General features: G+C 40.1%; 2 protein-coding genes and 1 pseudogene across 5 annotated transcripts in view; all 3 read left to right on the forward strand.

The window, feature by feature from the left end:
* LOC129508608 (eEF1A lysine and N-terminal methyltransferase-like) overlaps nt 1-22,004 on the forward strand; it is a 25,504-nt gene extending 3,500 nt beyond the window's left edge. Inside the window, exons 4-5 of one of the 3 annotated variants that reach the window (XM_055323530.1) lie at nt 1,908-2,039; nt 21,243-22,004. In XM_055323530.1, the coding sequence (XP_055179505.1) occupies nt 1,908-2,039; nt 21,243-21,259 (149 nt within the window). In that variant the 3' untranslated portion in view covers nt 21,260-22,004. Of the gene's footprint in view, nt 1-1,907; nt 2,040-4,192; nt 9,037-12,166; nt 12,243-21,242 lie in introns of those variants that run through there. The other 2 variants (XM_055323531.1, XM_055323529.1) reach the window with 2 other exon arrangements.
* Nucleotides 22,005-23,919: 1,915 nt separating this feature from the next.
* VAMP4 (vesicle associated membrane protein 4) lies at nt 23,920-52,645 on the forward strand. 2 transcript variants are annotated; one of them, XM_055323533.1, is made up of 8 exons: nt 23,920-24,058; nt 26,722-26,841; nt 32,814-32,860; nt 35,919-35,969; nt 41,996-42,096; nt 43,313-43,392; nt 46,311-46,362; nt 48,585-52,645. In XM_055323533.1, the coding sequence occupies exons 2-8, from the start codon at nt 26,776-26,778 to the stop codon at nt 48,611-48,613; spliced, it is 426 nt and encodes a 141-aa protein (XP_055179508.1). In that variant the 5' UTR covers nt 23,920-24,058; nt 26,722-26,775; the 3' UTR covers nt 48,614-52,645. The 2 variants fall into 2 exon arrangements, with proteins under 2 accessions (XP_055179508.1, XP_055179507.1); XM_055323532.1 differs by lacking the exon at nt 23,920-24,058 and adding an exon at nt 24,429-24,733.
* Nucleotides 52,646-54,712: 2,067 nt separating this feature from the next.
* LOC129509075 (chromobox protein homolog 3-like) lies at nt 54,713-55,388 on the forward strand (annotated as a pseudogene).
* Nucleotides 55,389-72,089: the final 16,701 nt, after the last annotated feature.

A 72,089-nucleotide genomic window follows, 5' to 3' on the forward strand; every position in this document is an offset into this window, starting at 1 on the left:
GCAGTGTCTGCAGATGTGTTTTTGGTGCTTGTAACTGCAGGGTGAGGGTACTTCTGACAGTGAGTAGAGACCAAAGATCCTGCTAAACACCCTACAGTGCACAGGACAGCCACCCATGACAAAGAATTATCTGGCCCCAAATGTCAGTAGTACTGAGGTTCAGGAACCCTGAGGCAGATGCTACTCCGTGGGGATGCTGATGGCCGTGCTGGTGCTGGAATTGAGACTCCATTTTGCTCTAATAATTCGTATCCCTGATTTATGACAAAAGACATACTAATGTTCTGCAACAGCTCTGTGATCCTTTTGCCACTTGATATGGAGGCTGAGGATGGTGCTTCCCGGAGCCTGAGCCCCTCAGGGAGAAGTCAGTCAGGTTGGTTCAGTCTTAAGTGGACCTGGCGACCTCAGGCCACCCACTCCTCCTGGTCTGCCTATTCCATCGCTGATACTCTGGTTCTCACTGGATTAGGGCATTCTCCCAGGAAAGGTGTGGCAAAGAAGGATGGCTGGGGTGAGTATCTTGGTGCTGGGGTGGACAGTTGGTGCAGAGATTTTAATTGCAAACTGAATTTAAGGATATCAGAGCTTCAGAGATTACCTCTGAGGCTGGGGCCAGTGTGGGGGCCCAGTCCCAACACAGCTAGTACATGTGAAACATTGAAAACTGCCCTAGGCTCATGGCAGGCTGTCAGTGCGTGACATGTTGCTGTATTGACAGCCAGTTGATGAGTTTTGAATAATCTGGCAGTCACCTCTAACAACCACCTTCCAGATCATTGGAGGGCTCCTACAAATGTGGGCAGTGGTTGTTCTTGGACTTTGATAAGCTGACATGTTGTGCTCTCTTAAGACAGCCAAACAAGATCTGTGCTATGCCCTGTTATGGGCATGCAGTAGTCCTAAGTCAGTATTTATGAATTCTTGAATAATTGGTATCATAGTCTCAAAGTTTGCTAAAAGTCAGTAACATTGTAGGCTTAAGCCTTGTAAAAACTTTTCATTATACCAAAGAGCACATCCAATGCAGCATCAGTTCTTTCTCATTTAGCAAAATCTTTCTTGAGCCAGCTATTGTTTGAGGACTAGAAAAGATACACTAACTAATTTGAGAACATTTTCTCCCACAGCCATTTGCAGAGTCAGCCCTTAAAGGCTTGGGCAGCTGATTTGCTGCCTAGCAGTAGTTCTCAACTTTGCCTGATTTGGGAATTACTTGGGAGTTTAAGGAAATACTAGAGGCTTCCTATCTCCTCTCTGACCTGTTCCTCCCATGCCAGGGTTTTTGACTCAGGTGGTCAGGAATGGAGCCCAGATTCTCAAAGTATTTTGAATATTCCCAGGTGACTAATGTTCTGCCTGGATTGAAAATTACTGGTATAAATGGACTGTTAACCAAGTAGTAATCATGCTAGCATGGACCCCATGAATGTGTGTGCCTTTGGAAGGTGCTTTTATTTATTTTTTCAATTAATTTTTTTTTAAGATTTCATTTATTCATGAGAGATACACACACAGAGAGAAAAAGAGAGGCAGAGACAGGCAGAGGGAGAAGCAGCCTACATGCAGGGAGCCCGACATGGGACTCGATCCCAGTTCTCCAGGATCAGGCCCTGGGCCGAAGGCGGTGCTAAACCGCTGAGCCACCTGGGCTGCCCCTGGAAGGTGCTTTTAAACGTGGAGGAAAAGATCAGATAAAGGTCCTGTCTTTCATGTGAGGCGCTCACAGCAGAACCCTGATTGACCACGACTTTCCTAGACAGCGCACTTAGTGCCCTTACAGGCAAACGACAGTCTCCATGTCATCCTTCTGACTTAGCCACCTGTGGCCACCACAGGTCACAGGGAATATGGGGAGTAGGAATGTAAATGGTGGTATCAAAGACTTGTTTGCTTCTCTTTCCCAGCACAGTCCTGCTACAGTGTCATCATGTTTGATGTAGACAGTAAGGACCTAACACTGGGCGTGAGTTGTCCACCACCAGCTTTTGTGGACCAGCCTTTCCTGCAGAAGGTCAAAAGCATCTTGACTCCGGAAGGTAGGATGTACAAAAGGTTAGGGAGGGAGGAGAGGTGAGTCCTTTCAAGATTGTTTTCTTTTAAATGAAAAATGCACATGTCATAAGTGTGTAGCTCGATGAACTTTCCTGAGTTGAAAACACCCATTGAACAGCATCAAACACAGAACATTTACAGCACCCCAGAAAGCCTACCTCTTAGCTCCTTCCAGTAACTCATCCTCCTCTTAAGGATAACTTCTATCCAAATTGTCAGTACAGCTTAGTTTTGCCCATTTTTGTTTTTTATATAAATATAATCTTACAGAATGTATTCTTTTTTTTTTTAATTTTTTTAAATTTTTTTATTTTTATTTATGTATGATAGTCACACACACACAGAGAGAGAGAGGCAGAGACACAGGCAGAGGGAGAAGCAGGCTCCATGCACTGGGAGCCCGATGTGGGATTCGATCCCGGGTCTCCAGGATCGCGCCCTGGGCCAAAGGCAGGCGCTAAACCGCTGCGCCACCCAGGGATCCCCAGAATGTATTCTTTGAGTGTTTTTTTCTTTCATTTGCATGATCTTTGTTTCATCCATAGTGTGTACATTGTTTCTTTATCGTGTGGTGTAGTATTGGTTGTGTGACCTACCACATTCATTTTTGCATTCTGTAATGGGTATTTGAAGTGTTTCCTTTTGGGGCTTTTATAAATAGTCCCTGCCAGTGGTGGTGAAGTTCAGACTCCTCCATGTCTGCCCCCAAAAGGAATCTCTACATTTGGAAAGATTGCTGCTTGCCATGAGCATGAGACACACATTCCTCCCAGCCCCTCAGAGCCTGCAACAATGACCTGGCCTTGATCGCGGTCCCTTCCTCCCACTCCCCTGACCTTCTGCAGTGTCTCAGCTGCAGTATCCACCCAGGTAGCCCACCCTGGGACCCTCCGGGCTTGGGGAGTTCTGGTTGGTCTCCAACTAGTTTCCCTGCTTCCAGTCCTGTAGGAGTCCACCAGCCCCCAACAAACCTTTTTCAGGGCACTATTTTCCATCCCACTGTGGACCTGCTGCTAGTGGGCCCCCGGCTTAACCAGTAATGAGGTCTCCTGGTGTGTCTTATCAATCACGGCCCCAAGTGGCGGTCTGGCCGTCCAGATGCCCTCCAGCTTTCCCTTAAGAGCGATTGTGCACACTGGAGGAGTTGGCATTTGGGATTTATCCACATGCTTTGTAGCCAGAACAGTGTGTTTCCTGGCGGCTTCTCCCAACACTTGCCCTCCTCCTGACCTCTGACTGCCCTGACTTGAGCAGCTGGTGTATATGCACAATGGGTCCTCTAGGCCTATGGATTTCTTGCTTATGTATTGTCACCTGCTGATCCTTGTGGGTGCAGGGATCCCAGGTTCCAAAAGGCCTTTGAGGCAGCAGCTACGTACAGGAGGCAGCCAGTCCCAAGTCAGACTGGCTGCCTGATGGGGTTACAGGCTTCTCCACCACTCAGTAGTGCCTCTTGTGTCTTACTGGAAGGTAGCACCACTGCTTAGTTGGGCCTTGGGTCTAGGCTCTAGCCCCAGCCCAGCCGGGCAGGCCACTTTTCACCAGCTCTGCCTTCTGGGGAAGTCTGAGCATTGATAGAGGATAAGGCTTGGAATGAGGCAGATGCCAAGGGCCCCAGATATCCCCCTTTCCTGAGCCAAACCTGTCTTGTCATTTTTATCCTCTTAGCTTTCACCTTCTATACATGGGCAGTCTGCAGCCTGTTAGCAAGTCTTGGTCTTCAGGGAACATCCCAGGCCCTAAAGTTCTGGATGATTCCTGGTGATTGAATGGACTCAGGGTGTGAAGAGCTTACACCCTGAAAAATATTTCTGAGCCTCCTTTTGTTATTGGGAACTTTTAAGTCCCCATTTAGACCAACTACTTGATTGGTTTCCTGGACTCTTCCAACAGTCAAGGCTTTTAGGTGTCTCTATTGGAGGTTATTCTTTGTGACTTAGTCATACCTGCCCTTGCTTGGAAGTCCAGATTTTTCTAGCTCTGCCTTCAGTGGGAATTTTCATATTTTGAATGTTTGTGCTTGAAATTAGGCAGATTTTCCACACATCTGAAAGCAGGCACCAGTCACTGGCCTCTGCAGGCACTTTCCCTGTACTGGGTGCCTGGTGAGGGCCCAGTGTGTGCTTTGTCATCCCAGGGACTGCAGCTGTAACTTTGCTGGCCTTTGAGCATCTTCGTGAAGAGAACCATGTGCTCAGCCTCCCAAGATGGTAGGATCCCACACCCTAGAAACCATTATGAGGTATCCACTTTTTTTTTTTTTTTTTTTTTTAAGGTATCCACTTTAAACTTGAAACATTTGGTTCATGTTTGGACTGACTGCATGATTAGGTTTCCTGCCTCTTTGGTAATCTGTGCTCTTTGATGTGTCCTTTTGGAGGATACCCAGGTCACCTCACCAGACACAGCCCTGACATAGAGTTTAGAGTTTTCCTGCTTTATCTTCAAGGGGAATGTTTACATTTTTTTGAAATTATGGCCTGGGATAGAGCAAATGTCAGTATCTCCAAATAGCCTTCTTCATTCTTCAACCTTGCTCACCAGACACTGCCTTGTTTTAGGTCTTTCCCTATTCTGAGTTTGTGCTATACTCTGACAGCTGGCCTTGGGCTGCCTGGCTACTCCAGGCCTTTGGAGCTTTGGCCAGATCTCAACCACCTGAATGTCATCAGGGTGAAGCAATCTCTCACCCAAAATATTTTAGCAGTGGATCTTTAAACTGGTAATAGTCCCATTTATATTTACTGTCTGATGGTATCCCAGGATCCTCCAGCAAGCAGGGCTCCTGGATATCTGTTATTGGAGGTTACCCAAGCCATCTTTTCTTGACAAGGAAGTCAGATTTTATATATTTTTTTCATGAGAGTCACAGAGAGAGAGGCAGAGACACAGGCAGAGGGAGAAGCAGGCTCCACATAGGGAGCCTGATGTGGAACTCGATCCCGTGACTATATTCCTCCAGTTTTACTTTTAGGAGTATGATACTCATTTGTGTAGGTTAAACTGTGTGATAGGCAGATGCCATGTGCCCCTGTTAGCCCAACCTGTGTCCTGTCCTTTCACGGCACTTAGTCTGTCCCAAGTTTCTGGCTTCCCTGACTTAAGCAACTTGTGCATGCTAAATACATATACCCTGTTTGCTGCCCTATGGCAGCTGGAACTCTCCAGGCCTATAGAGCTAGGGCCCATCTGCAACCACCTGCACTGAAGTGAACCCATCCACTGAAAATTATGTGGAGGCAGTTGCTGAAAAGGGTGGCTGTCAGTCCCTGCATAGACTGTCTGCTAGAGTCCCTGGCTTCTATGGCAGTCAGCATTCTCAGGTGCCTTCTATTGGAGGATATCCCCCCAATAACCCATCAGATTCAGCCCTGACAAGACAGTCCAGATTACTCTAGCTCTGCCTTTCAATGGTGGTATGCACATTTGTGTAGGTTAGGTTGGAATTAGGCAGATACCTCATAACCCCAAGAGTCCTTTCCTACAACTTGGTCTTTTGGACCCTTACCCTGTTCTAGGTTCCTGGCTACCTCAACCTTTGGTTCTGACACATGCATAGCATGTATATTAGGCAGCAGTGACCCTTAAGAGATGTGGGTCTGGGGCCCATCCAGAACCATCTGCATTACTGCAAGGAAGGGAGCCCACACACTGAAAATCTCTCTGAGGTAGCTGCTGAAATGAGTGTAAAGCAGACTCCCTGTGGAGTTGCTTTTTGAGGGAACCCCAGGCTTCTCTAAGGACTTAGACTCCCGGGTGTCTCTTAATGGAGGATACCCTGTTCTTCCTGTTCATGCCTCTCTGTCATGAGACAGTTGAAAAACTCCAGCTCTGCCATCAGGGGGGACATCCCACAATGTGTAGATGAGGCTTTGTGATTAGGCTGATATTTGTACCTCAAGGAGCCTGGTCCTGTGACCTGGCCTCTTCAGCACTTGATCCATTCCAGGTTTCTGGCTACCCTGACCTGCTTGGCCCATGGACATGCTGCCCACACTGTCAGCCTGTCTTGTGGATCTCTGGTCAAGTCCAACTACTACATAGCCTTCTGCATGGAGGAAACTCACCCACACCAAACCCTTCTTCGGGGGCAGCCACAAATGGGAAACAGGCCCCCATTTAGACTGGCTGCCTCCTGGGATCCCAGGTGTCTCTTACTGGAGGATATCCTGGCCAGACTGCTTAGGCACTCCATGGCAGGCCATTTGAATAACCTTTAGGTTATTCCTCATTGGGCTTGTAGGACTTTCAGTTAGGCATCAACCTTGTCCTCTAAAAGTTTGCTCCTGTGCTCTGTGTTTCCAGACCCTCATCCTATTGCAGATCCCTGGCTTCCCTGAATAGCACTGCATATGGTTGTGCCCTATGCACACATTCAGCACACTTTGGACAGTAGGGCCCTAGAGTCAAAGAGAGCTAGGACCAGACCCAACCAGCTGCATAGCCTTCAGGAAGGAAGGAGTCCATCCCCCAGTAATCACACTGAGGCAACAGATTGCTGATAAGTCCCTATTTGCACTTGATACCTGATCAGGCTCTGGCTTCTCTAGCAAGCAGGACTCCCAAATGTCTCATACTAGGACATTCCCAAGTGTCACACCTGCCAGACACCAGCCCATACTGACAAAAGGAATGCAGTATGCTCTAATTCTGTCTTTAGGGGCAATATGTGTATTTGTATAGCTTGAGACTTAAAATTAAGCTCATTCTTTGTTCTTTACACATCTACACTTGTGTCAGCCTCTTGCCCCATGCTACATTCCAGAAAGCTGACAACATATGTAGTCCTCAGCATATATATACACAGTACATACCCCTGTAGCAGGCTGTGGGTGGCTAAGGCTGACCTGGGGGACTTGGGGCCCCTGGCCACCTGCATGCTTCTAGTTTGGAGGGAGCCCACCCCCAGAAATCACTGAGGCAGCAGCTGCAAATTGGCAATAGTCAGTCCCCATTTGGACTTCCTTCTTGATCCAGTCCTGGGCTTCTTTTGCAACCAGGGCTTTCAGGTATCTCTTATTGGAGGATACGTGAGCTACCTGCCCAGCCCACTCTGGCAAGATAGTCCAGTATCCACCTCTGCCTTCATGAGGAATATGTATATTTGTGTAGGCTTGCAGTTATGCCCAAACCTTACTCCACAAAAGCTTGATCTCACCTTTCCAGGCTCTTACTCTGGTCAAGATCCCTGGCATCCTTAAATGCTCTGCACCCACAGTACATACCCCTTCAGCAGGCCTTGGGCAGCTAGAATTCTCCACACTGGGGAAGCTAGGTCCAGGTCCCAACCAACTGCCTGGCTACCTAAATGAAGAGAGCCTACATTCTGAAAAATCACTCTGAGTTAGCAGCTGCAAACAGGCAGCATTCATTCCTCATTAGACTTGCTGCCTGATTGGGCTGGGCTTTTCTAGCTTTCAGGGCTGCCAGGTGTCTCTTAATGGCCCTTTCCTAGCAAGTCAGTTGGGTGACCTTGAGCTCTACTATCAGAGGAAATTCCTCATTGGGTAACTCAGGGCTTGTGATTACGTATATGCTTTGATCTTCAAGACCTTGCTCTAACCATAGCCAGACTTCCCCTGGGGTCTCTTATTGGCGAATGCACCAGACAACAGTCTGACACAACCTGACAAGGCAGTCTAATATACTCCAGTTTGGGGGAATGTGGACATTTGGCAGGAAGGGCTAGCTATTAGGCAAAAGCCTGTCCCCAGAGTCTGTTCTGTGAACCAGCCTGTCCAGGTCCATGCCCAGTGGCCGCTTCAGAGTAATTTTAGGGGGCTGGGCTCCCCCCACCCTGAGACTGATTCACAGGAGCAGGCTCTTGGGGATACAAGGTTATCTGCCTAATTCTAAAACCTAACCTATACAAATGTCCATATTCCATTGGAGGAGTCATGATGGTTTTGCCAGATCAAGACTAGATAAATGGCCAGGGTATCCTCCAGTAAGAGACCCCTTGGGAGCCTTGATTGCTGGAGAAGCCTGGGACTTCACCAGGCAGCCAGTCCAAGTGGGGACTTATTGTCAGCACTTTAAAGCTGCCACCTCATAAAGATTTTTGAGCTGTGGGCCTCCTCCACCTTGAGTTGCCATCCAGTCTGAGCTCCCCTGGCAGACAAAGACCTGCTAACAGAAGGAGGACTGTGCATGCACAGATGGCACAGGTCAGGGGAACCAGGGATCTGGGAAAGGACAATGTCAGACAAGGCTGGGTGGCAAGATGGGGCTCTCAGGGGTACCTGGAATCTTCCTAATTCTGTGCCTTAACCTAAGCAAATGTGCTTAATTCCCCTGAAGGCAGAGGTAGAGGAATCAGGACTGCCTGGATCTGATTTAGGCACACTGGCCATTGTATGCTCCAAGAAGAGACGCCTGGGAACCTTGATTGTTTATAGAAACCCGGGACCCGATCTCACAGCCAGTCCACATGGAAACTGACTGTAGCTCATTTCAGCTTCTGCCTCACAGCGATTTTGGGAGTAGGGTGGGTTTCATCCACATTTGAAGGAATGCAGGTGTTGAGGATTGCCCCTTGCTCCACAGGCCTTGAGGGCCCGAGATGCCCATAGGTGGCTGACTGATTTCCTACTGTGGAGGTACAGAGTTCAGGGTAGCCAGGTACCTGGAACAGGACAAGTGTACAGAGAGGTCAGGTAACAGTATAGGCTCCTTAGGGTTCAAGGTGCATGCTGAATTGTGGGCCCTACCTTCCCTATGAGGAATATCCTCTAAAGGCAGGCTGGAAGAATCTGGGCTGCTTTGCCACGGTGGGGAGAGGGCGGCTGGCCAGAGTATACTCTAATTAGAGACACCTAGTAGCCTTAATTATTGGTGAAGCCTAGAATCCAATTCAGCAAGTCCAAATGGGGACTGACGTCACCAATTTAAATCAGTCTCCATTTTGACTTGCTGCTTGATTGAGTCTTGGGTTTCTCTTTTTTTTTTTTATATTATAGTCACAGAGAGAGAGAGAGAGAGAGAGAGAGAGGCAGAGACACAGGCAGAGGGAGAAGCAGGCTCCATGCACCGGGAGCCCAACATGGGATTCGATCCCAGGTCTCCAGGATCACGCCCTGGGCCAAAGGCAGGCGCCAAACCACTGCGCCACCCAGGGATCCCTGGGTTTCTCCTCTTGAAAGGTACCTCTGCAAGTCTCCCCAGCCCCTTCGTAGGAAGGCAGTTGAGTACTCTGGACCTTTGCCTTCAGGAGGGAATATTACCATTGAGCAGGTTACCGCTAGAGGTTAGACATATGTATTGACCTCTCCCTCCCCACCTTCACCTGCCTCTGCCCCCACTGCCCTGCTCCCATGACCTGGCTCTTCAGAGCCTTGCCCTCTTCCAGATTCCTATCACCTCTGAACTGCACTTCATGTGCATGTTGCAAGCACCCCTGTAGCAGGCCTTAGGAAGCTGGATCCCTTATAAGGGTTTTCAAAGATGTTGATAATTCAGAACTCTTGCACACTGTTGGTGGGAACATAAAATGTGGCAGCCACTATGGAAAACAATAGGGGTTCCTCAAAAAATTAATGATAGAATTACCCTATAATCAAGGTCCCATTTCTGGGTATATATCCTAAAGAATTGAAAGCAGTATCTCAAAGAGGTATTTGCACACCCATGTTCATAGCAGTACTATTCGCAATAGCTAAGAGATGGGGCAGCCCAAAAAAACACTGATGGATGAATGCATAACGAAAATGCAGTCTATACATATAGTAGAATGCTAATCAACCTTTATTTTTTTTAAATTCTTTAAAAAGAATGAGATCTTGACATATGTACGGTATAACAGGGATAATCCTTGACGATATTGTGCTAAGTGAAATGCCAGTCACAAAAAGACAAATACCATATGATTCCACTTGTATGGGGTATCCGAAGTAGTCAAGGTCATAGGAATAGAAAGTGGAGTTGTCATTGCCCAGGTTTTGGGAGAGGGTAAAATGGGAAGTTGTTCAATAGCTAAGGGGTTTCGGTTTTATATGAAAAAGCTCTAGAGATCTGTTGCACAATAATATGGATATTGCCAACATGAGTGAATTATGCACTTTAAAATGGTTAAGACGGAGGGTACCTGGCTGGCTCAGTGGGTAGAGCATGTGACTCTTGATCCCAGGGTTGTGAGTTTGAGCCCCACACTGGATGCAGAGTTTACTTAAAAATTTTTTTAAAAATAGGGATCCCTGGGTAGCTCAGCTGTTTGGCGCCTGCCTTCTGCTCAGGGAGTGATCCTGGAGTCCTGGCGTCGAGTCCCACATCAGGCTCCCTGCATGGAGCCTGCTTCTCCCTCTGCCTATGTCTCTACCTCACGCTCTCTCTGTGTATCTCATGAATAAATAAATCTTTAAAAAATAAAAATAAAAAAATAATAAAAATCAGGAAATTTAAAAATACATATTTTTAAAATGCTAAACATCCCTGTGCCTAACAGCCTTTATTCCTGCTGTTCTTCTGGCCTGGAATACTCTTTCTCTTGCTTTTTTTCATGACTGTTTCCTTCTATACTTCTGATTTTAGCCTAAATGTTACCTCCCCAGAGACATCCTAGATTCTGACAACCCCATCTTTTCAGATAGGTTCGCCTTGAATCTCATTCTCAGCCATTTGTTTGTTCTTTTCTGAACAACATATATCTGCCTTTCTTTCCTGCTGTATTTTTTTTAAGACTTTATTCATGAGAGAGGCAGAGACACAGGCAGAGGGAGAAGCAGGCTCCCTGTGGGGGAGCCCAGTGTGGGACTCAATCCCAGGACCCAGTATCACAACCTGAGCTGAAGGCAGATGCTCAACCACTGAGCCCGCCCAGGTGCCCCATCCAGCTGTATTATAAAGTCTGAAGACAGTAACTATGCTTATGTTTAAGGCAAACACCTAGTTTAGTAAGAGATATACAATAAATGTCTAGTATACTTTTTTGTGAGTGAACAAATGAGTCTGCATAAACTGGGAATAATAACATTTGCCTCATGATGTTGCTATGAGAATCAGGTGCAGTAACATATATGGCAGAGGACCTGGCACATAATAAGAACTCTAGTTTTAGGAACAGACATTTTTATTGTACTGGATAACCTTTCAAGTCCAATCCAACTCCACAATTCTCAGAAATGGTACAAGGGTCCTTTGCAGAGCAGAGCTATGTGCATGTTAGTAAGCAAAATACCAGTGTTCTAGTTAGTAAGAGCAACCATACCAACAAGCAGGACCTTTCATGCCTGGGACAGATTGGTACAGAAGTATTTGTTTATTCTTTGCTCAGAACTTCCAGTACCCTTGGGGCTATCCATGCCTTATAGAAGAGGATGGAATGCTTAAAGCAGGAGTTCCAAATCTGGGGACTATTGAGGACCTGTGGTTAGAATTCAGAGGGTCTGTGAACTTGGATGGGAAAAAAATTACATCTTTATCTTCACTAAATTCTAGCAGAAATTTAGCATTTCCTTCAACTATAAATGGAGACCCCTCTCCACAAAAAAAAAAAAAAAAGTCAGTAGTAGTAGCTGTACCTGTGATTTTATTACCAATTGGAATCACTAAGATTTTTGTATCACATTGCATTTATAGATACCTTGAAATATTGTTTACACTCCTTACTAATTCAAAATCATGGTAGATGTTAGGTCTGACATTAGATTTTGTTATTTAATGAGTTAATAAAAGCACATATCTTAGTGGTATCTTGTTTTTAAAATACTTTATAACATTATAAGTTGCCTTCCTTTGCAGTTCTGTATATTTTATTTTGATGCATTTAGAAATGTTATTCACCTAGACTTCACCAGATTGGCAGAGGTTCTTGGTACACAATGCTTGTCCCTGAACAGGAGTGTTGTGAAGGTTTCTTCATGTTCCTGACGATTTTTACTATACTTTTGATACTGTCTTGAATCTACCTAAAGAATAAACCAGAAAGGCCGGCATGGTCCTTAGAGAAGACCTGACTACATTCTTTTAAAAACAATATTGTTAGAGAAAGATTTATTATTAAAAAAAAAGATTTATAATATTTCACTTCAAGTTTTCATGCTCTGAAGAAAGTTTATTTTTTTTTATTTTTATTTTTTAATTTTTTTTTAATTTTTTTTTTATTTATTTATGATAGGCACACAGTGAGAGAGAGAGGCAGAGACACAGGCAGAGGGAGAAGCAGGCTCCATGCACCGGGAGCCCGACGTGGGATTCGATCCCAGGTCTCCAGGATCGCGCCCTGGGCCAAAGGCAGGCGCTAAACCGCCACGCCACCCAGGGATCCCCTCTGAAGAAAGTTTAAAATATATCTATTGAAGATGCACATAGCATCTTCATGATGATGAAATCATTCCATTCCTTTTAAACAACTGCCCGTATATACTTGTGCCCATAGCATGTAAAGCAGAGAACTATGATTTGTGGTATCACTTCAGCTCAGTGAAGTGTGACTCAACTTTTCATGGATTGTGTCTTAAGCTTTGAAACGATGTGAGCAGTAATGCAGAATCTTCTTTGCTTAAAAAAGAAAAAAAAAGATTATAAATGAAAAAATAGAAATATTCACAACTCTAATAAAGGAAAATAGGAATGATAAATGTGTATATATCACACATATAAAGGTTTAGATACAGCATATATATATATAGAGGAGAGAAATAAAAAGTAAAAGTAGATTCTTATTATTTTTCAACTGAATCTTTAATATATGGCAAAGGGGGAGCTCATTCAAGTATCTCTGATTAAATATGCCTTCATTGCCAGAAGAAACCAGGATCCTCTTCTCACGCTTGCTCACCCTCGGGTCAGAGCCTATGAAGAGTAATGAGTTCTGATTACCAAAGTGTATCTGAGAGGACCTAGGAAACTCTTTTAGAAAACTCTCTCTTTTCTTGCATAATCACTGGCAAATGAGTTTATCCCTTTTCAGTACTTTTAAAAGTGGCTTATATATAATTCCACTTTCAGGTATGATGGAGTAAATTGACACAGCATGATCCCTCTAAAAATAAATAGAAAAGCCAGAAACATCTCTATAAAGCAATCAGAGAACTGTTTAAGTGAAGCAATAGAACTGGAAGGGCCAAGATTCCAGAGAAGGAACTGCAAAAAGATGAGCTGACCTCTTCCAGCTGCTTTTTCCCTGGAGGCATTCTGGGTACAAGGAAAGATCACTGAGCAGCTGGCCTTTGCCTAGGCCAAGGACCATTGTTGGGGAACAAGATAATCAGTCAAACCAGTTATACTGCCTTTGGGTCTCCAAGGACTGGAAAGACAAAACTGCAGTCTTAAAGGGCCAGGGTCTCAGGAATAAGGGAAATAGTGGGGAGTTGGGGGACTCGGATAGTTTTCTCCTCAAAATGTTGCTGAATTCTAAAATTATTTTGGGGTAGGAGGCCGAAATGATAAAAACAACTGTTTTTCAGAGGCTTTTTGCTTCTCATCTTTATCAGCAGAGATGAGAGTGAATCTTCTTTCAAGAAGGATACTATCACAGATACAATCAGTATTTCTTACACAATAATTTATAGTTAATTTTTAATATGAGTTTTATGACCAAAAACCAAGAGAAAAGTAGACAATAGAAGCCAGCCCATAGGGTAATCCAGGATTAGGTAAAAGACAAGGACTCTGATTAAAATGTTCAAAAAAATAGACAAAACATGGATAATTTCACCAGAGAATTAGAATCTGTTTTTTTATGGAAATTCTGGAACCAAAAATCCAATAACTGAAGTTAAGAGTAGCCTAGGAAATCAGGAAGCAGATGGGGAGATGTGTCTGTGCACATGAATGCTGATGTTGACTCAGGACATGCCTTAGTTGCATCCCTGGAGCCCTATTGTCGGTGCCACAACCTTAAGATCTAGTGCGGACTCAAAGGATTTGTATGCACATTTTTAAAAAAACAAGATTTTAAAATGTAAGTTCATACATTTGTCTTCGAGAGTATTCTCTCAGGGGACACCTGGGTGGCTCAGCAGTTGGGCATTTGCCCAGGATACCGGGATCAAGTCCCACATCGGGGCTCACCGTGGGGGAGCCTGCTTCTCCCTCTGCCTAGGTCTCTGCCTCTCTCTGGGTCTCTCATGAATAAATGAAGAAAATCTTAAAAAAAAAAAAACTGTTCTCTTGGGGCACCTGGCTGACTCAGTTGGAAGAGCATGTTGCTGTTAATCTCAGGGTCATGAGTTTGAGCCCCATGTTAGGTGTAGAGATTACATAAATAAAGCTTTTTTTTTTAAAAAAAAAGGTATAAGTTCTGTGTTGAAGTAAATAGGTTCTAGAACATAAAGATGAATTCTATTTTTGAGAATAATTTCTCAAGAATTCTCCAGAATAATTCTAAGCACAGTTTTAAGTTTACTATCATGACATTTTAGAAAATAATTGGAAAACTTGTTATTCTGTCTATAAAGGATGGTGGGGGTGGTTCAGTGATTGCCAAAAAAATTTCTTAAAATCATTCCATAGAGATGGTTATCATTGGGTTTGATGCCAGATAGATATCCTATAATCTCATGCTGTGTTTCAGACCTGGGCCTGCTTAACCTTAAAGATACAATCTAAGCTGATATGAATTTAGAGTCACAGAGAAGATGCTGTGAAATTTTTTTGGTTAATTCTTTTTTTTTTTTTTTCCCCTTCTGTGGGGAGAGTTGGATGCTTAGTAAACTCAAAACAACATAACCAAGGCCAGAAGGAAACTGATATATTATTAATGTTAAAAATAGACAAGCAGTCTACCACAGCATAGAGAAAGATCGGATAAAGTAAGATACAAGGATAAAGTGCCTCCAAGAAATGCATTATGAAATTCAAATGCAACCTCAGATATAGTGCTGAGCTGAAATGACTGTGGAATCCCAAAATAAATATTTATTTAAATATTTAAAGGCAGTGGTACTGACTGAGGTCTAAAATAATCAAGCTATTTCCTTTTATTTCATTTTATTTTTATAGGTCACAAATTTCCACTGCTCATATTCTTTTTAACCCCTCCTGTTATCTTGAAATGCCAAAAGAAAATCAATGCCAAATAGGCCAAACTCTTGCAAGTCAATCTGTAATAATAATGAAGCTGTTCAGAGAAAAGCAAATCTATAAAAATCGAAGAATTCTATATTGCTTATAAGGTGACCAAAAGAATGTGTAAATACTATTTTACTAAGAGCTTGTGATAGTCTTAGAGACAATAAGGAGGGAGAGATTAGTCCTCCTCTTTTGCTGCCTGGGAAATGAAACCAGTATTGAAAGTAAGTAAGTAAGTTGAAGGTCATTAGGCAAGCAGAGTGCTTCCAGGATTCCCATGCCCTGGAAAGGCTAAAACCTTTTCTCTTACTATCACTTCTCTTATTTTCTTTCTTTTGTCTTTTCTGCTCATTCAAAAGCAAGCTTTAACAAGCATGATCTAGTCAATACATTTATTGTGTGCAAGGTATGATGGAGGATATAAAGGAATCTAAGACCACATCCTTGATTTAAAGGAGCAGTCAAAATCATGATTCTAGCCTGGATCTTCTCAGCTGCTGAGCTTTTTGTTCACTGTGTTGCCACGTTCCAAACCTTCTCCATTTTCTTTACACTCCCAACTCTAGCACTGCTTCCTTGACCCTTCACCTAAGACCTTGCTTAATGGGCCCTTGGGTGGCTCAGTTGGTTAAATGTTTGCCTTCGGCTCAGGTCAGGATCCTGGGGTCCTGGCATTGAGCCCCACATTGGGCTCCCTGCTCAGTGGGGACTCTGCTTCTCCCCCTGCTCATGCTCTCTCAAAAAGATAAAATCCTAAAAAAACAAACAAAGAAACAAACAAAAAACCACACAAAACCTTGCTTGGATTTTACTGACCATTTTGAGGTTATCTTGTGAATTTCCCTAACTTCTCTTTTCCACTTTAAAATCACTCTATATCATCAGTCACTTCCTTTTGTCTTGCCTCCAAAAAAAGGATTCTGTCCATCCTGCACAGAACTCACCTCTGGTGCCCTCCCAACCCTGATCCTCATACTTCTGCAGGGATATCACCCATCCTTGTTTCTTTTTTGATTTGCATTTTAATGTCTCATCCTGGCTCCTTACTTCCCACTCCTAAGTGTACTCGATTATTTCTGATAGTACCTTGATCTTACTTGTGCTCAAACTGCAACTTAGTGTGTCATTTCCTTTTACATAATTCCTTTATTTTTTATTATTTATTTATTCATGAGAGGCACAGACACAGAGGGAGAAGTAGGCTCTATGCAGAGATTTTTATTTTTATTTATTTATTTGTAAAGTGGAATCTATAATCTGCAATTCCACTAAAAAATAACTCTTACAGTATGGATCCCACATCCATAATGTTACTGAAATACTACTTGAAGATCAGTAATGGTCTGTGAGGCAACAAATCTAATGGCTTTTTCTAGCCTTCATTCCCACCTTCCTCCACCCCCACCAATTTCTCTATAGTTTTTTTTTTAATTATTATTTTTAAAGAGTTAAAAGTTTTTTTTAAGTTATTTATTTTTTAGTAATCTCTATACTCAACATTTGGCTCCAACTCATGACCCCAAGATTAAGAGTCAAATGCTCTTCTGATGGAGCCAGCCACATACCTCTGAAGTTTTTGATGTTAATAACCATTCCTCTTTCTTTTATACTGCTGTCTTCATTATTATGTCTACTGCTCTGTCCGCTTTAAAAAAAATCTTTTTTTTTTTTTTTTAAATTAAACTACCCCAATGTGGGTCTTGAACTCACCACTTCAAGATCCAGAGTCACTTGTTCTGACAGAGTCAGCCAAATGCCCCACTCTGACCACTTCTTATTGGCTGTTTTCCTCATCCTGTAAACCCCACTCTCTTAAGTGCCCTTTTCCTTACATACGCTTTTCCTTGGATTCTTCTTCATAGAGATGTAGTTGAAGCTGAGGATTCCCATGCCCTGGGAATGCTGAAAGAAACTGCCTAATTTCTATTTTAAGGGCAAATCATGCAGCCCATTTTGATAAAATATTGATTTTACCTTAAACTTGCAGCTCTGCAGTATTTACTAATGTGCTCAGCTTAACTATTTAGCCTTCAACAGGTTACACAATTCATCTCAGAACTTTGGTTTCCACATAGTAAAATGAGGAAAATGACACTTGTTACCAGAGGGTTGTTGTGCAGAAATAACATATGCTAATCATTAAGCATAGTGCTTTTAAAAGTAGGCATTTAGGGGCACCTTGTGGTGGCTTAGTTGGTTAAGCATCTGATCCTTTGTTTTTCTCAGGTTGTGATCTTAGGGTTGTGGGATGAGCCTTGTGTCGGGCTCCACACTTAGTGGGGAGTTGCTTGAGATTCTCCCTCTCCCTTCCCCCCCCCCATTCATGTGTGCTTTCTATGTCTCAAATAAAGAAAATCTTTAAAATAAATAAAAGTAGGGGCATCTGGGTTGCTCAGTGGTTAAGTGTCTGCCTTGGGCTCAGGTGGTGATCCTGGAGACCCGGGATCAAGTCCCTCATCAGGCTCCCTGCATGGAGCCTGCTTCTCCCTCTGCCTGTGTCTCTGCCTCTCTCTCTCTCTCTCTCATGAATAAATAAATAAAATCTTAAAATATATATATAAAATAAATAAAGGTAGGCATTTAATAAATGATAGCCATTTTTTTTAAAGATTTATTTACTTATTAGAGACACAGAGAAAGGGGGGGGGGGAGGGAGAGAGGCAGAGACACAGGCAGAGGGAGAAGCAGGCTCCATGCAGGGAGCCTGACGTGGGACTCGATCCGGGTCTCCAGGATCATGCCCTGGGCTGAAGGCGGCGCTAAACCGCTGAGCCACCAGGGCTGCCCAATGATAGCCATTTTTAACTTTCAGAGAAGTTGTAAATGAATTTATAACAATTAGAGCATATTCCTGCATAGGCTTCTCTGTTGTTGCCATCTTTGAAGGAGGCAATTTCTCAAAGATAAAATTCTTACAGGTCATATCAATAAATAAGAGTTAGGAAAAAAGCATCTCTGTGTGTGTGTCTTAAAGTGTCACATCTAAAATTCCATGAGGGGGATCCCTGGGTGGCACAGCGGTTTGGCGCCTGCCTTTGGCCCAGGGCGTGATCCTGGAGACCCGGGATCGAATCCCACATCGGGCTCCCGGTGCATGGAGCCTGCTTCTCCCTCTGCCTGTGTCTCTGCCTTTCTCTCTCTCTGTGACTATCATAAATAAATAAATAAAAATTAAAAAAAATAAAATTCCATGAGGGAAGCACAGAGGACATTCCCATTTTATTGCATATTTTTAACAAAAAATAAAACTACAATAGAATCTGCCTTTACTAACCAGACTCCAGGGGCACCTGGGTGGCTCACTGCTTGAACATCTGCCTTCAGCTCAGGTTGTGATCCTGGGGTCCTGGGATCGAGTCCCACATCAAGTGGATGCTTTATTAGAAAATAATATTGTATCAATGTTAAATTTTTTTAATTGAATTGTAGTTATGAAAAGAAATATTCTGTTCTTAGGAAATACCCATTGAAGTATTGAGGGATAAAGAGGCACAATGTCTATAACTCATATAATTGGGTGAGGCAAGAGGTGGGAGAAGATCTGTATTTAGAGAGAATAAAACAAATGAAGTGTAAACCCCCTTGAGTTAAGTCATGTACACTCTGGCCCTGTTTTTTCAGCAGTTTGGAGGAAGACTGGCCTGAACTATGTCTGTATTATTCATGTTGTGAGTCATGAAATTCAATTAGGAGTTGAGATTGGCATTAGGGGGAAAAAATTAATAATCAGTGAATCTGGATAAAGGATTTGCAAGAGTTTTTTGTGCTTATTCATAATCTGAGATTCTTTCAAAATCAAAAATAAGTTACTTAACTATATTTACGCAATATGAAACTCTGAGCACAAGGGGCTAATAGGTTAGTTAAATGATACACCTGTGTACTTCCTCACCAAAACAGTTGAGCTATATGCTTATCAAGCGTCAGTTTGTATTTTTTTAAGTAAACTCTATGCCCTTCATGGGGCTTGAACTTACAACCTTGAGATCAGGAATTGCAGCTGAGCCAGCCAGGTGCCCCTAGAATCAATTTGTGTAACATAAATATTTACATCTCTTACTATACTTACGGAGTTTAATATTCAAACTAATGAAATACAAATAGAAAGTTGTCTTTATGAAAACTAAATTGAAGGTAAACTGAAGTTAGTGTAGAATTCGATGTAGGTAAGAAAAATTTGTAAAACTTTAGGGGAAAAATTGTACAAAATATAGACTGACTTGGGACTCAAACTTCTTCAAAGGTGTCTTTTTAACGTTCTTATTGTACTTTGAAAAAAGTGAAACTGAAAATTGTAAACAGTTTAAACAGTGCAATTATAATAAAGACACTCACTGCCTTTTAAAATAATCTTTACCACTTTAACCAACTTTTTAAATTAACCAACCAATAACTAGTCCCAATTTCAGTGGGAAAGAGAATCTCTACTGTATTTTTTTTAACTGAAAAAATTATACACATGGTAAAATATTCAAGTGGTACAAAATACCACACAAGGAGGAAAGGTTTCCTTTCTGTATTAATCTGCTGGGGTTCTTATAACAAAATACCACAGACCAGATGGCTTAACCAATAGAAATTTTCTCAGTTCTAGAGGCTAGGAGTCCGAAGATCAGGGTGCCATCAGGATTGGTTTCTGGTGGGACCTCCCTGACTTGTAGAAGGCCACTTTTTCATAGTGGCCACACATACGGATACCAGCCCTATCCGAATAGGGCCTCACCCTTATGACCAACTGCATGTAAACTTAACCTATAGTCTTCACATACAGTCGCATTGTGGGTCAGGGCTTCAACATATGAATTGGGAGGGATGGGGAGGACACAATTCAGTCTGTAACATCTTCCATACTAAATTCCCAGCCCTTCTGGGTTTTTGTTTTTTGTTTTTGTTATGTGATGCTCACATGGAAGCGGAGTCTACATATTCTTCTTGCTTTTTTCCCCAATAACAGAGAGAGATACTCCAAGTCAATGCAGATAGGTCTACTTCATTTTAGTGGCTGTATACTGTTCCACTGAATAAATATACCAAACTTATTTCCTATTGCTGAACAGTTAAAGTTTTTTTTTCCAGTCTTGTTAACAAAATCCTTTAAAGAAAATTCTTAGAAAATGCCTTTATACATTTTGTGTAAGTTTATATATGGGATAAATTTTAGAAGTGGAATTGTTAAGTCAAATGGACTTCATATAAATTATTTTTTAAAGATTTTATTTATTCATGAGAGAGAGGTGGGGGGCGGGGCAGAGACACAGAGGCAGAAACAGGAGTCATGCAGGAAGCCTGATGTGGGACTCAATCCTGGGTCTCCAGGATCATGCCTTGGGCTGAAGGTGGCGCTAAACCATTGAGCCACCTGGGCTGCCCTTCGTATAAATTTTTAACATGTATTGTCACCCTGAACTTTAAAAAATTTGTACCAATTTATATTTCCACCAACAATGTTTAAGAAAGCTTGTTCTTCCCACCTCCTTAGCCTCCCACTCCACAATACCACATGCACATATCTCCAGCACTCTTTGCCATTGAGCTAACAAAAGGATGAAAGTTTCAAATTAGACTCAGAAATCAGAGATCTTAGCTAATTTCAAGTTTCACTAGTTTCAAAGACACCAGTAACCAAGAGGCACAGACAAAACAGGGAGAAGCCCAGGACTCTTTGTGCTGCTTCGCAGGTCTTTCTTCCTGCTTTGAATGCATCTCTGCCCAAGATAATAGATGTGGTTTCTAAATTAGGCATGTGGTCACCTCATTTACACAGAAGGAACCAACTCAGTCATGAAACACAGTCCATTACAAGCTAAGTTATATACCTTACATGATATTTTCCAGTCAGGCACCTCAACTCTACAGATTCCTGCTCTATTTACTATAAAACAGACACAGCCTGGGGCTATCCTGCGAAAGGAATTCTACAGATACGCACTCTCCTACTAGGAAGTACTAGTTTGTTTGCCAGCAAGTTTGTTATTAACCATATTTCTAAGAATCACATGCTTGCTTGCTTTGGACTATTCCTCTTTAAGGGAGATAATGGATTGCAGATCCACTGCTTAACTCCTTCCTTCCTGGTCACTGATAGATGAAAAATGGTATTCTGATTTACACTTTACACTTGGATGTTGAACAGTTGTTCACATGCTTTTAATTGATTTGTATTTTTTTTTCTGCCTTAGGGGAACAGAGACAATAGCAACAAAATACTGAAACCTGGAAACTAGGTGAATCAGTGAGTTACTTTAGCAGATTTGAGAAACAAGAATCCTAAGCAGGCCGTGAAGCAACCTGACTTACACAGCTAAACCCTGCATAAGGCTCAGGAATTGGAAGTGCTAGGCAACTCTTGAGCATGATGTTAGCCCAAAACAGGAGGAATGATAGAAAGTTTAAAGATCTTTTTAAATTTTCATTTAAAATCAATTAGTTAAATAAAATGTATTGTTTCAGAGGTAGAGGTCAGTGATTCATTTGTCTCATATAACACCCAGTGCTCATTATATCACGTGCCCTCCTTAATGCCCATCACCCGGTTATCCCATCCCCCCACTCCTCTCCCCTCCAGCAACTGTTTCCTATGATTAAGAGTCTCCTATGATTTGTCTCCCTCTCTGATTTCGTCTTATTTTTTCCTCTCTTCCCCTATGATTCTGTTAGAAAGTTTAAGAATCAGATGCTCAGAATCCCTTCTCCAATCCAACAGAAGCCCAGAGATTTAGTATCAGAGGAGGGCAAAACAAAAGATCTCTGGATAGAAGGCTATCAGGCCCAGTTAAGGCTAAAGGTATGATGTTGAAAGAAATTATAATTAGAGGACCAACCAAATAGTCCAAGTCAATGAGACTGGAACCCTGTTCTGACCCTACATCCAGTGCTGTTTGTATTCTTTCAGCTTAGTGGTATATGATTCATAGTAACTGTAAAATGACATTTTGTAAGCTTTCTAGTATATTGGGTATAGTCAAAGGGACTTTTTTCAGGTGATTAAGGAGTGGGGCTAACGCTACCCCTCCCCTAAGCAATCATACCAAAATGGTTGGTAGAACTAAAGAATTAGGGTAGGGTTGAAACAAAACCAAAAAGGGGCACCCGAGGGGCTCTGTCCATTAAATATCTGACTCTTGATTTCAATTTAGGTCATGATCTCAGGGTCCTGAGATTGAGCCCCACCTCTGCTGGCTCCCAGCATGGCTAGGGGAGTCTGCTTGAAATTCCCTCCCTCTCCCCACTCAAGGGTGTGTGCTCTCAAATAAATCTTTAAAAAATGATTAAGTCATAGAAACTATGCAGTGAGATGCCCCTACAGCTCAATAATCATATTGTCTTAAGCTTTATATAAAGGGCTAATGCTGTAATTGCTCAAGGCTCTAATTGGCTAAGGCACCACCGCAGGGAAGCACCCCATAACAAGCAGATATACAGATACAAAATCAACTTTGGAAGAAAAAAAAAATAACTTTCGGGTCCTCTATGGAGTTTGGAGCAGTCTCACCATCATGCCTTGGTGGAGAAACTATTAGAAGCTTCCCTCCTAGGTGGGATGTTTCTATCCAAGTCAGCCTGGGTCTGAGTAGTAGTCTCGCATATCGAGTCTAACATCGGGCTTTTCAGAAGCTTACGTTGACTACCCATGCTTCACTGTTACTCAGCATGACTAGCCAATTGAATCAGAATCTCAAGTTAGTGTCTCGTTATCATCATTTTTTTAAAGGTACAAATAATTTTTTTTAAGATTTATTTATTTATTTATGAGAGACAGAGGGAGAGAGGCAGAGGCACAGGCAGAGAGAGAAGCAGGCTCCATGCAGGGAGCCCGACGCGGGACTCAATCCCAGGTCTCCAGGATCACACCCTGGGCCAAAGGCAGGCGCTAGACGGCCAAGCCACCCAGGGATCCCCTCGTTATCATCAATTTTAAAGTTTTACAGGTGATTCAACTTCAGGTAATTGAGTGGAGAGTCCTTGTCCTCCTAGCAAGGCATTTTCCTACTAGTTACAGTGTTTCAACTTAAAAATGTACTAAAACACGACCGACAAGGGACCTATAGGTATTAAGTGATAAAGATGCGTAATACAAATGATGAGAAAAAATGAGTAAAACAATCCGCCTGGGACGTGTGTGGGAGGAATGGATAAGTGAAACAAGAGAAAGTAAAAACAAATCTGGAATTGTTTTGGATTACTGTGTGCAGCTACTTGAGTATCATATTTAAATCTCCGAGCCTAAGGGGAGGAGGGGGTGAAAGAACCCTGGAGTGGCCATACAGGGGTGACTTCCCATCCGAATCCTGAAGGCTCTGTCTGGACCTAGTTATTTTAGGTTAAGAAGTAAAGGGTGTAGGGGAAAACAGTCCTCGTCCCAAATCTGTCCAAACTAGCTGTGCATCCTCAGGTAAGTCTCCTTCTGGACCAGAGATTCCAAACGTCTAGAATGAGGACGGGACTGGCAACCCGCAATGTCTCCCTGCTAGTCTAGGCTACCTGCATCGATAGACAAGGGGTCACACGTCTTTCTTCTGAAAAGGCCCCAGACGATCCGTAGCCGTCCTGGGACTGCGAACCATCCTCCTTGTCCTTGTTTTCTCCTCGGCTTCCTTAGCCCAGGGGGACGCGCTGCGCACAAAGCATCATCTTCTAAACGCCTCGTCAGCCCCAACCCGGCGCTGGGCCCCGGCGCGCCACCCTGAGTGACTTCTCCGAGCCCCCTCCGCCGCCTCGGGACGCTCTCCGCTCCCGCCCTCCGAGCCCGGCTCGCCGCTCGCTCGACTCCCTCGACCATCTCCGCAGCCTGGGCCCGCCCCCTCCGCCTGGCGCCAGGCCGCGGAGCGCCGATCCGCTCGATGAGCGGGGGCGCTGCGGCGGCGGAGCGGCAGACGCCGGGTCCGCGCCCACTGTGTCCCCCTCCCCGCCTTCTTCCTGCGCTTCCCACTCCTTCCCCCGCCCTCGCAGCGCTGCCGGCCCGGCGGAGCGGCCCGGACCTCCCCGGGAGGCTCAGGTACCGGCGCCCGCGCCCGCCGCCGCGGCGGGAGGGGCTGATGTGAGGAGGAAGGAAACGGAGACGACGCCCCTGTTCCGCCGCCTCCCAACGTCCGCCTGGCTGCGGGGCCGGCCTGGGGGGGGGTCGGGGAGGGCCCCCCGCCTGGGGAAAGGCGGGCTTCGGGCGGGGCGTGGTGGAGAAGGACGACCGGGCCTGGGGTGTGCGGATGGGGGCGGCTGCGGGGGAGATGGGAGAGGAGGCGGAGGGCGTGGGGCGGGCTGGAGGAGAGCGGGAGGCCGCCTGGAATGTGAGTGGGTTCCGGGGGCGGCGAGGACGGAGTTAGCGGGCGGCGGGGGGCGGGGGGCGGGGGGCGCGGTGAACCGGGCTACTTGCTGGAGGCGGTGGGTTGGTTTGCTTGCTTCAAGTCGCGGGAGAAAGAGCGCCCACGTACTGCGTTGATAAGGGCCGGAAGGCGGCGTGCGTCTCCGTAGTGTGACAGCGGTGTGGATGACCTCTCCTGGCCGGGCCCATCCGAGTCGCGTGTTTCTGTGAACCTGCACCAACCGGGACTGTTGATGGAGGCCGGGAAGAGGGAACTCGGTGCCCAGATTCAAGCTTTTCGTGAGACCAATACATAGGGGTTTTTCTTTTCTGTGTAAAGCAGGAAAGAAGCCAACATTCATCAAACAACAGGTTAGAAGTGTATTACATGTAAAGACAGTGAATAGGGAACTTACTGCCTCTATATGCATTACTGCATTTCTATATGGAATTGTAGAAGATGATGGTGACATAAGAAGCCTATGGTGATGTGACATTTTTTAAGCGAGCTGTATATTACTGTTCGACTCTCGGTGTTGACATATATCGTGGAAGCTCTCTTACTTACTTATGTACCTATACACAATTCCCCGAACTTATGTGTATTTTTTTGCAGGAGAAATTCTAGGTAGAAATATATTCCTAATTTCTGAGCACTATTTCTACTAGTTGTTTGGCACAAATCATCAGTTGCCCTGTGCTTCATGAAGTATAGTTAATCTTGCCTGATGCTTTGCTGATGGACTTTCTGTCAGACGCTGGTCTCTTGCCTTCATGATCCTTGGATTAGAGGACCTGACTGGGGTTTCCTCATCATTAAACTTGTAGCTTTACTGTGTATTTCATAAAGTAAGTCTGCAATTTTTTCGCCTTAGTTATGAAAGCAGCCCGTTTGTTGGGTTTAAAATAATAACGTGGGTATAATTAAAAGAAAAACGCAGATTTTTCAGTTGTTTCCATTGTCATCTGTTTTTTTCCCTGCATTCTGTAACATTTCTGTGTTATTATTGAATTATTCTGAAATCAAAGTGTAGGAAATAAAATGGGCCAGATGTACGTGACAGAAATATTGTGGAATAAAGAACTCTAGAGCTGTTACTGAGGTAGCAAGATTTGATTTTTGTTACAAGTGGTTAAGTCTTTTGTTTAGAAGCATTTCTTATCAAAGAAGACTGTGTCGTCAATTTGTTTCGATAGGAAACCAACTTAATTACTTTTATTTGGTTTATGAGACTAGACTCTGGGCCAGTATATAATATTAGCCAGCAAACTGATGTCTAATTATACTTAAAGATCTTAAAGAGTTGTTTCTTCTCATGAAAAGGAAAAGAAGGCTTCTGGTTTGTAATAAGGAAGTAGTCTTTCTAGAACAGAACCTGAAAGGCAATTAGTTGAATAAATATTAAAACTGATCGTGCATAGCCATTGATTAATTTGAGCCTGTGTTTCTGCTGTTTCAATCAGTAGTGTTACTTATCTTTATTAGGGCTTAGTTCTCTCTTAGTTTCTTAGTGCCTACTTTAAAGGAGTGTCATAAAAACTAAAAGAAAATACATGTAAATCCCTGAGCACAGCGCCTACCACATAGTAAAAGATTCAGTACCTTAGCTATTCGCATTTTTCATCTATCTTCTACTCCAAGATTCTGAAAACTAAATTTGCATGTCAGCTTTTTCTCAAGAAAATTTGAATAAACTGCATAGTCAAGCATTTTCCTGGAAAATCACAATGCATATTAGCGTATAACAAGCTGAGACTTTCTCTAGCAAAAAAATAAAACTAAAAAGCCTGTCTCTGTTTAACCCACTACTTACTTTATCCTTTTCTTGGAGTCTGGTGCTGTGCTTTAGTATAGGATGTTATAACTTACACAATATTTTTATGTATTACCTGATTTGACCATCCAAACTTCACGTGGATACCTAGAAATCACTATTTTACAGATGAAGAAACTGAATGATTGTTTAATCGACTAAAAAATATGAAAAGACAGGAGTGTTCTGCTGTCTGTTAATTCCAGGTTAAAAATTTTAAAGCATTTAATGTCTCATTTTCTCCTAATTTCTCCCCTCTCTTAAGCAATCCGCTCTTGAATTTTGTAAAAACTTTTCGCTAGTTTCCCCTACATGTTCTCTTTTAAAAGTTACACCTACTTTTCTCATAGTTTTAACTATTTTTTAATGTATTGAGGCCTGGCATGGAGGACAGGATCACGTGGAATGAAGCAAAGGGGGAAGGCGGGTAGTTTGAAGTCAGAGAAGTGAAGGAGGCTCCATTGTACAAGGCCTTGAACACTATTTAAGTAATTTATCTTGTGCCCTCAAAATCTTGAATCAGATGGAATTTATTTTCTCTTCAAGGTGGCGAATACTTATTCTGCTGGGAAACAGAAGAGTACTTCTTGAGTAAAAAGTATGCCTCCCAAGTTCAAGCGCCACCTAAATGATGATGATGTCACTGGTTCTGTGAAAAGTGAAAGGGTGAGTTTAGAATCTTAATTTCTCAAACAGATTCAAATAAGTTTTTATTCCTTTTTCCAGTCATTCAAAGTGAATTTTATACAAGTACAGAGCATCTTATTCAGAACTCTGGAACAGAATATGACTGGAATTCAGAGTTTTTCAGATTTTAGAAAGATAGTTAAGTGCATATTATATAATAGCCTTTTTGCATCTGGAGCAGCACCTCCAAAAATATTAGTATTTCTCGGAGAAATGTTTGATTACTGGGGGCCTGTGTGACGCAGTTCCGCATTGGGCTCTTGGTTTCGGCTCAGGTCATGATTATCAGGACTATGAGATCAAGCTCTGAGTCAGTCTCTGCATTGGGTGTAGAGCCTGCTTAAGTTTCTCTCTTTCCTCCTCCTCTCCCCATCTCTCCATGCTAAAAAAATAAATGAAAGAAAGAAATGTCTCATTGCTTTAAGTGTATAAGTAAAGCATATAAATAAATTAGCTAGCATCAATTCAGGTCAGGTTTTCCTACAAATAAGTTTTGGCTTCAAACTTACGAAACCTTGATTTTCAGAACTTTTTAGATTTTTGGAATTTCAGATAAAGGATTTTAGTTCTATAATTGTCTCAGAGTCTAGAGTGTTTTTTATATAGTGTTCAATTTCTGATTTATCCCAGAACATTCTATGGAGATATGTGTACATCTAGAAGTTTTGCAGAATCTTCAAAAGATAGCATTTGAAAGGAATGTGGTAGATAGGTTACTTTTAAAATAAGTACTCAAGAAATATTTATTGAGGAAAGGAATTAGTGTTTTTCTTTTTTATCCAGCAACCTGAAGCCCTCACTCACTTCTTATCTTATTACTGTTCCTTCATTTACTGATTCATTTATTGACCACCTGCCATTGTGCTAAAAAACTGGAGGGCATAGTCTGCTTGACTTCATTTTACACATTCCTGTTTTGTACAAGCTCTGAATCTCATTATTCACTCTTTCCAACATCTTATGATGTAAAAGTATCTTTTAGTACAATATGGGAAACATTTGTGTTTTCATTATTTTTTTTTTTAAGATTTTATTTATTCATGAGAGACACAGAGAGAGAGGCAGAGAGAGAGGCAGTGGGAGAATCAGGCATCCCGTGGAGAGCCCAATCTAGAACTTGATCCCAGGACCCTGGGATCACAACCTGAGCCAAAAGCAGAGGCTCAGCCACTGAGCTACCCAGGCATCCCTGTCTTTTCCTTATTCTAACTCTCTTTGTAGTTTGTTTTTTACTTAAAGGGTTAGAATTCACCAATAGACAATTGCTAGGAAGCTTTTCAAAATAAGTTTTCTGTATATGCTTAAAATTATAAAATATAGTCTCAATTCCACTGCTAAGACTATAACTATGGCACTTTCTTTTTATGTTGTTGGTTGGTTACCACCACAATTTATTGTAAAAATAGGATATTGAACCAGAATTGAATAAAACTGGCTATTTAAATAGAGATCTCTTTTTGAATGTGTATTAGATGGTGAAATTTGATAACTGATTCTAATAATTTGTGAATTACTTTTAAAAACTTTAAAGTGTAGTTCTACTTTTCTTTAGTAACAGCTTTATTGAGCTGTAATTCACATGCCATACAATTAACTTTTAAGTGTACAATTCAGTGGTTTTTAGTGTATCTGAAGAATTGTGCAACTATCACCGCAGTCAACTTTAGAACATTTTCATCATTGTAAAAAAGAAATCCAGGATCCCTGGGTGGCGCAGCGGTTTGGCGCCTGCCTTTGGCTCAGGGCGCGATCCTGGAGACGCAGGATCGAATCCCACGTCGGGCTCCCGGTGCATGGAGCCTGCTTCTCCCTCTGCCTGTGTCTCTGCCTCTCTCTCTCTCTCTGTGTGCCTATCATAAATTAAATAAAATAAAAATTATTTGAAAAAAAAAAAAAGAAATCCTGTATCTTTTAGCATTTGTCCTCCATTCTTCTCATCCTCTCAACTCTAGACAACCACCAGTCTATAGATTTGTCTACTCTGGGTATTTTATATAAATGGAATCCTACAATCTGTTGTCTCTGTAATTGGCTTTTTGGATTTAAATCATGTTTTTGAAGTTCATCCATGTTGTAACATGTGCCGGTATCCCATTCCTTTTTACTGCTGAATAATATTAAAGTAAATGGATATATCACATCCATTCATCATTGTTGGACATTCGGGTTTTTTGGGAATATTAATGATTTTTTTCATACTACTTCTGGCTGTTGGCTTTTTGGCTATTTGATGTAAGAAGAACAGTGCTGTTGGGGTGCCTGGGTGGCACAGTTAGGCAGCCACCTCTTGGTTTTGGCTCAGGTGGTGAGATCAAGCCTTCCCGTCGGCCTCCACACTCAGCATGAAATCTGCTAAAGACTTTTTCTCCCTCTCATTCTGCCCCTTCCCTCTCCCCACATACATGCACAGTGCTTTTTCTCTCTAAAATAAATAAATCTTAATAAAATAAAATAAAATAAATACAATACAATAAAATAAAATAAAATAAAATAAAATAAAATAAATCTTAAAAGAAAAAATAGCAGTGCTGGAGCACCTGGGTGGCTTAGTCAAGTGAGCATCTGACTCTTGATTTCAGCTCAGGTCATGATCCTAGAGTCGTGAGATTGAGTGCCACATTGGGCTCCACATGAGTTTGGGGTCTGCTTGAGATTCTCTCTTCCTCTCCCTCTGCCCTGTTCTCCCCTGACTGCCCCCCAACACTTGTGTTCTCTCTCAAATAAATAAATCTTTAAAAAAAATAGCAGTGCTGTGAACATTCAAATGCAAGTTTTGAACATGCTTCCATTTCTCTTGTTCGAACACCTAGGAGTGGGATTGCTGGGTTAGTTATGATCAATCTCTAGAAGAATTGCCAGATTGTTTTCTAAAGTGCCTGCATAATCTTTGCATTCCCACCAGCAGTGTATATGGATTCCATTTTCTCCACATTTCTCCTACCAACGAGTTGCTCCTCATCACCAATTTCTCATCAAATTGATTATTTAAAAAAATTTTTTTTGATTATTTAATGCCTTTGTCCCCAAATCCATCTTTGTATTAATAATGCTAACCCTAACATTCTTTTCGTTAGAATTTGCTGATGTATTTTTTCCACCTCTTTTTTTCATACTTTGACATTCATTTAGGTGAATTTTTTATAAACAGGTATTTGCTGGAATTCTTGGACTCTAATCATGTGTAGTTTTTAGTTTTAATAGGAGCATTCAAACCATCACATTTGTTATGATAACAAACATATTTGGGCTTTTTCTGTATTAGCAGTCCCTCTGCTGGCCATGAATGCCTTTTCCCCTGAACATTGGTTGGCCCTTTGCTATCATTTGGATCTCAGCTTAAGTGTCACTTCTTGAGAGTGATTTTCCATGACAACCTAATCTCATTTAGTCACCCTGTCACTTTCTCTCCTGTCACTGTTTCAGTTCTCTGCATAGTATTTGTTACTATCAGATATTTTTCTATGAGAATTCAGACCTTCTCTGTCTTGTTCAAAGCTGGTGCTTACCTAGAACAGTGCCTAGCACATAGAATATGTGCAAATGTATTTATTAAATGAATATTGAGGGGGATCCCTGGGAGGCTCAGCGGTTTAGCGCCTGCCTTCAGCCCAGGGCGTGATCCTGGAGTCCTGGGATTGAGTCCCGCATCAGGCTTCCTGCATAGTGTCTGCTTCTCCCTCTGCCTATGTCTCTGCCTCTCTCTCTCTCTCTCTCTCTCTCTCTCTCATGAATAAATAAATAAATAAAATCTTCAAAAAATGAATATTGAATCCTATTTTCATTGTCTCAGTCTGTGTGATGTTATATATTTACATAGATATGATTCATTATATTTCATGTTTTCTCTCTTTTCCCTGACTACTTTGGCAGATTGTTTTTCATCATCTCTCCCCATCCCCAGTATCATTAGGTAGTTTTAAAATGTCCTTCCTTTCTCTCTCTCTCTTTTTTGTTCTTAACTTCATATTTTAACAGTAATGTTTAAATCTGTGTTCTCTGTCAGTATACCAAAGACCGTATATACCCCTTCCATTGCTTTACTTTGTCATTCCAGCCGGCTTCCTGCATCCCCTGTTCCTTTCCCCAGTGAGGTACACCCCTTACTCTTACTTCTGCACTTCATCCTTCCACTCCTGCCTCTAGGTTTTATTGGAACAATTTTGGGCTCTTTTATTTATTTTTTAATTTAATTTAATTTTTTTTTAGATTTTATTTATTCATGAATGACAGAGAGAGTGAGGGGCAGAGACACAGGCAGAGAAGCAGGCTCCATGCAGGAAACCCGATGTGGGACTCGATCCCGGGTCTCCAGGATCACGCCCTGGGCTGCAGGCGGCGCTAAACCGCTGTGCCACCGGGGTTGAATTTTGGGCTCTTTTAAAGTTTTTCTTTATAATATGCCGTTTTTTTTTCAATATCTATAAGATAAAGTTCACAATCACATTATCATTTATTCAGATTTGACCAAATGTTTTATTAGATTCATCAATTGTATCAATGTCTTAGAATTTTTCTTCTAATTTAATTGGAGTTTTTTTGGCTGGTGAAATTCCTTGAGTAATTTTCTCATAAAAGGCACATAGGTGGTGTATCTGTTTCCTATTGTTGTTGTAACAAATTACCACAAACACAAAACGTGAATTTACCATTTTATACTTCTGGGGACCAGAAGTCCAAAGTGGGTCTTCCTGGGCTAAAATCATGGCTCTAGCAGGCTATGTTTCTTCTGGAGGGTCTAGGGGAGAATCTGTTTCCTTGCCTTTCCTAGCTTCTAGAGGCCACCTGTGGTCTTCAGCTCATGCTCCTTCCGCTGTCTTTAAAGCCAGCAAAGATCTTCTAACTCCTCCCCTTCCCTTTGTTCTTTCCCTCCCTGTATTCTCTCTCACCATTCTCATTCTTTCTGTCCCTTTTACTCTGGCATTTCTGCCTCCCTATTTTAAGAACTCTTGTGATTCTGCCTCCTTTTAAGAATTCATGTGATTATGTTGGGCCCACATGAATAATCCCTGTTGATTTTCCCATCTCAAGATTTTTAACTTAATCACATCTGCAGAGTCTCTTAGCATACAAGGAAATCTGTTCACAGGTTTCAAGGATTAAGACAAGGATATCTTGGGGAGTTATTATTCTGCCTACAAGTTATACTCTAAATTCTTGTATGCTGAAAAGGTGTGGTTGTTGCAAGAGGGTGGGATCATCTCCATCATAAGGAAAATAGTCACATCTTATAAAAGTATAAAGTTGTTTTTGTTTTGAAGTTCTAATATGTGTAGAGGGTCATTTGTGAACTATGAAGGTAATAGGTAGACTGTGCCAATTATTAACCCTGTCTCCCAGCTCCAAATCTGTCTTCTGTACTCCTCTCTCATTCTGGAGCTGGCTCTGCAACTACGTTTCTTCTTTGCCACCTAGCTTCTTATTAGGTTCTGCCGGTAGAAGGAGACCGGATGGAAAGCAGGAGGAGAGAGAAGGGACTTAACTTTTTTCTGATTGCCTACAGTTCCTTATTCCTCTACTGGCTTTGGTGACCTTTCTGCCTTGTAGTCAGTCATGGGATCCTGCTATTATAAGCATTTTCTTTGTAAGGTTGGCATATGTGGTTTTGTCTTTTAGCTTATAGTGAAGCACAGCTGATCACTCTTGTCTCTGGAACCTTGGAGTTGAGAAATTTCACTAGGGGGACTCCTGGGTGGCTCAGTGGTTCAGCGTCTGCCTTTGGCCCAGGGTGTGATCCTGGAGTCCCAGGATCGAGTCCCACATTGGGCTCCCTGCATGGAGCCTGCTTCTCCCTCTGCCTATGTCTCTGCCTCTCTCTATGTCTCTCATGAATAAAAAAAAAAAAAAAAAAAAAAAAAATTTCAATTTCACCAGGGTAGAACTCCGTTCATTACTCCTTGACAGTTTGTAAGCCTTCTGAATCTGAAAACTCGTTTTTTTTTTTTTTTTGACAGAGAAATCTTCTGGAAGATGATTCAGATGAAGAAGAAGACTTTTTTCTGTAAGTTTTTGGTTTTAACAGCTTTATTGGGGTATAATTAACATCTAATAAAATATAGAGAGAGTATGTGGATTTTGATACATGTACTATACACCTGTGAAATTATCACCAAAATCAAGTAATAAACATAACCATCACCTCAAAAGTTTCCTCATACTCTTTGGTAATCTATCACTCCCCCAGTCTCTAGGCAACCATTGATCTGTTTTGTATTTTCTAGAATCTTTTAAATAAATGGTATCATACAGTATGCCTTATTTTTTTAATGGCTTTATTCGCTTTGCATAATTATTTTGAGATTGATCCATACTGTCACATGTATCAGCGATCCCTTTTTTATTTCTGAGAAGTATTCCATTATATAAATGTACTGCAATTCATTCATCCATTCACTTATTGATAGATATTTAGGGTGTTTATAGTTTTTGTTATTATGAATAAAGTGGCTATAAACATTTATGTACAAGTTTTTGAGTGGGCTTATGCTTTCAGTTCTTTTGGGAAAATACTTAGGAGTTAGTTGAGTGACTGGTATATTTGTACAGCTGTTTTCCAAAGTGGTGTACGTTTTATATTCCCACTAGCATTGTACAAGAGTTCTAGTCTAAATCTGATAAGTACTATATACATTCAATGTTTTAATTTTAGCCGTTCTTACAGGTATGTGGTGTTACCTCACTATAGTTTTAATTTGCATTTCCCTAATGACAGAGCACATTGGTCATCATTTTTTGTGTGTATTTGCCATCCTCAGATCTTCTTTGATAAAGTATGTTAAAATCTTTTGCCCAGTTCTAAATGTGTCTTCTTATTCAGTTATTTATGTATTCAAAATACAAGTTCTGTGTCAGATACGTTTTACAGATATTTACTTAGTCTGTAACTTAATCTTTTTTTCATAATAGTGTCTTTTGAAGATCAAACTGATTTTGATGAAATCAATTTATTACATTTTCTTTTATTGTTTTTGTTTATTTAAAAAATATATGCCAAACCCAAGTTCACTAAGATTTTCTCCTATGTTCTCTTATAGGAGTTTTATAGTTTTGGCTTTTACATTTAGGTCTATAATCTATTTCAAATGAATTTTTTATATATGGTTGAAGTAAGGGTGAAGGGTGATTTTGTTGTTGTTGCATACAGCTATCCAGTTGTTCCACCACTATCTGATGAAAAGATTATCCTTTTCCCATTGAATTGCCCTGATACTTTGCCATTTAATTGACCTGATCAATCCTTTACAGTTATGATTAGAAAGAGCTGTGTTCCTACAGGCCTAGTTTTATTTGCAAAGTCAGGAAGAAGGACATATTGTTGCAGTTTTCCCCAGAGATTGAGGTAGAGGGGTGTGCCTGAGGGGAAACATTGGCCGCCTTTGTTATAATGTTGCAATGTTTTTGTAGAGGCTTTCCCCCTCCCAAATAAAAACCTTTTATAGAAAGTAATTGACAGCTGTAAAGCAGTGAACAAAAAGAGCTTGCCAGATAGGAAGCAAATCCATTAACAGGAAATAGTATCACTTTGGCAAGGTCAGATGAAGTGGGAAGATAATTTCCTACATATGACACAATTTCCAAAGAGTCACAAAGCTAATTGCCATGGTGCCAATTATGGTGAAAAGCCTTAGATCTAGAGCAATAGCTGCCTGTCAGAATGGAATTTAGGATTGAACAGAAGGCCAGAAGGTTGAATAAGTGATTCCTTCATGGTAAGCTGGATACCCTTGTGGGAAACACTTCAGACCAGTAGTGTACCATCGGAAATCTGCTCCCAAATAATGTGCATCTTTCATATGGCCTGACAGCCAACTGGCACACTTGCTGAAAGTGCAGCTTCCACACACTGTGGCCCTGAGTGTTGAAAGGGAGACAAAACAAATTTTTAAAAAATTAATCAACACCCAGGTTTATAGCAGCATTATTCACAATAGCCAAAAGATAGCGCAAGCTAAAGGTCAATCATCAGGTGAATGGATAAACAAAGGGTGATATATCTGTACGATAGAATATTACTTGGCCTTTATTAGTCGGTCTTAAAAAGGAAGAAAATTCTGACACATGCTACAACATGAATGAACCTCAAAAACATTATGCTAAGTGAAAGAAGCTGATCACAAAAGTATAAATTTTACATAATTCCACTTACATGAAGTACCTAGAGTAGACAAAGTCATGGAGACACAAAGTAGAATGGAGGTTGAAAGGAGCTAAGCAGAGGAGGAATGGGAGTTAGTGTTTAACTAGTACAGATATATATATATATATATATATATATATATATATATATATATATATATATATTATTTTTTTTTTTTTTTTTTTTTTAAAGTAAGATCTACACCGAACATGGGGCTCAAATTCAGCACACTGAGATGAGGAGTAGCATGCTCTACCAACTGAGCCTGGTACCCGATTCTAAGTTTTAAAAATTTTTGTGCTTTACAACCTATTCTCTATCATCAGAGGAATAATTACCCAAAATATCTAAAAGTTTTTCTTTCCAGAATCTTAAAATGGATTGGTTGAAATGATATAACACATGACAAATAATTGGAGAAATGTTGGTATTTTTGTAGACTCTTGGATTTCCCTTTAGCTTTGTTGATAAGTTGAAGATGAGTAACAAAAGTGTTTTGAATGGATTTCCTCTATATTCATTCCTGATTATCAGCATTTTATGACAACCTAATTCAAAGGTGAATTTACTTTTAGTGTTCTATAATTGATCATAAAGTTATTCATAGTCACTGGCATTTCAGTTCTCATGGTTTCAGAGTTTAGTGGTTAGAACAACCTATATATAAACAAAGAATTATATAAACCCTATCTTCTCTGAAAATTTTAACATTTAGAAGAATTAGGTTAGTTGTGGCTAGCACCGACCAGCACTGAATACCAGTGAAGTACAGATGTGTGGTTACATATCATTTAGTTCCAGCAATACCAGTAAAGTATGATTTCTTATAATAGATGATCCATGTTTAGAACTAAGCTTGATTGTATGTGTGTATTTTTTTTATGCTCTCATTATGAATATGTACTTGGTATTTTGTTTTCAGAAGGGGACCATCTGGACCAAGATTTGGACCTAGAAATGATAAAATTAAGCAGTAAGTTCCTGAGCTACTCATTTGTTTAAGTGATTATCATATTTCTGCATGGGCCCGGGGTTAGCAATCTGCACCTATGATTCAAATCTAGTTGCTGCCTATTTTTCTGAATAAAGTTTTATTGGAACACAAGCATGCCTATTTATTTTCTTATTATCTGTGGCTGCTTTAAAATTACAATGGCAGATTTGAGTAGTTGTGACAGAGACCTTGTGACTCGCAAAATCTGAAATATTTATTACCTGTCTGGCCTTTTACAGAAAAAGTTTGCTGAGCCCTGATGTATATAACTACTGGATTGTAAAAACCCAATAATTCTTTTTAGTTTCACAGAGCTACCTCTGAATAATAGATAAGGAAATCCAATTCCTCTTGGTTTTTCTTAACCTGATTGTTTTTTGTCAAATCCATTTATTTAGCATAATCTCAAGGTCCATTTTGGTTTTAAATCTATAGCTTGGGATCCCTGGGTGGCTCAGCAGTTTAGCACCTGCCTTTGGCCCAGGGCGCAATCCTGGAGTCCTGGGATCGAGTTCCGCGTCAGGCTCCCGGCATGGAGCCTGCTTCTCCCTCTGCCTGTGTCTCTGCCTCTCTCTCTCTCTCTCTATCATGAATAAATAAATAAATCTTAAAAAATAAATAAATCTATAGCTTGATTCCCATTTTCAGAATTAATGGAAATAATATAATAGATTTAGTTTTTTGAAGTATAATATTTTTTTGTATTCCTCCAGAACTTTTTTATATCTATTATTTATCCTAATTCCTATATTGCTCTAAGATTTATGGCTTTCAGTTTAAAGCTTTTTCTGTGTATGTTGGTTGTGGTAGGTTGATGGGTGATGCTATAGTAAATGCATCCAATGTTAGAAGGATCTGGATCCTGAGAGAAGAGAGGAATTGGAGGAGCAGTGAAATAGCCCTGGACACTGACTAGTTTTGAAGACTAACTGTGGACGATGAACTAAATAAAAGGCCTGAATTCAGGATCTAAGGAGGGATAATCACTGCTGTAGTTCAGGATATACTTGGCACACAATAGGAAGGGTGCTATAATAGGGAATCAAATTATTGGTCAGATACTTGGGCTTTAGTCAGTCAGGTAGGTGTCGGTGTGAAAAAAAAAATGTCCACACTTAGCCTAATCCACTTAGCCAGTGAATTCTGGAATATGAACCAAGGTTACAACAAACTGATTTGAGTGCTAGACAGGATGTTTTTATTTTCTCTTGCTATGTGACAGATTGTCCTGAACTTAGCAGCCTAAAACTACACACATTATCATCTCACATTTCCATGGGTCCAGGAGTTCAGTCACTGCTTAGGTGGGCCCTCTATAAGGGGTCTCACAAGTCTGAAATCAAGGTGTTACCACAGGTATGATCTCATTTGAAGCTCCAAAGTTCAGGTAGTTGTTGCCAGAATTATTTTCCTTGCAAATGTAGAACTCATGGTACTTGCTCCTTCAAAGCCAGCAGAGGAGAGTCTCTGCTGCTCCAAGGCTCTGATTTGGCCAGTAAAGATACAATGAGCTACTTAGATTCAGGCAGTTCATTATGTACATAGGCAATAAAAGGAAGAGTAGCCAAACTCTCTGGGTTCTTGTCCTACATACCGAAAATGATGATTCCGAAATAAAAGGGTCTGCACGGCAGTAATAGGAATTGTAGGATACCCAAGCCAGTTCTACACTGTAGCTCAGTGGTTTTATGGTCTGCAAATATGCCCTGCAGAAAACTTTCCATACATTATCATAACCTAGAGGGTGGTAAGAAATTGGCTTGTGACAGTCTTCTAGGATGATGAGTGAGAGATGGCCTCACAAGCCATTCATCATCTCATGTTCTGGGAGGATTACAGAGCATTCAGGGTTGTCAGGGTGCCATGGCAGAGCTGTTCATCTACATGAGCCAGAGTGATTTCTGTATCTACCCACATAGTTCTCATACCTAAGCCACCCTGGAGTAGGGAACTCCACTGATGACACACTTGTTTTTTGTCCTGCCAATATGCTTTATTTCCTGTCTGATACCCTTCTGCAAATGGAGCCTAGTACTGAGTATGGCCTATTGAGTCTTTTGAATATGATCTTCCAGCTGAACCCAAACCACTGCTAGTTGTCTAGAATGGGCATTGCAAACAAAGTATATGTCTATATTAGCAAGTGCCAATCACATACACACATGAATATTTATATGTACATATTAATTAGCACAGTATATTTGGTGCTCACAGAATTTTAGAACACCAAGGGGTTATTGAGTAAGTATAATGGTTCTTACTCTAGAACCAGAGGCTTGCCAGACTTAGAAGGTGATTAGTCATCAAAATACAATATAAAACTGTGGGCACGGGCTCATGAATGCTTATATAGCCAGGGTATGACTCTGTTGTGTGCCCCAAATGGCCCAAGATGGAGGAACACAGTCTACCACACAACTTGCCCATGGACACATACCTGGCATTAGTTGAGTAACCAAAATTGTAGCACTGGTGAGTTTCTTTAAGCTGTACTATCACTCCTTGGTTTGTGGTATTTTAATACAGGGTAATTCTTAACTGCATGGATCAGCAACATTGTTGCTTCATTTGAATTTGATTGGCATGTTGACACCAGAATATTCCCACAAAAAGTACTACCACTTTTCAGGGAATTTTTTTTTTTTTTTTGTGATTTAAAATATTCACATGCCTATATAAAATGTATGGTTCTCTTTGGAATGTTTTCTTGCTTTTAAGTTAAATAATGGCTTTATAAATGCAACTCTAGTGAGTTACAGGCATTCTCTCTTAGGGGTAGGGAATTTCCTAACTATAGTCTTGGTCCAAGCATTTTGACTCTATAAAAAGGCCGGCAAGGAGTGTTCATGACAAGGAGTGTTCATGATGTAACAGAAATACATACATAGTTGCAAAAATACAGCATCACTTTAAACCCTTTGTCAACAGTACCTTAAAAAGCCACAAGATGGGGGTGTTAACTATGAAAATAAATATTTTCTGTATAAAATAAGGAATGAGTATTTGTTGCAGAGCATGATTTTTTTTTTCTTAATGGAAGAGCACTGCCATTAAGCTCATGCGAGTGTTAGGCATTGTAATAAGGGTTTAAAAAACACTTCCATCTCATTCTCAAAAGTGAGAGATGATCATCCTCATTTTAAAGGTGAGAAAATACGAGGCTTGAGGAAGCTTAGAATGGACACTACTACACCATGCAGCTTCCCTGCTGATAATTAGAATAGAGGCATTTCAGGAATAGGAGAATGCTGTCTGCCTCTAAGGATGATTTAAGTCAACATTGAAATGTCTTTTCCTTTCTACATGTCTTTATCTTTTCCTGGGCATGCTCTCTTGTGTCCTTTCTTCTACCATATGACTCTCTTTTAACTGGAAATGATATATCTCCACACCCTCCTTTACAAACTTGTTTTTCCTTTGAGTTCCTAATTTTCTGTTTCAGTTAATAGCATCATCTCCTGACACTCAGTTGCTGAAATTATAAATCTAGAAATCCTCTACCCTTTTCTTGCCCCAGCTTCCTTTATCAGTGTCATTAATCAGTTGCTGCTTGAAATATCCCCTCCTTTTTGGGTTTTGTTTTAAATAATGTGTAGTGTATCGATATCCATAATAGCCATAATCTGATCACATGTAGGGGCTGCAGTGCATGTTGTCCGTTCCCACCCTGCAGTACTGCCTTAATTTAGGTTATTGTCATCTCTTGCAAATGACAAAAAGTAACTGCCTTGGGAATTTCAAGATTGGTCCTTGCTGAACAATAGCTGTGTTTCTGTTACAGTTCGCAGAGTTCAGTGGAGACCTCTACATTCACTGCCTTATATCTTTCTTAAGTAACTGGGTATGCTTTTCAGGACTTACACCCAAATTGTTTGCTTATTCAGCAAATGTTCATCAAATGGGTACTCTGCCCCAAGCACTGTTGCTGATACTGGGGCTGCAAAAGTGAACAAAATGAGCAGTTTCTGCTTTCATCAAGCTTAGCGTCTAGTGGGGAAAAGGTAGGAAATAGGTATGTACTTTCACTTAGTGTTAAATGCTTTAAATATAGAAGCGGGACAGACAGGCTCTATCACAGCTCTAAAGGTTAATGCATTGGTTCTGTGAGGGCTGGAATTGTCTGCTTTGTTCATTACTGTCTTCTCTGGGCCAAAAACAATACATAGCAGACTTTCATTGATTGTTGACTACACTAATTAGTTGCTTGAATATTTGTGCCATTGTCTTTATATAGGATGAACATTTTAGCTATTTGTTTAGGTGATTAGGCATTTTGCAGCAAGCCCATCTTAGGGATTCAGGGGATTTTTCGATCTTTTAGGGCAGAAGAGATGTTCTGCGTCCTGGCTTGGGTGATGCTTCTGTCTGGTATCCTTCAGTGGGCTCTGTGTGGGAAGCACAGAATTCTGGGAGCTGTGATGAACTGTGAAGTTTGTGTGTAGAAAATCAGTGGGTTTAAAAATGCTTTTCATATAGGAAGGAGAGACTGTCAACAAAGGTAGTAATTGCTACTTGAATCTGAGACTACTTCTGAACCCACCTATGTCTAAACGAGTCTGCATTTTGATTTTAAAGCAAACTTTTTGAAGATAGAGCTCTTCAAGGGAAGAGATAAAACTGTTTTAAAACTACGCATCCAGGCCTCACCCCTGACCCACTGGCTTAGTTTGGAGGATACTATGGAATAGAGGGCAGAGACAAAATGTGTATTGTGAGGTTTTGTTTTGTTTTGTTTTGTTTTGTTTTTAAAGCGCCACAGGCAATAATCAACACAATTATTTCTTTCCTAATTAGAAAGTTGCATATCTTTATTTTATAAAGATATTATACTTTATATTATATATATTCTGTATAACATATTATATATATATAGTTGCTAGTAATCCAGTGCATTTTAAACATTTTTTGAGTTGTAAGAACCATGAGTTCACTTTATTTCTCCTTTTAAATATTTCACTGGCATAACAATTTTATGAAGTAATTTAAGGTAATTTTTGTTTAACGGGAAAACTAAACACTTTAAATTATTATTTTTTTAAGATTTATTTATTCATGAGAGACACAAAGAAAGAAGTAGAGACATAGAGAAAGGGAGAAGCAGGCTCCTTGCAGGGAGCCCATTGTGGGACTTGATCCCTGGACTGAGATCTTACCCTGAGCCAAAGGCTGACGCTCAGCCGCTGAGCCACCCAGGCATCCTTAAACACTTTGAATTATTAAACATTTCTGTGTTTGTGTACTCAAGGTAACTCCTGAGTGAGAGCAAGCAGCTAAGAACCAATTAGATGAATGAGCCAGTGAAGATTAAGTCTTTATTAAACAGTCTGAAATTTGGTTAGAACAGGCCCTCATCACCTAACATAAAGGAGGAAATTATATTTTTATTTTGAAAAACAGCAAAAAATGTTTCCTTTCTGCTCCCTCTTGGGTGCTTCAGAACCTTTTTAAGTGTACCTGTCTTAAACCCTGTTTGTTTTCAAAGAAAAATGATGAGCAATGAACAGTTACACTCACTGAGCATTAGATACATTTCCATTTTGGAAATTGAGTATTTTCAAAAGCTAACCTAGGCAAATTCCTTTATTAGCATTAGTGTATAAACTATAGCAAAAGTAGGTTATGTGATGCCTCCCTGGGTAGCTTATGGAAAAGAAAGTGAAACTAATTATTTAGAGTCAAGCTATTTGATTAAAATTTGCAGTTCCCAAGCATTCTGACAGTACATTTAATTTGCAGGAACAGGGCTAAAAATAAACTATCTTTAAGTTAAATATGACTTTTACTTATATTATCTTTAATTGCCTGAGTGCTCAAGCCCACAAAGAAGGACACTGCCAAGCAGCCTTCACTTAAACATTTTATAGTTGGTACTCATCTGAAAACTTGCTATTTTCAATCATGGAAGTTTTCTAATGAAAGTTTCAAAAATTATAAAAATGCTCAAAAGAAAAAATAATTTTTATTTTATTTTTTTTAATAATTTTTAAATCTCTCCTTTAAACTAGTGTTCAGAATCAGGTGGATGAAGTTATTGATGTCATGCAAGAAAATATTACAAAGGTAATTGAAAGAGGGGAGAGACTAGATGAACTACAGGACAAATCAGGTACAGATACTTCATATATTTCTTGATATTAATCTGTGTTTTGATAGTTTCTCTTTCCATTTCTCTAGCCAGAATTTAGGAATCTTGGCTTAGGAAAATGATATTTGGTTCTTAAGTTTGTGATTTTAGTATTTTTACTTTAGCTCCCTTTACTTGACTCATCTTACTGCATTATTTAATTGTTGGGTTGGGAATAGAAAATTTTTAAATTTATTATTGGAAAGTTAGAGTGGTTTTTTTTCTTTTTTATGTTGAAGTGTGTTGTATTTTTTCTCGCGATCGCGATCTCAAGAAGGAAAAGTCTAATCACTTCAACACTTAGGTCAAAGTTAATCTACTTTTATTTTAGGCTTTCTCTGGTAACTTAAAAACATTTCTTTATTGACAAATGTTAGTCTCTGTATTTGTAACAGTTGCTGGCATATGTTGGGTACTCAAATATTCTTTAAATAAATGATGAGTGGCGAAATACCCGACTAATCCTTGATAGTTTGTCTAACAACTTATTTAACCACTTTTAAAATTCATTGTTTTACCTCAGACTGTTTCATGGTTTATTTATCCATTGTCCTGTTAATGTTTGATTCAGATTTTTACACTATTAGTTTTTTAGTGGGCACACTTGTATATGTCTTCTTGTGCTAGGGTATGTAACTCAGAATAAATTGCTGTTTAGCTTTATTTATTTACATAAATATTTTTAGCTTTACATAATACTGTCAAAGTATTCTTTAAAACTATTAAATTTCTGCTGATTTATATCTTTACTAGCTATGTATGAGAATTCCTGTTGTTCTGCATCCTCAATAAAACTGATACTGTCCCAGCAGTAAATAAATAAATATCATTGTTTTACTTTAAAATCAATCACTTTCTGTATCTTCTAAGAATCTAACCTTCTCCATGTGTAAATTTTTTTCTGTAGGTATGTCAAGTATTTGAATTTTTAAAGAGTATTTTCTTACCAGAATTTTTGTTTTTGTGAAAGCATTGAGGCCCTGGAAAAAATGACCTACTGCTGTTTTTTGCTTCCCTCCCTCACCCCCATACAGATTGCCAGAGTTTGTGGGTGGAGGAATGGGAGGATGTTGTTTTCATGCTTAAAAGGCAATACATTTGCAGAAGTAGAAATTAATATTTTCTTGTCTTTGTGTGACTAGATAAAAGAATCCTGTTATGTCGTTTAATCCTTCTCTCCATCCTCTATGTGATATAGAAAGCTTATCGGATAATGCAACTGCTTTTAGCAACAGATCCAAACAACTTCGAAGGCAAATGTGGTGGCGTGGATGCAAAGTAAGTCAGTAGACACTGCATTAGTTGCCCAGGATCTCAAGTGGTCTTCACAAAATAAAGGGCCTCTAGACTCGAAGCTCTGTGAGGACAAGGACTACTACTGCCTTGTTTATTTTAGCTTCTGAACTTGAGACATGCTGGGACTCAGTAAATATTTGCTGAATTTATTAATAGCTCTGGGTACAGGAATAACTAAAGGAATCAAGCAATTCTTAAAAGGATGTTTTCATGGATTTCTTCATAGAAAGTAAGCCAAGTTTTATTAATAATTTAGCTACTTGTAGACTACCTTATAAGAAATATAAATTTTTCATATAGTTTATTGTTAGTACCTTTTTGGAGCAACTTATAACATTACATAGAGATTTTAAAAGATGGAATGGAAGCTAGAGAAAAGTACAATTTTCTGTTGGAGAAAAATAAAAGCAGTTTATATGTTAGAACCCATTATAACAAATGAGGCTTAAAAAAAAAAACCTCACTATTCTTTATTCCAAAGAAATCAGAAATAAAAATGTTTAACAAAGTAAAACATATTTAAATATGTACTAATATATTCATGCAAAACATTTTATAGAAATGAATTTGCCTCTTAAGTATGGCTACTAATCATTAAAATGTTTAAGATTACATAGAGAATTTCATGTCATGTGAGCAATTTTTTTTTCCTCTCAATTCTGTGTATCATTTTTGGCTCTGTTGGAAAGTCTTAGACATAAATTCATTGTTTTTAATCTCTCATTTTTAAGCTTGAACTTGACTTTGCCTTATGCTAAGAATTTCTTCCAAGAGTTGCTGTGGATTTACTTATTTTTGTCTGTCTGCCTGTTGAATCATCTTACTTTCAAAATAGAAATGAGGAAAGAAACAGGTTTCATTGTTCCCCTTGTCTAGTAAAGAATAAATTTCCCATCCTCTATAAGTTTTCCTTTTTTTTTTTTAAAGATTTATTTATTCATGATAGACATAGAGAGAGAGGCAGAGACACACAGGAGGAGGGATAAGCAGGCCCATGCCGGGACCCTGACATGGGACTCGATCCCGGGACCCCAGGATCGTGCCCTGGGCCAAAGGCAGACATGAAACCGCTGAGCCACCCAGGGATCCCAAGTTTTCCATTTTTATAGAAATTCTCTATACCCTGGTTTGGAAGAGCCAAGGGTCCATGAGCCACTCACTTCCTCTCCCCCTATGTACACATGACCCATTCATGTAGCCACTAAAAGATGATCATAATGTACATTTTGCCTAGCTTCTTTTCACCATATCTAAAGATTGTTGTTTTGTATCTTCTGGATTTCAGGCCGGAGGAACAGTTATGCCTTTTTTTTTTTTTTTTTGAAAAGTATGTTTTAAGGAGGAAAATTGAATTTTATTTTAAAATTATATTTGGATTATATTTCTATATCAGAAAGGGAGACAGGACATAAAGACTCCTAACTCTGGGAAATGAACTAGGGTTGGTGGGAAGGGGAGGAGGGTGGGGGTAAATGGGTGACGGGCACTGAGGGGGGCACTTGACAGGATGAGCACTAGGGGTTATTCTGTATGTTAGCAAATTGAACACCAAAAAAAAATAAATTTATTATTTGAAAAAATGAATTATATTTCTAAATAGTCCCTATATCACTACCATTTTCTGGATTGACTTTGTAATGATGATTGAGGAAAGGGGATATAGGGACAGGAAACAAAAAAAAAAAATAGGGACAGGAAACAAATCAGAGGTTGCCAGTGGCTAGCTAAGGGTAGGGAGGTGCATACTGACTATAATAGGGCATGAGGGAACTTTCGGAGTGATGGAAGTGCCTTATGTTTGATTGATGGTGGTGGATGACAACTCTACATTTGTCAAAACACATCAAAATGAAGTTTAAAAGGGTGAATATTATTCTAGATAAAGTATATTTCAATAGACCTGATTTTAAAAGTGAAAAAAATTATCCAGTAGGTGCGGAGAATTTCTACATTGTTTTATCATAATTAATAATTTTAATAGGCACCTGGTGTCCAAATTGCAAACCTTCCATGTATTCTCTTGGTCAGTTTGTTCCTGTCATAAATATGATGCCACTAAAATGTTACCAGTAGCTGTTTTAGAAACATTTCATTAGCTACTTCTGGTTGCTATTTCTGATACTCATAATGTTGCATGTGTTTATAGTAGCTAAGTCTTTTTTTAATTAATGAACCATCTTTAATCAGTTATCTGTGAAAATGATGAAAACAAGACTTTTATCAGGAAAATCAGACCAATTTATAATTTATGTACTTTAGGATTAAATGAGGAATGTGACAATTTTATAGAGATGTGAGCTGAAAATATTGAGCAACAGACTAAGGATTAATCTTAAGGTTTCTCCTCCCAACTATGAAACTGGCACACATAGGCCTCTTAGGCAAGTTATTTATTAAATGAGGTATCCACAAAGAATCTAAATTATATTCCTCAAAATGGAGACAAAATTGCCAAGAGGAGAGTAAGGAGAACAAAAACAGAATTCTCATATGCTTTGAGAATAAGTGCTATAAAAAATGCTGCCTTATATAGAGAGAATGAATTGTATTGAATACCTATATTATTCATCATATCCTGATACTTTTGAACAGAGTTGCTAAAATTTCATACTTTTCCTAGTCTCATTAGAAATAAGCAGGAGAAATCATAGACACAGTGTTCATGCCAGTGAAGACTTTGTTACTGTTTACTGTACAATACAGCCTTAAACAATAAAATCCAGGCAAGCAAAAAACAAAGATGAAAATAGTTAAGTTCACATGAGAAAAAATTTGAAAAGCTTTCAAGGGATGAGCTTTTCATTGATGAGTTAGTATACTGTAATTAGTAGCACAACAGATAATCTTGACTTTATTAACAAGTCAAACATTAATACCTTATGCTTTTTTGTGTGTTGTAGATAAAAGCCATCATGGCTTTGGTTGCTGTTATCCTTTTGCTAGTGATTATCAGTAAGTATTTACTGGATTAGTAATGTGGGGGGGGTATCATTTGTTTTAGAGTTCATTTTAATTTCCCTTTTAACTTATTTTCAGTTGATCTAGTATGACTAATGCCAGGATTGAGTAATAATGTCTGACCTTAAGTCAGGACTTCTTAAACTACTAGTCTATAGATGTCTGAAAATGTTCTTAAATTGTATGAAAAAATCTGTGTGAATATGCATATGCACATTTTTATTAAAGAGAGTCTGTATCTTTAATCAGATTCTCAGAGAGCATTCCTGCCTACCCCTCACCCGCAAACCCAGGGCTGTCTGAGGCCAAACAGGGTGCCTGTACACCCATCTTCTATTATTAACTTCAGGTTATGGAAGTTTGTCTTTCATAATACTGTGTTTGGAGGACAAGTCCAGATAAATTTTCTCCATATGATGGGTTTTGTTTTGTTGTTTGGGTTTAGATTTAAACTTGATTTTACTCATTAATGCCTAACTCATCTTTTTTTTCTTAACATTATTAAAGTCAGATAATTTTTACTACCTCCTCTTCCCCAAGTCCCTTTATCTGTGTTTATAGGGATTTTATGAAGATTTGAGAAGTGCCTCATAAGAGCCACTTGAAAAACCCCATGGAATTACTCTCTTTTTAGACAGAAAAAGTTTGTCACAAAGAAATAGTGTTGATCCTCATTGTGGATTTTGTGTGACTTCACCTAAAACACTGATGTATAAACTAGAAATCAGTCCTGGAGATGCTTCCCTCGTCATTGGCAGCTGTGTTCAGAGCAGTGAAAAATCTGCATCTCCTGGACGTCAGTGGGCACTTTCCCAGCTGATGTCTGGTGAGACTATGCTCTGCCTTTCTAGTTTCAGCTCTCATACACAAGTCTTTCTAAGTCTGTTTAGTACCGCATTTCTCACAGTTTTGTGCATTTTGTTCGTGATTTCAGTATTTAAAATGGCCCCCAAGCCTCATGTTGAATTGCTGTCTAGTGTTGCTCTAAGCTCTAGAAGGCTGTGGTGGGCCTTACGGAAAATACATATGCTAGATAAGCTTCATTTAGGCATAAGTTACAGTGCTGTTAGCCCTAAGTTCAATGTTAGTGAATCAACAACATCTATCTAAAGGTTATCTTTTTTTTTTTAGATTTTCTTTATTTATTCATGAGAGAGACACAGAGACATAGGCAGAGGGAGAAGCAGGCTCTCTATAGGGAGCCCAATGTGGGACTCGATCCCAGGACTCCAGGATCATGCCCTGAGCCGAAGGCAGATGCTCAACCACTGAGCCACCCAGGCATCCCTCAAAAGGCTATCTTTGAACAGAAATGCAAGATTATATATTGATTAGTGGACAAAAATATAGCCAAAGGCTTGCAGGAATCTAACCCTGTATTTTCCCTAGGAATGAGGGTTCATTATTTATTAATTGTTTGTAGTGTTTGTAGTTACTTTATAGAACATAACTACTATAGATACCAGAATCAACCATATATTTATGATGGAAAATGTGGAATAAAGCATAAAGAAGAAAATAAAATTCACCTGTAATCCTACTACACAGGGATAGCTACTATTAATATAAGTATTCTGTATTTCAAATATTTTCCCGATTAATCGTGTTTTTCAAAAACTAATGTTATATACAAACATACTTAATAACCTGGGAAAATGTGTAATATTTTAAAAATATTGTAGTAGCTGTATGCTATGGTAATACCATAACCTATTTGATCAAAATCCCAATGTTAGTGGCGCCTGGCTGGCTCAGTCAGTAGAGCATGCAACTCTTGGTCTTGGACGTTGCAAGTTCTAGCCCCATGTTGGGTGTGGAGATTACTATAAATCTTTAAAGAGAAAATGCTAATTATAGACATTTAGTTTGTTTTATGATATTTTTGCTTATGCTATTCCTATTTGTTATCTTTCATCTCAGATAAAAAGTTCCTTCCTGGGGTTCCTGGGATGGCTCAATCGTTGAGCATCCAATTCTTGATGGTTCCAGGCTCTGTGCTCAGCAGGGAGTCTCCTTGAGATTCTCTCTCTCCCTCTTCCCCTCCCCACATGAACATCGTGCGTGTTCTCGCTCTAAAATAAATAAATCTTTTTTAAAAAGTTCCTTCCTTATTACCTCTTTCCAAAAGTGGACACAGCTATGTTTAAGAATATTGTTTTTAACATACCATCTGAATCTGATTTTGATATGTTCCTTTGCATTTTTTTCTCTTGCAGTTCTTACAGTCTTGAAATACCGCGCTTGATTTGGTGACAGAGATCTTCATTACACAAAATCTGGGACAACAATAATAAAAGATTGCTGCATAATTTAAATGAAACCTATGTATATAACTTTCAAAACTTCTTTTTCAAGAAACGAAGAGGCAAGTATCACTTCAAATTGGAGCATTGCGAATGTCTAGTTATCTTCTTCCCTTCTAACAAAGTGTGTTTTAAAAAATTATGTTTAAGGCAGATAACCAGCCTCTGTTTTGCCATATTCCAAGGATCTAATTTGAAACTAGATACTTGCCAGTTCATTATTTGTATATTAGTTAAACAGTGACCACAATATTTCATACTGTTATTATAAGGACTTACATTATTGCATCAACATGGGGATCAGACTGGGAGTCCAGAAGCCTGTGTAGAGTACCAAAACATGCTAAAAACCATACATAGCCATTCCATTAATATTTGCAAGATTCTTCTCACATTACAGTTACTTTGCAAGCAATTTCCACATGTTTATGGGTGTAACAAAAGCTAAATGTTGTAAATGTTCCTGCCTTCAGCTATAACTAAAACATTCCAGTAAACCTATTTTTGACTGTATAAGGGAATGTGTAGTAATTTTTTGGCATATGGATTATGGAAATGGAAAAATCTAAACAATATGAAAAGCATAGTGTGGCACCATAAAACTGGAGATAATAAAATTATTGGAGAACATCACTGGAGTGTTTGAAAGTGAACAGCATGGTCCAGTCTATTTCCAGTTAGCTTCCAATAAGAAGGGACCTAATGTGAGTAAATGAAATCCACAGGTAACTTATCCTCTAATTTTATTTTGATACCTTCCCTCTTTAGCTTCAACTATCCCTCTCCCAGAAGTGCTAAAAGTAGCAAAATCATCTGTTTGGAATTTGCTATTTTTGTATTCCCTGATCATCCCTGAGAGGTGCATGTTGTACAATCAGGTGTCAAATTAGCCAACAATAATGAGTCTAAAAAGTCAGGAGATAATCATCCATCAGTCAGTAACCAAATAGCTAGAGTGGCCATTAACCTAAGTCTATTTTTACAGCAATAAAATATATTGTTAACTTTAAAATGTGCCAACCTCCTTGTGTTGTTTAAACAAGTCAAAGCAAAAATACATAGTGCTCAAATGTCTTCAAGAAAGAAGCTTTATAATAAAATTGGAGGTCCTACAGAAACTTGTGCACATGAATATGTTGACTATATATACATATATAACTGAAATTGAAATAGGGTAAATAGAAGAACCAGTATTTAAATAGGAAAGAAATATGGTCCTGTATAGTTTTCTTTCTTTGGTTATTTTAATTCAGAACATATGAAACATAGAATCCATTTTTTTTAAATCTATAGGATTAGTACTAAGAAGCAGAACTGTTATGTTTAAATGGAAAGAAATAGGAAGGGATAAAGCATATTAGGATATACTCAAGATACCTGCAAGTTACGAAGATCTAAATCGCTAAATTTTATAGTCTGATAACATTTAAAAAAAGACAAAGGTCTTACATACTATGGGGTATCATCACTGGTCTTGCTACTCTTTGTAAATGTCAATTAATGTAAATAACATAATAAATACTAAATCCTTTGACAAAGTAAGATGCCCATGAGAATGAGTATTTTTAGGATTTCAGTAGCTAATACAGTTCAGGAATGGAAAGGTTTTAACATAATGAACAGAATCAGTCCTAACATATGTATGTATGTCTCTTATTTGGGATTGGAACCAGATTCATCAGTGGTTAATTTTCCATTGGTTGGTGTGGAATCTGGTTTCTCCATGATAGCAGTGAAGATTATTTCTCAAAAAGAATCCACATTTCTAGTGTTTTCTTTTAAGAAAGTATGCCACTCTTAAATATAAAAAATTAAATTATTTTTTAAAATTTTAACCATAAAAATGAAATATTTATATGACAATATCATATATATGTAATTCTCTTTGTATTTAAATATATGGCTGGCAAAGTGGTGGCGTGCATGTCACTGTGTTCTAGTTGTTGCTTGGTTCATTTTGTCTTTCTTGGTCCTCATTAATCCTGAGACCCTTAAAATGCCTGGTCTGTTTATGACTTTATTGTGGTAATCTTAGAGACATGAGCCTTCTTACATTCAAAAACAAAAGAAAAATAATGTTCCAATTGATGCCAGGCCCACTACCTTCCTTCCTTCCCTTAATTGTTCTTTTTTTCATTCAGCTCAGATCATCCTGCACTTGAAAAATGAAGTTTTACAACACTATCAAAACTATCATTATTTAACAGCAAAGAAGATCAACTGAAAAATTCAAGTAGCTTTGTAAATACTAGTTGGTACCCAGTGAAATCAGGTCACTATTTTTATAATGCCTGAAATCTACCCTTATGATTTATGTTTAATTACTAAAGCCTATAGCAATTTTGTGATTATAACACTAATTAACTCTTCCTGACTATACACCAGTATTACCAGTGGTCTTTCAGTTTCTCCATCCTGATAAAGCTCACTGAAAACTGCACTCCAATTTTATGAACTTGGGGATTCCTTGTTTAAGAGCAAGCTCAATATTGAACATGGAAAATTATCTAAAATGGAAGAAAATCATTAGTACACATCAAGTAGAGAAATACATTGTGTTAGCTCTCCTGCAGATCACTTAACCATACAATCACTCTGCATTAGAAAATTTCAGCATTTTTACAGCAAAAATTGACATCATTCAGTTCTGTACACAGCATATGGGTATCCTGAAAATGAAGTGATTATACTTGCACAGATTGAGGAAGAATAAAAAATGAAAATTTATCATTGTCAATACACTCTTCACCATGCTTGCCACCCACACTTACTCTGTCCACATCTGTATGTATATACACTGACTAGGAAACAGCAAGAAATCGTTTTTTCATGTTGAGAAGGGATGCCATTAGAAGAGGTCCTTAGTTGTGCTGAGTATTACCAAGTCAAACTAACTGCTCTAATAGTCTGATTTTGTGTTTTCATACAAAAATGTGGTTGAAGTCCATTTTCTTTTTCTGTGAGTGCGGAGTAAGAGTATGAATCAGTCCAAAAACATGCATACGTTTGTTTTAGAATGCATTGTAGTGCTCATATTCACGCAGGGAATTATCACAGAGCAATGTAAAGGCACCAGGTCCTAAGGAGCTAAGGATGCCTTCTCAGTCTGACCCCTGCTTTTTCCATGTTGTAGACAAGCAGAACCATACGTCAGACAGATGTGGGCCTTGCGCCATCTTTATAAGTTTGATTTGGGTCTTAACTCTGACTTTTTCTGAGAATCAAATAGAATAAGGGATGGGGATGTGAACTCTTTGAATCTCACTCCTGTTTTAAGAAACTGCCTGGGACAGGTCAGTAGGAATTGAAAGCATGATGGACTCAAAGTGGGAAAATGTAAGCTTATGAAAGCACAGATCTACCATATTTGTGCATCTCCATAGCACCCAGCATAATGCTGTGTACCTGGCAGTTTCTAGATTAGTGAGCCTAGGAAACCACACAGACACCAGTGTGCTAGTATGAGAGTCTGCTCCTATAATCCTCACCGCAGAGAGGACATGATCATAATAATAGTGGCCTTTGGACTTTACCAGAGGATAGTAGTGCTCTTTAACAATAATTGGGTCTAGAAAAATTCTGATTTTATAGTATTCCATCAGATTCTTTTCATTTGAAGAAGTCTTGAATAATGGATGATTGGATTGCAAGGTTACAAAGTAAATATATTTCAGAGAGTTTAGTAAAACGTTTAAAATCAAAGAATAGGAAAATTCAGTCACTTGATTTTTATGCTTTGGGTATGTCATTGTTTGAAAGTCCACACTCTTCTACTTAACCATTTTGATAAGTGCCTTTGATGTATGGTGGAGATGAGCAAATGTAAATGTCGTGCGCCCTGTTCTCTTGCTTCTCCGTTCTTCATAACTATTCTTACAGTGTTGCAGAATTCAGAACCTTGTGTTCATATCAGATATGTATTTGTAGCCCCTCCAAAATCAACCGTAAAATAAACTATTTCATAGAAAACAAAATTAAGCACTTTGGCTTATTCACTATGTGTTACTTGTTGCCTTACCTTCAGAGCATAGCTCACTTCAAATATCTAGATGATCACCCTGATTTAACAGGCCCCAGCTTTCCAGCAGCATACATGAAGGGATAAATCAGAGAAGGAAAAAGTATTCTATCACCAAAAGCCATGCCCAATGCACAACCCATTGATGGAATCAAGGAGGAATTTCTCAGTGTAAAATCACTGAATCTCAACAGTGGACAAAAACAAGTGGTGGAATACTCATACTTTATTTACCTCAGTCATGTCTACTTGAAGGAGGAAGGAGGACAAAGATCTCTTAGACTTAGCTATCCCCAGTCAGAAAATCTGACATAGCCATCAGCTGCTTGGCCCTGCTTTGGAGACAAGCAGAGTGGGGTTCATGCTCTTCAGCCTCCCTCCGCCTAACACCGAGTTCAGTCTTTTCAGTACTCCAGCACGGTGTGGCAGGGGGCTGACATTGGAGGTGCACGGTGCCCCGAGATACATAGTCTCCACAAGGAAAGTGCTCTAGTTTGGAATGGAAATGGGAATGGGAAGCGCCATGATAAGAGCACTCTGAAGACAATAGTGCTGCATATAATCCAGTCGTTAAGTGTGAGAACCAGTCAGGAAGGTCAGATCCTTCCTGGATCCATCAGTCATGCTTGATGAATGCCTATTAAATGCTAGAAACTACTGTGGAGCCAGCCTGCTTTTCAGCTGCAGGTATAGGAAGGATTCTAACTGCTCGCCACATGTACAATGAGCAGGGCAAGGGCAGCGCACTTACCCTATGTATTGAGTAATGGGACTAGCCCTCATCTGAGGAGTCTTCAAGGATGCGCGTGGGGTCTGTGTAACAGGGAAAGACAGTGTCCTCTTGGATCCTCCCCAGCAACATGCAAATACGCTATTGTTTCTTCCTTCGTAATGACCGAAACCAACCCTTCCTCCACTCACCCTATCAGCTTCCACCATTATCTCTGCAAAGGTCTTTGGTAGAATTTGCCTATATTTGCTTCTGTAGTTCTCTTTCACTCGTTCTCTTAAACATATTAGCTGAGTCTCTGCTTCCACACTCCACCAGTCTCACTTTTGTCACAGTGCCACTACCTCTGCATCGCTAGACCTAGTAGTCCACTCTCAGCTCTCCTCGTCCCAGTGCGGCATCCTTTGATGCAGTTAATTGCTGTCTTCTTAATACACGTTTCCTGGACTTGGTGTCTTCCTACTTTCCTGGTTGCTCTTCTCCCCAACTTTTTTTTTTTCCTTTTCAGGCATTTTCTTACAATGATTGGTTTCAGAGGTAGAGGCCAGTGATTCATCAGTCTCATACCCAGTGTTAATTACATCCTGAGCCATCCTTAATGCCCAGCATCCAGTTACCCCATCCCCCTACCCTATCCCCTCCAGTGACCCTCAGTTTGTTTCCTATGATTAAGAGTCTCTTATGGTTTCTCTCCCTTTCTGATTTCGTCTTATTTTTTCCTCTCTTCCCCTATGATCCTGTTGTTTCTTAAACTCCACATATGAGTGAGATCATATAGTAATTGTCTTTCATTTATTTTGCTCTGGGTCTGCTCTCCACATACAATCTCCCCTGGAAATCTCACCTAATCTTACCTTTGAAATGGTATTTATGTGCTGACACCCCAAGTTTATGTCTCCCATTTAACTTTTGAATTCAGATTCATATCTAATACTCTACTTGACATCTTCATTATTACTCATTACAGATTTAGTATGTCCCAAACAGAATTCCAATTTGCTCCCACAGACCTACTCCATAAGCATTCCTTCCCATCTCAGGTGATGACAACTGAATCCTTCCAGTTTGCTTATGCCAAAAAACCAAAGTCATACTCCATTTCTCTCACAACCCATAACTAATTGGTCAGGAAATCCTTCTGGTTCTACCTTAAAATGCAGCATGAGGGGCACCTGGGTTGGGCTCCACGCTCAGTGGGGCATCTGCTTGGGATTCTTTCTCTCTCTCTCTCTCTCTCTCTCTCTCTCTCTCTCTGCCTCTGCCCCTCCTGCTGCTCTGTCGCTTGCTAGCTCTTTCTCTCCACCTCCCTCCTCCCTAAAATAAATATAAATAAATCTTTTTAAAAAAATTCAGCTCCCTCCCCTCCGGGGACCACCAGGTGCCACGCCGTGAACGTAATAGCTCTTCAAGTCTGCAATAAAAAATGGCCTCCAATAAAACTACATTGCAAAAAAATGGGAAAGAAACAGAATGGGAAGAGTAAAAAAGTAGGAGAGGCAGAGCCTGGAGAATTTGTGGTGGAAAAAGTATTGGACTGCCGTGTAGTGAATGGGAAGGTGGAGTATTTCCTGAAGTGGAAGGGATTTACAGATGCTGACAATACTTGCGAACCTGAAGAAAATTTAGATTGTCCAGAGTTAATTGAAGCATTTCTTAATTCTCAAAAAGCTGGTAAAGAAAAAGATGGTACAAAAAGAAAATCTTTAGCTGACAGCAAATCTGATGATAGCAAATCAAAGAAGAAAAGAGGTGCTGCTGATAAACCAAGAGGCTTTGCCAGAGGTCTTGATCCTGAATGAATAATTGGTGGAGCAGTGGAGAATTAATGTTTCTCATGAAATGGAAAGATTCCCATGAGGCAGACTTGGTGCTGGCAAAAGAGGCAAATATGAAGTGTCCTCAAATTGTAATTGCATTTTATGAAGAGAGACTAACTTGGCATTCTTGTCCAGAAGATGAAGCTCAGTAATTGTTTGCATTGCTTTTTATATATTTATATATATAATATATTTAATATATTAATATATAATAAATATATATTAATATATTAAATATATTTATATATAAAATCTGGGTCTTTGTTTTTTGGTTTATTAGTGTGAAGAAATAACATTCTAATGAAAATCAAGTTTGATATGTTTGTTTTGAAGTAGTATTGGGGGAGTTGTTGGGGTTTTTTGCATCTATAGCACTGGTTACTTTGAACAAATAAAAGCTTTCTGTAGTTGTTTCCTTTTTCAGAAAAGAATATTTGAGACCATGGTATATTATCCCCCTGCATCAGAGAACACCTTTTCTAAATGTTGGGGGAAATCTTCATAGTTGTTACTCAGTCAGAATTTGTGTTTAACTCCTATATGCCTAAGGACCATTCTGGGTTTTTTGTTTATTTAGGGCTTTTTGTGTGTATACTTAAAAGTACATACATAAGTGGTTTTCTTTTCTTTTTGTTATTTTTGAAACATTCACCAAAACAAAAACAGCATTTTATAACCACGGATAAGGCCATGTTTTTGGGATGCTATCATTTTCAGCAACTTAAGAAATAAATCACTTAAAGTTACATTGAAATTTTTCATGAAGCCTTAACCTTTCAAATATTGTAATTAATTGGACAATTTAAATATAATGTAGAGAGTTTAAATTGGACAATTTAAAAGCAGCCATATCAGAATTCATATCCCTAGTTACAGTCAAATAAATGCAAGTTTATTTGTAAGATCCCTGAAAGGAAAATTTTAATCACCACCAACAACCTCCCCATCCAAAGGGCAAAACTAGACAAGTTTTGGTGTACTTTAATTAGGTAAGCAAAACTTAGTTAAATGGATATTTAAAGGTTCCTTCTAGTGAACCATTCCTTTTCAAGAAGTTGAAAACCCTTGTGCTTTATTGACTAAAAGGTCATGATTCATGGAGTGTCTAAGACTTTGTTCATGGAAACCTAATCATAACCAGGTGGTTAGAAATGTTCGCAATTTAGCACCTGCTGGAATAAATGAGTGGACATACTTCTATATTCCAAATTCTTGACCTGCATGTTTTTTCTTCACCCCAACTCATTCCTAACATGTAGGCTCAATCTTCTCAGTATTTGAACTACTGGTTCAGCAGAAACCAGGAAAAACAATAACTTTGTGGTCAGAATGTTATCCAAATGTATATTGTTTACTTTATTGTAAATACTGGTAAACAGTGGTCAATAGTTTTATATTCAAAAAAATAAATAAAAATAAAAAATAATAATAATAAAAAATACAGCAAGACTCTGGCCAGTTCTCAGGCATCTGCTGTGACCACCTAGTCCTTTGTTTTATCATCATCTGTCACCCGCAATACTACAACCACTTTCCTACTGGTCTTTGTGCTTCTCCCATTTCTGCTCCCCACAGCTTATCTCCACAGAACATGGACAGGATTCTTTCAAAGTGTAATCAGATCATGTCTTTGCTTAAAACTCTCTAGTGGCATTCCATCTTCTTTAGAACACTTTTGGTGGCCTACAAGTTCTCTCATAATTGATCCCGAGTTCCTTTTTGTCCTCTTTGCCTGTTCCCTGTTCTGTGGCCTCCTCACTCTTCCTCAAACACAGCAGGCATGGTCCTGCCTCAGGATTTAGTGTCTACTGTGTCCCTGTCTGGAACATCCCACCTCAGAGACCTGTGTGAACAATTCCCAGGTTCTAAATCCTTTTCAATGAAGTCCCCTCAAGTCACCATCCAATCTCCCTATATTCTTCCAGAACAATGAACCCTGCCAACATTCTGCAGTTTATGATCTTTCTCCATCCATCCAAATGTAAGTGTCATGAGGAGAGAGGGTTTTGGTCTTGTCTGTTCGCCGATGTATTACATACTCCTCACTATGATTGCAGGTATCACACTGAGTGCTCAACTAGCTGTTGAATGGATGAGTTGACGACTATCCTGAAGAGTCAGAGCAAGGCCATGATTTTGAAAATGATGTACTACAGGAACTAAATGAATGTTTAGAGTACCTTAGCACCCATGAGAGGATGTAAGATATGACCTCCGTAATTTAGAAAGTTAGAAAGAGGGAAAAGGTGAGATGAAACAATTAAAGGAGTTGTAAAGACAGATCAGCTAGAAGGGGAGCACGTTTCAATAAGCAAGGATTGCCAAGAAACAAATTGCAATGCCAATACTAAGTCCTTTACTGAAGCAATAAATAGAATTGACTAAAGAATATCAGAGATATGGAAGAGAGACTTGAGAAGACAACACAGAACACAGGTGAAAAAGACCAAAAATGAAAATGGTGACAGCTCTCAGAGATGACAGCAATCACTAAGAATGGGATAGTGTTCCTGTGGAGGAAACCTGAAAGAGTAGACCCAGAGCCATCATCTAATCAATCCAGCAAACTTAAACTTTGTCCTGTGGGACAAGAGTTTTGTCATATATAAGAAAAGACCCATCAAGATACATTGTGGCAGACTATGTAAGTCATCAGATTAAAGAAAATCCTGTAACTATCGAAGCAGAAACATGTGCTGCCTACAAGGAACCAAAAAGTAGGCTTGGCTCGGTATTCTCAAACACAAAGTTTTAGAATACCAGAACAGCATTTGTGGAGTTGAGAGGATGGAACTGTGACAAAAGAATTTTAAACCCAGGTGGTTATCACTGATGTATGAAAACCACACACACAATATTAGAAACATGAGGGCCCAGAAAATAGAATATCCTTGTCTCTTAAGTTCCTGGAACACCTACATGGTGCAGACAGCTAAGACAAATCAAAATTAAGAAGTTAGGGGGATCCCTGGGTGGCTCAACGGTTTCGCGCCTGCCTTTGACCCAGGGCGCAATCCTGGAGTCCCGGGATCGAGTCCCGCGTCGGGCTCCCAGGGTGGAGCCTGCTTCTCCCTCTGCCTGTGTCTCTGCCTCTCTCTCTCTCTCTCCATGTCTATCATAAATAAATAAAAATAAATCTTTAAAAAAAACAAAAAAACAAAAACAACATTAAGAGTTTAAAAAAATCTGATCATTTCACTCTTCTACTTAAAACCCTCTGATGGACTCTCCATGTCCCTACAGTAAAAACTAGATTTCTTGCCTCGTCACATCAGTTGCTGCCAGGGTGGAATACCACATTCAAGTCTCCAGGGGTCACAGCACACTCAATCTCTTTATTAAAGATTCCTTGAATTATTATTATTATTATTTTTTAGATTCCTTGAATTATTTTTAACAAAGATGTGGATAGGGCTTAGGGAAACTACCAGGGGCAGGGCAACACCTAGGTTTGAAGGGATGAGGGAAGGGAAAGTTCCAAAACTTGGAAGGAGAATGTCACACGAACAAGGTTCTATTGGCTTTAGGTCAGGGATGCAGCCAGCCTGAGGTGATCTTACAGGGAAGAAGCCTGGTGCATAAATACCCTGACCCTGTTCTTTTTCCATGTGCTCTGGTACTGGGGCTCCCATCTTTGTAAACCCAACTAGAAAGCAAAGGGCAAGGAATCCCAATGAAGTAGTCCATAAGTTACCATCTAGACACCAGGTGAGAAGTACCTCTGATGCCCAGATCCCATTCCTCAGCTATTGTGAATGTTGGCTGCTAATGGCTCATAGTTGCCGCTTCTCTGGAAAACTACCCTCAGCCACTGGGAGCCACCTTCCTGGAGGTCATGTTCTACCCCTAAGGGTATCCTAGAGCCAATAACACCGATACTGGGGTTCAAAAGGCCGACCCCAATGTTTCAAGATGGTACAATTCTATACTGTGATATATGCTTCAGGGGCCACAACACACACACACACACACACCCTTGGATCAGACAAGACCAGACTTTACCCAAGGCTACGTATTTGCTTGGCCATCTCTTCCTTCTTTATCCTGCATCACTTAGTCCCTTGGAGGTTTTCTCCTAAAAAGCACTCCCTTGACAAAGCAAATGGACCCAATTCCCTAGGTCCACCTATTTCTAAGCAACCCCCTAAGATGGGTGGTACTAGGAGTGATCCTAGAAAATAGATCTGAAGGATAAGATCCTGGAATTAGATCCCCCATGGATAAGAGGGCAATACAGATCTAATCGCTGGAGGTAGCAATATTGACAGTCCCTGGCATGCAGTGGTAGTACAATTGCTAAAATTTTCACCTCTCGTGAAGTGGGCAGGAAACATGTAAAAGGGAATGCATAAGTTTACGCAATGTCTCTGGCATTTGAGAGCAACAGGAGACAGAGTAATTAGGAGGACTGTGGAATGGAATGCCTACTGCTGAACAGCATCCATAGCTTTGAAAAAGGAAAAATGATAGGTACAGGGCAACCAAGTATGAATTTAAAGCAAAACGTGAGAATTAGAGTCTCCTTGGAAGTAAAGAGACCCTCATTTCCTGAAACTAACAAGCAGCAGAAAGAGTTGAAGACCAGGCCCAGGACTTAGCCAGAAGAATGACAGCACTTCAAAGAAGGATGACTTAACCTTAGGAAGCCTCCTACACAAAGTCAGGGTCCTGCTGGCAGAGGAATAGGACCTAGAGATCTGGGATGAGGTATCTGCATAGATGCATCTGAGACTCTGGAGTCCTCAGACCCCCAGAACTCTCTGCGCCCGCAGAAGCAGCCTGATTACCTGTGTTGAAAGATAAAGTTCCCTTTTCACCTTCACTACTGCTGACTTGAAAGTGACGCCGTAGCCTTAAACAAAACACGTGCATTACAAGGCAATCCCAGCACATCTTGGGATCTGCCTCCTCCCTGACCAGCCAATCAAGGCTCAGAGGGAGATTTTACTGGCACTGGGGATGTACGATAGAGCCAAAGCTGAAATCCAAAGTGAAACCAATCACCAGATCCTTTACCTCAAGCCACAGCACCTTGCACTAGGTGGTTCTCCTTTGCAAATAAGTCTCTAAAATGACCATTAAGTCTATTTACTCCATTCCCTTAGTCAAGAGAGATGGGCAACAGGTGATCAATACCTCCTTGCCAAGAAGTATCATAGGCTCAGACTATTTAAAGTCACTAAGCTGCTTCTTTCCCCATCAGTGGAGCTGGTTACGTGACTTCCAGAATCCAATGCAAAATGAAAATGTTGAGCAGCTTGTTCAAGAACAGGGAGAAAATGACATTAAGTATTGACATATAAAGTTTTTGTCTTTAAAAATGTTTCAGTTATAAAGCATAATTGGGTCAGCATCAATAACCGTGGGGGAGATGCAAATCAGAGCCCGATGAGATCCTACCTTACACCCAGTAGGAAGGGGACTAGAAAAGACAGGAAACAAGTGCTGGCGAGGATGTGGAGAAATCGCAACCCTTGTGCACCATTGGTGAGAATGCAAAATGCTGCAGCCGCTGTGCAAAACTGTGTGGAGTTTAAAAAATAGAACTATAATTGGATCCAGCAATTCCACTTCTGGATATATACCCCAAAGAATTGAAGCCAGGGACTTGAACCGATATTTGCACACCTCTGTCCATAGCAGCAGCATTCATAGCATTGTTGTCAAGAGCTAGCAGCAACCCGAGGGCCCACTGGCAGATGAATGAACACGCAGAATAGGGTATATACACACAAAATGCTGGCATACTGTTCAGCCTTATAAGGGAAAGAAATCTGATCATTTGTAACTATATGGCTGAACCTTGGGGACATTATGTTAAGTAAAATGAGCCAGTCACAACAGCACAGCTACTGTGTGACTTTGTTTACATGAAGTACCTAGAGTAGCAACATTTACAGAGACAGGAAGTAGAGTGGAGGTTGCCAGGGACTGGAAGGAGGAGAGAATGGGAGTATCGCTTAATAGGTACAGAATTTCGAGGTCTTTAAAAAGAATTTATTCGTGAGAGACAGAGAGGCAGAGACATAGGCAGAGGGAGAAGCAGGCATAGGGAGCCCGACGCAGGACTTGAATCCCAGACCAGGATCACGCCCTGAGCTACCCAGGTGTCCCCAGAATTTTGGTTTTACAAGACAAAAAGAATTCTGCAGATAGAAAGTGGTGGTGGTTGCATAACACCATGAATGTACTTAATGCCACCTACTCTATTGCCAGGCCTCCTCTTTCTCATTTCTCCACTCACCTTTCTCTGTGGCTCAAGGATGAGGAGTGGCAAGGCACTAAACGTCAAGGCAAAAGGAAATTACTACCATATTTCCACCCCACTCCTCTGAAATCCCTTCTCATTTGTAACTGGCCATCAATCCCATACAATTGGCAAATCTGTCCGCTGACTATTCCATCCACCTTGGCATGACCTGCAAGCTCAATGAAATTTTAAGTAAACTCTATGCCCAACATGTCACTCAAACTCACAACCCAGAAATCAAGAGTCGTATGCTTCACTGACTGAGCCAGCGAAGTGCCCCTTGATGAAATTTTTTGAATGGAATTCAGTCACTAGCTAAAAGCATTGAAAATACTAGCCTGAGCCAGATCATATTCAAAATATCTTGAAATATTTGAGAATCCTGGGCCCAGGATTGGGGCAGGGGGGTCCCCTCTGGGGGCTCATGGCTGTGGCTATTTGCCAAAGAGAAGGAAATATGTAAGTTCAAATCAGTTATATTCACATCTATGCACGGGCTGATATTGGCCTGGCCTAGAGAGAGCAAGATCCTGCCCGTTGCCACCATGAGGGTCCCTCTTGCTCTCTGGGATTGGTGCAAAACTGACGTTAAATCACCTCTATTATTAGAACATTCTGAACAGTTGTACCTCAGTGCAGAAGGCTGATCCAAGTAGAGCTCACTGCAACCTCTTGAACTCGGGCTCCCTTCAGAGAAAGAGAAAGAACACAAGAGGTGTGAGGAGGAAACTTGCCATCCACCATCTCTCAGGAGCTGCAGGTCTGCATGTGTTGAGCTGTAAGCACCCAGGCTCATGCAGAGAGGCTGCAGGTGTGGCAGAGAGAGCCTGGGGCTGGTGGGAAAAAAGCTGTGCTCACAAGGTAGCACGAGTTATCCTAGACTCACTCACCTACTTAGCTCGACTCACCTGCTTACATCTTCCATGTCTCCTATCCTCTCTTTAAGTGCACAGGACAATATTGGCCACAGGAGATCCTGGCTCGTATTCAATGCAATTAATAAAGTGCCCGCAATTAGCATGTATTGAGAGCCTTACATCCAATTAGTATTTTTTGAATCTGTATGCAAAATGGGTGGTGGAATTTGAGAAACCTAAATGTATTATGAGGAAGTTTAAAGCTTCACTGAATCAGTGAATAATATAACAACATAACATCTACTTTCTCTCATCTCCTCTGGAAATAAATCCTCCTTGTCTGAAGGTGATGCGTTTTGTCACAAAGCCAGGTCAATATGAATTGGACCAGAAAATGCCCTTTATAAAGGAATTAAGTCTTTGAGATCATTGTAGCAAGGAAAACTACTATTTTGATGAAAAAAACAACAAATCCTTTGCGTCTCACCTGACCTCACCCCTCTCCAGCTGCCAGCTTTCCTGTTCACAGGCTCTGACCCAGTGCGAGCTGATGGCAGCCGATTCCAGCCATTTCTAAGCACAGAAAGCATAGCATGTGCTCTGCCTTCACCGTCTTCTCTCTCTCCCCCTTCCTTCCTGTCTGTTGTCTTTGGAGCCACCATCATCACGAATATGTGAAGTACCCAAGCGGTACTTGACATGCTTCAACTTAACACCAGTTACCTTTGTCACACTTTGTTGTTGAGGATATCAATTAAACAAATAAGCTTACTTTTTTTCTACTTTAATTAGAAGACGAATCTTTTTTTTTTTTTTTTTAGATTTTATTATTTATTTAACAAGGAGAGGGAGAGGGAGAGAAGCCAACTCCCCGGCAAGCAGGGAGCCTGATACAGGGCTCCATCCCAGGACCCTTGGGATCATGACCTAAGCCAAAGGCAGATGCTTTTAACTGACTGAGCCACCCAGGAGTCCCTAGAAGATGAATCTTAAGTGGTTTATCATAACACTGTTAAAATAAACCAGGGGCGGTGGCTCAGTTGGTTAAGCGTCAGATACTTGACCTGAGGTCTTGCTCAGGTCTTGATCTCAGTGTTATGGGTTCAAGCCCTGTGTTAAAAATAAATAAACCAGTGCCTCACAAGTGGGAGTAATTTGGGGTGACTCCCCTCCCCAGACACTTGTCAATATCTGGACACATTTTTGATTAGTCATAGGTTTGGGGCTGCTGTTGGTATCTAGTTGGGAAAGGTCAGGGATGCTGTTAAACGTTCTAAAATGCACAGAACAGCCCCCCACTTCAAAGAACTATCTGGGTCAAAATGTCAAGAGTGCTGAGGTTGATAAATCCTGAGATAAGTTAATCTTTTATAGGGTTTGTAAACCATGCACCACTAAGGTAAACTCAGGTTACCATTGACTCTCTTACATCAAATTATACAATTTTTTAAAATCATTGATTTCCACACCTTGCTGCAACATCAGAACTGTTTCAAAGCATTTTAAAAATAAATTGAAGTATTTTATATTTCCATAAGATGAAGAGTAAAATGTACATCTTTTAGCATTATATAAAATACAATTTTCTTAGCAAGAAAATGTTACTAGCTAGCAGACAATGGGTTTTCTTTCTTTATTTTAAAGTAATCTCTACACCCAACATGGCACTTGAATGCATGACCCCGAGATCAAGAGTGGCATGCTCTACCGACTGAGCCAGCCACACACCCTGAACAATGGCTTCTTTCATAAGAAAATGGGAAAACTATCATCATTTTGCAACTTTTTCCCTTTAACCTTCAATCTTGCTGGCAAGTACCAAACTCAACCCGTTTACATCTGTTTAGGTAAAACTCATTTCCCATCTGAACTTTTCTTCAGCTCAGGGGCTCCTTCGACATTATAAAGGTGGGTTTAAAAGAAAAGTTTTTAAACCCTCTATTTCAAACAGGTGTCAGCCAACAACAACAGCAAAGCCAACAATTCTGTTCCTTTTCTTTTATTTCTGGTGTTTAACTTCATATTCTTCCATCTAATTTATTCAGTGGATCATTTTTCTTATTCTGTATCTTAAGTAGCGTCAGTTTTTCCTGGCTTTCCTAAATAGCTTATGTTTTCCCCAAAAGTTCATATTATCCTTCTTTCCCCAAAAACCTTATGTTATCTTCTAAAACTTGTCTCTATACACACAGCTGAAGTCCCACTCGTTGATGGCTTTCACTCTTGAACTTCCCTCAGTCAGCTCTGGGCTTAGCCAAGTTGGCTTCATATTTATTATATGTGCCTAAAATTGCCGGGAGAAGTACTAGTGCCAGGAACAAAATCCAAGCATTTGGAATCTCATCATGTCTTTGCAACGTCCATATTCCTTTTATTTAACAACTACTCCTCCTCTCCCTTCACCCTGATTTCCAAACTAAATCAGTTTTCAAGACCAGGCTCCTTCTAGAGCCACAAAGTCTTGTTTATCCTAAAAACTTGGCCATCAGGTTTTGAATTCTGAATGGTATGCCCTACTTAAGGGGGAAAGTTAGCGGAGAAAGAAAACAGCCTTCCCAGAAATATGCAGCCAAAATATTTACCAATCTACTTTTACAATTTGGAATGATTTTTCCCTTCCGCATTTTATCACGAGGAAGACTGGTTGCAGGCCATTGTTGCTTGATGACTTCCAACAGCAGCCTGGTCCTGTTTTTGTAAACAGGTTGTCTCCTTCTAAATAAAGGCTCTCATCCTCTACCTAGTCCTCATCCCCTGCTTGTGTCCATTCACCGGTAGCTTATATTATTTCTGAGAGGGAATTACGATCAGATACTTGTACTGTGTTCATCTGAAAGTACAAGTCAGCTCTAAAAGAGACCGGTGATTTCCTTCTTGGCATTTTGCTTGTGATTGTAGTTGATACTCCCAAGCAAACACTGGATACTTGTATTTGGCGATGGCCCTGCAATTGTAAACTTGCTCCAGATGTGACCGAAATAACCAGGATGATTTATGAACAAAAAAGAATAAATATGAATATAATTTTCCCACTTTCTCTGTAACTATTTGGCTAAATAATAAATAAATATTTGGAGTAGGACTTACAGAAATACATACGCCAACACAGGACTTAGGATCTTTTCTTTCATGAAACTCAAGCTTTAAATATCACCACTTAACTATGGCTTTTCCTGTTCTCCCATAAAGATTTTTTTAAACTTCTTCCACTTAGAGTTTGAATATCAACTGCCTAATCAGAGCTTCTATGGGTCCTTATTACATCTGCCTTCATAGCAACTATAGTCTTCCTTCAATCATCTGGCTATTAATTCTAAGTCTATAATAAAAAAAAACCTCTTTGGTGGCAGGGGGGTCCCATTCTGACATTCCTTAAAGCCAGCTCCCTTCTGAAGAGTTTTCAAAAATGTATATATGAAAACAGAGAGGGATCCCTGGGTGGCGCAGCGGTTTGGCGCCTGCCTTTGGCTCAGGGCGCGATCCTGGAGACCCGGGATCGAATCCCATGTCGGGCTCCCGGTGCATGGAGCCTGCTTCTCCCTCTGCCTGTGTCTCTGCCTCTCTCTCTCTCTCTCTCTCTCTCTCTCTCTCTCTCTGTGTGACTATCATAAATAAATAAATTAAAAAAAAAAAAGAAAACAGAGAAACCTAAAGAACTTATAACCATATAATAGTCTCTTTTCTATCAAGAACAAACTAAAAAGAGCCACATTTTAAAAGAACATATCAACTTTCCCCAAGCCCCTTAATTTTGGTCACATCTTCTACCTTTTTATGTCCCTGTGATGCAAGCTTGGAATGTCCTTCAATTTATCTTCCAGCTCATCAGCTTTCTATTCAATTTATATATTTAATTGCTGTTTGACCTATATATCTGAGATTTTAGTTTGACCATATTTATCATTTTTAGAAGCTATATCTATTTTTCAATTCTGTCTATTTTCTGTGTGTGTGTGTGTCTTGCTATTTTCTTCGTATTTTAGGTCCTCCTTTCAAGTCTTCAATTATTTTTATAAAGCCTGTATTATGTTCTTTGGCTTTACTCCCCCTGTGGGTGGTGGTACCTGCTGGTCCTCGCTGATGGTAGGTGGTTTCAGGGGTCAGCACAGCACACAACTCCAGAGGCTCTGATCTCATCACCACCCATGTGCAACTACGTGCAACTCACAACCCAAGTAGTCTTTGGTGGTGGGCCTAATGGGTTCTTCCTTGTTTCATAAATTGTCATTGGTAATTTATCTTTAGTAGGGATATTTTTTTTCCTATGGGAACCCCATAGAAGTTGCTTTCTAATTTTACATAATTTCTGCCAAGCATTCCAAGAGGGATTGATTTCTTTTTTCTTAAGATTTTATTTATTTAGGGGCACCTGGGTGGCTCAGTGTTTGAGCATCTGCCTTTGGCTCAGGTCATGATCCCTAGGTCCTGGGATCGAGTCACACATCAGGGTCCCTGCAGGGAGCCACTTCTCCCTCTGCCTCCCTCTGCCTCTCTCTCTCTCTCTCATGAATAAATAAATAAATCTTTATAAATCTTTTTTATTTATTTGAGAAAGAGAGAGAGAGAGCATGAGTGGGGCAGGGGCAGAAGGACAAGCAGACACCCTGCTGAGTTCAGCACCCAACTGGGGGCATGATTCCAGGACCCTGAGAGGAAATGAGATGCTTATCGACTGAGTCACCCAGGTGCTTCTAAGCGGGACTGATTTTTATTTTGTTAAAAGATTTTATTTATTTTATTCACGAGACACACAGAGAGAGGCAGAGGGAGAAGCAGACCCCATGCAGGGAGCCCAATATGGGACTCAAACCCGGGTCTCCAGGATTACAATCCGAGCCAAAGGCAGACACTCAACTGCTGAGCCACCCAGGTGTCCCAACGGGACTGGTTTTTAAATCCTTTCTCACTTTTGGGGTTTCTGGACCACTTAGGTAACATCAATTCAACCTTCAAATCTATGCAAGGTGTAAGACAGTTTCAATTTCTCAGGAGACAGACTCAAACTTCCTTTCCATTTCCTTGTGTTGGTGAATGTTTAGGTCCCCCCCGCCCTTATCATTCTTTTGCTGTTGGATGATACATTTCTGTTGTTTAAGCCATCATTTCTGTTGTTTGTGGTACTTTGTTATGGCAGCCCTAGTAAACTAAGACATTACTATTCATCCAAAATTTAAAACAACACTTTACCAACTGGTAAAGGATAAACATATTATGATACATTCACACTATAGAATACTACTCAGTAATAAAATGGAGTGAACCACTGATTTATTCAACAACATGGGTGATCTCAAAAGCATTTATGCTAACTGATAGAAGCCAGAAACAAAAGGCTGAATATTATGTATTTACATTTATCTGGCAATCTAGAAAAGGCAAAACTATAGAGACAGACTGGTATCAATGGTTGCCAAGGGAGAAGGGAGAAGGGACTAACCACAAAAGGACATAAGGGGACTTTTGGGGGCAAAAGAAATATTCTGTATTTTGATTAAAGTGGTAGATACATAACTGTGTCACACATATAAAAAGGGTGAATTTAACTGTGTATAAATTATACTTCAATAAACCTGACTTTTAAAAATTATATTGCATAAAATGTAAAGATAAAGACCAAAATATTGTGTATTCTCATTACCTAAATATAATCACTATGAATATTGCTATATTTATACCTAGCACTTAAATATAAAACATATTTACAAGCTTAGGGTCATATCATATATACAGTTTTATAATTTACTTATTTCATTTAATAAAATATTCTTCTGAATATAAACAATATTCTTCTGAAACCTTATTTCTGATTAATTCTATTCCATAGCATATGATCTTTTTCAACCAATCCCCTATTGTTGAAAAGTAAAGGTTTTCCCACGGTGACTTGCAATAAACAGTGTTTCAATGTCTTTATAGCTTGTTACATACATTTATAAGAATGGAATAATGACTTTTTAAAACAGCAACGATAAAAATGTCATATGATACATTAATACAGGGATCCCTGGGTGGCACAGCAGTTTAGCGCCTGCTGTTGGCCCAGGGCGCAATCCTGGAGACCCGGGATCAAATCCCACGTCGGACTCCCTGCATGGAGCCTGCTTCTCCCTCTGCCTGTGTCTCTGCCTCTCTCTCTCTCTGTGTGTGTGACTATCATAAATTTAAAAAAATAATAATAATAAAGATACATTAATACAAAATTACTGGTTTAAAAACAATCCACTTGGAATATATCCCCATTACTATACATTTTTGAGAGCTGTGCTCTTCATGACATATATGGTCCTGTAGTAGAATTTGGAGGTTGAGCAGTACAGCAGAAGTAACATGAGTGTTACTAGAATCGGTTGAACTAGGTTTGTGCCCCAGCTCTGCCCTGGGTGACCGAGTCTGCAATATGTACATTAGTTTCTCATCTGTAAATTGGAGGGGGAAATACTCTTTGTGGCCCACTGTTGGTTGGCTAATCAGACTTCCATACCAAAATTCTTTGCTGTTGCTTAGGTCCCCAAGAGAGGCTGGAAAGGCTACAAAATTGCTTTCCCACTCTTCTTGAAGCTAGGATGGCGGACTGACACAGTTCTGGCCAATGAAAGGTCTGTTGGGAAAGCTTTCACTTTTCTCCTAAAGTCCCTGGTGCCTGCTCCTTCTCTTCCTCCTTATTCCAGTCTTGAACACAGATGTGATGACTAGAGCAGCTGTTTTGCAACCATTAGTGACTTTTTTGAGAGGCCAACATGGTAGGAATGGTGAAGTGGAAGATCAGAGGAGCCTGGATCCTTGTGAGGGGCTGTTGGGCTACCCCAGCAGTTCCAGAAGGCCACCCCCATATGTCTTGTTAAACGAGAAAAACAACCTCCATCTATTTAAGCTGGTTTCCTGCCACTAGTAGATGAAAGCATTCCTAACTGATAGGCCAGCTGTTGTGAAGAACAAACGAGCATATATGGGACTGTGCTTTGGAAAATGGGAGCCAACACACACATTTCAGGTGATATTTGCTGCTCAGTTAAAGACAAGATTAATAACATGTTGTCTTTCTACCTGTGATTTTTTTTCTCTCCCTCCAAGCTTCTCACTCAACAAGATTTTATATTACATTTTCTAGACTATCTCAACATTTTTTTCCAATGGTGTACTACTGACTATTTTCAGAAAATGTTTATAATCAAACCAAAATACTCTGCACATTGCAATTTTTTAAGAAGAAATACAAAAGATCAGTTGCTTTGTTCAATGAAAGGAGGCTTCTAAACAGCACCATTTCTGTGTCATTAAAAGTGGGACTAAGCAATCAGAGAAAGACAATTATCATATGGTTTCACTCATATGTGGAATATAAGAAATAGTGAAAGGGACTATAAAGGAAAAGAGGGAAACGGAGTGGGGGAAAATTAGAGAGGAAAACAAACCATGAGAGACTCCTAATTCTGAGAAACAAAGGATGCAGAAGGGGAGAAGGGTGGGGGTAGGGTGGCTGGGTGATGGGCATTTAGGAGGGCATGGATGAGATGAGCACGGGGTGCTATACTATATGTTGGCAGATTTAATTTAAATAAATTTAAAAAAAATAAAAGTGGGACCGAATTCCATTGTCAAAAGCAAAGGTAGGATTGCCAGGATGAAGGTAGAATTGACTCAGTAGTTAAGTCAAGCCTCTTTAGGCGGGTGGTGTCTCCAGCTGCTCTCAAGAGCATCATTTCCTGAGCCAGGAATTCTCATTTGAGTTCACTAGATGAGAAGTGTTGGAAACAAGTGCTGATGATGATTTGAGGCTGCCGAGCCCCACATTCATCAGAATTCATGACAGAGTGTTTAAAGAGAAAAGACCAAGACTTTGAGCAAATCAGTAGCCACAGAGGCTCTGTTTGTTTTCTCAATTTTAGGAAGGGGAGATGTGTCTATCTCCCCGGATGGATACATCAGCATCAGAGTTAATGTAAATAAAGGACCTGGCATTTACTAGATGCTTGTTAAGCAGAAGCTTGGCCTCCCACCCAGGAAAGGCTTCTACTTCTGCATTCCAGAGCTTAGCAGTGCAGAGCCCCTTTATTCAGATCACCCTCATTGGGTGATATTGGACAAAGCCTTACTTTTCTCATCTGTAAAATATCATTCTAATAACAGTACCTACTTTAAAAGTGTGTTATGAAAGATTAGTAATATAATCCTGGTAAAGTGCTTAGCATGGCTCCTGGCACATGGATATGCTTAATAAATGTCAGCTCCTATTATTGTTAATACTTACGCTTCTGCTCTGTTGGCTCTTTCCCTTTAGCATATAAACACATTAAGTTTTTCCATCTTAAAAAAAGTAATAGACTTTAGATATTACCTTTTATTTATTTTGCCCGTTCCTTTTTTTAAAATCTCCATTCATATCTTCCACTTTGCCTTCAGCTGCATATGCATAGGCTGGGTCAACGCCTAAGGAGGCAATAATGTCCACCTGACCACATCCCAGGGTTATCCTTGATGGGGGTGGGGGTGGGGGAAGTGTTGGCGCAGGATCCACTTCTAAGCTTATTCATGTTATTAGCAGCTGGAGGTCTAGTTCCTCACCAGGTAGACCTCTCCGTGGGGCCCATTCACAACAGGGCTTCTCCCCAGGTGAGTGATCCAAGCGAGGGAGCAAAGCTTGAGAATCTCAGGAAGGAAGCCACAGTCTTTTATAACCTAATCTCAAAAGTCACATGACATCATTTCAGCCAATGCAATTGGTCATATAGACCAGCTCTGGCATAATGTGGGAGGAGACAGACATAAGGGTGTGGAGATCAGGAGGCAGGGTCTTTAACCTCTCTCTTTTTTAAAAGATTTATTTGAGGGGCACCTGGGTGGCTCAGTGTTTGAGCATCTGCCTTGGGCTCAGGGCATGATCCCGGAGTCCTGGGATCAAGTCCCACATTGGGCTCCCCTCAGGGAGCCTGCTTCTCCCTCTGCCTGCGTCTCTGCCTCTCCCTCTATGGCTTTCAAGAAAAAAATAAATAAAATATTTTTTAAAAAAAGATTTTGAGAGCAAGAGAGAGAGGCAGAGAATGTGAGAGACAGGGAGCACGAGCAGGGGAGAAGGGCAAAGGAGAGGGAGAAGCAGGGAGTCCAATGCAGGGCTCCATCCCAGGACCCTGGGATCATGACCTCAGCCAATGGTAGGTGCTTAATCGACTGAGCCACCCAGGGGCCCCTTAACAGCCATTTTAAAGGCCAAATACCACAGACAGGCTCTCCAAGTGACTGTGTATATTGTGAGAAACGTAGGGATGAGTGAAAGGAACAGTAGGGCACCCATAGGTATGGGGCAGAAGGAAGAAAGGAACCCAGCTAGGATGGAGGGACAATCAGAAAGGCACAGGAGACCCCCAAATGCCAGTGTTGCTGCCATAAAAGTGAAGCAAGATTCCACAAAGAGTACAGAATCAGCATCAAACACTGTGATGATATAAACTGTTAAAAACAAACCCCCAAAACAAAACAAAACAAAAAATCAGTGGAGCAGTTATATTTAACTTGGGCTACACTGTGTTCTTGGTTTTTATTTATTTGTTTTTGTTTTTAGGGGATTTGCCTTTTTTTTTTTTAGTCTTGCTGGTGCTAATAGTAAAATCGTTCTGGCTTCCCTGACCACGGGCTAGCTAGATTTTTGTGGACAGGTTGCCTGGGAGATTGACAGTCTGTTAGACTGGACTCGAACTATATCCACAGATAATCTTCAATGCACAGAATTTCCAGCAGGATGCTCAAGGGGC

This window comes from Nyctereutes procyonoides, unplaced genomic scaffold (assembly GCF_905146905.1).
Source record: "Nyctereutes procyonoides isolate TBG_1078 unplaced genomic scaffold, NYPRO_anot_genome, whole genome shotgun sequence".
In the NCBI taxonomy this organism is placed as follows: Eukaryota; Metazoa; Chordata; class Mammalia; order Carnivora; family Canidae; genus Nyctereutes; species Nyctereutes procyonoides.

Excerpts from the sequence above, each read along its gene's own strand:
- VAMP4 (XM_055323533.1), top strand. The coding sequence starts at position 26,776 with ATGCCTCCCAAGTTCAAGCGCCACCTAAATGATGATGATGTCACTGGT. Across the intron at positions 26,842-32,813 it reads GTTCTGTGAAAAGTGAAAGG|AGAAATCTTCTGGAAGATGA; the intron begins GTGAGTTTAGAA and ends TTTTTTTGACAG. Across the intron at positions 42,097-43,312 it reads TGAACTACAGGACAAATCAG|AAAGCTTATCGGATAATGCA; the intron begins GTACAGATACTT and ends TATGTGATATAG.